General features: G+C 50.8%; 1 protein-coding gene across 6 annotated transcripts; it reads right to left on the bottom strand.

Moving 5' to 3' along the window:
* Positions 1-1087: 1087 nt before the first annotated feature.
* Positions 1088-44558, bottom strand: LRRC32 (leucine rich repeat containing 32). 6 transcript variants are annotated; one of them, XR_013757670.1, is made up of 4 exons: positions 44404-44558; positions 40096-40186; positions 33083-35852; positions 1088-1710 (listed from the first exon to the last, which is right to left on the bottom strand). XR_013757670.1 is itself a non-coding variant. In XM_079103105.1 (3 exons), exons 2-3 carry the CDS (start codon positions 40180-40182, stop codon positions 33948-33950), a joined length of 1992 nt encoding a protein of 663 aa, XP_078959231.1. In that variant the 5' UTR covers positions 40183-40186; positions 44404-44558; the 3' UTR covers positions 27650-33947. The 6 variants fall into 6 exon arrangements, 4 of the variants coding, with proteins under 4 accessions (XP_078959231.1, XP_078959234.1, XP_078959233.1 ...); XR_013757671.1 differs by lacking the exon at positions 1088-1710 and adding an exon at positions 21273-21289; XM_079103105.1 differs by lacking the exon at positions 1088-1710 and having other exon boundaries at positions 27650-35852.
* Positions 44559-58389: the final 13831 nt, after the last annotated feature.

Below are 58389 nucleotides of genomic sequence, written 5' to 3' on the forward strand. Positions count from 1 at the left end.
GAGCACAGGTGAGCACCACCGCGCCCAGCTCCATCCTCATCTCTTTAAAGCTTGCTCTGGCTCAGCTGGGCAGAGATGGTCCTGGGATTGACACCCCCGCTCCTAGCCTTCCCCAGCTGCTGCTCGCACACTCATGCAAGTGGTCTAACATCCTGGTACCTCGGTTTCCTTCTCTACGAAATGGAAATAACAAAATGTACTTTGTAGCATTGCTGTGGGAATTAAATGAGTTAACACAGAAATCACTCAGAACAGTGCCTGGCACCTAGGAAGTTCTTGCTGGTGTGAAGGGACTTTGCTTTAGGTCACACAGGTATATCAGCTGGCCTGGTGGGCTCTGTGCTGCTCTCTGACAGGGCATCTGGGCCAATATGACATTGACAGAAAGGTTCCTTGAAGACCTTCCAAAGCTTGTGACTTGAAGGTATGTGTCAAAGGGGGAAAGCACACACCCCAGGTTCAGGAAGAAGACCCTGAGCAGAGCCGGTTCTCCCTTCTCACTGCTGACTCTCAGGGTTGCAGGGTAGTGAGGGGGTGGGGAAGGTCCATCCCCCCGGTGTCTGCTTTGTGTCTTCCCAGGACTGGTCCCTCCTCAGATCAAGGGAGGCTCGGCAGGAGAGTTTACATTCCCAAGTACCCCAGACAGCGGCCCGATAAGAACGTCTCTGGTCTGGGAGCCTGGCAGTGACTTTATCTCTCTAGATAGGGCCTGGCTGGCCCAGGCTGGGGGAGGAAAGGGAGTCTTCTGGTTTCTAAGATGTCTCAGAGCCAGACGCCCAGGTGCTGCTAGCTCCCTAGCTATCGTGTGGTTTCCCCAGAATCCTCCATGGCCTGGTTCCTGCCTGCTGTCCTCTCCTCTCCCCCTCCCCACTCACCCTCGACCAGAGCCAGCCAGGGCCCGTCCAGACTATTTCCTTCATATCTTGGTCAGTCTGTGAGCGGCCAGAGGGCAGGTCCTTCTCTGACCCCACAGAGCTGAGCACCTGACACTTCATACCCAGTCAGAGCTCCTCTCTTCCCCAAAAACCTGCTCCTCCTCAACCTCCACACCCCTACACCCACCCCACGTCCCCAGAGACGGCAACATTTTCGACCTCTTCCTTCCTCCTAAGCCTCAGAGCCCTGTATTTATTTAATGAGCACTTACTATGTGAGAGGCTCTTGATTAAAACCCCAAATCTCCTGAGAGGGACTGTTATGATTCCCATTTGACATAGAAGGATTTGTATGGAGAATTGGTGACTTGCCTAAAGGCACACAACCAGGAGCCACAGAGCAGGGCTTTGAGGATCAGCACAGAGGACACAGAGTGGGTGGGAGGACTGCCCCAGGAAGAGCTCACCTGTATGTGGCGGGGGGTGACAGTGACTCGGGAGGGCTGCAGAGGAATAAGAGGGATGTTCCTGTTGTCTGTCGATATGTAACAAGCCACCTGAAACTGAGTAGCTTGAAGCGATGACATTTATTTTGTTCTCTAATCTGCATTTGGGCGGGACTCCCGGGGGCCAGTTTGCCTCTGCTCCAGTTGACCTGCCCTGGGTTGGTCGAAGTCTGGAGCTGGAATCGCCTGTTCATTCTGTGTTCAGCAGCTGGAGCTGGCTGTTGGCTCAGCTGGGCTGTTGGTCAGGACACCTACAGTGGCTTGTGCTTCATCTTCGAGTGGATTGTGCTTCCTTGCAGCCGGTTGCCTGGGTCCCAAGGGCAAGCAATCTGTGAGAGAGACAGAAAAATCAACAGATGCACAGTTGGAAGCTGTATCAACTTTTAAGAGTTAGCCCAGGGAACTGTGCAGTCTCCTTTCTGTCACATCCCATTCATTGTGGCAGTCATAAAGGTGTGCCCAGTTTCAAGGTGAAGGGGGATGGGATCATCTCTTGATGCGGAATGACAAGGTTCAAGTGTAGAACTGGAAATACTCTGGAGGCTATTTTTGGAAAATTGCCATCTGCCACAGGGACCTCTTCTCCTGGCTGTCATTGGTGGTCCCCCTTCACTGATCTGACAAGATACTTCTGGGGACTTGATGGGTATCTCCCCTTTCACTCACCTTTGAAAGCATGGCCCTAGATGGTGGCAGGGGCAAGGTTGGATATCTGTCTACTGAGCACTTAGTATGTGCCAGGTCCTACACTGGGCATGGGAGGCCCTTGGTCATTGGATCCCTGCCATGTGGGAAAACTGAGACTGAGAGGTGAGGTGACTTACCAAAGTCACAGGAGTCATCGGTAATGCCGGGGTTTGAAAACCAAGTCTGTGGCTCTGACAGTCCTTCTGCTGCCCATGCACCCACTTTCCCTGGGGGTAAGATAAGGAAGGTGTGATGGGGTGAGGGCTTGAAGCTCCTTGACCCTGAGCAGATCTCATCTCTCTGAGCTTCAGTTTCCTCATCTGTCCGACAGATTCATAACCTCTATATCACAGACTTTAAAAACAACCACGATAAAAATAATGAAATAAAACAATCTCAGTTACAAATTTAGCATAGCCTCTGGTACATCGTGTTCTAAACCCAGACCACCCAGGCCCTCCCTAGACAGGACCTGCTCAGGTATAGGGAGCAGAGCAAGTCTGAAGCAGAATGGGCCTCTGCCATTACCATGGGGGAGCCCCTGGTTCCTGTTGGCTATTTTTAGTCCTGTGTGGGCAACCACAGAACCACACGTGGGGCTTACCATGGCCTGGCCAAGCCCCAAGAACAAGTGAGCACTTTTGATGACGAAATGTGGGCCTCTGACATGAGGATGGACCTCACTTCCCTCCAGCATCCCCAGGTTGACCCTGGACAAAATCCGAGGGCCTGATTTCCTCTTTTGTCAGATGGGGATAATAGTAAGACAGTAGCCCACGCCTTTAGGCTGCTGGCTTTCTGCCAGATGCTGGTTGAACACCTCCTGGGCATCTTCTCGCGTGAGTCTGTCTGTGAGGCAGGCTGGAAGAGGAAGAAATAACTTGACCAGCAAAGGGGGCAGGAATGGAAGCAGGCTGGCACTTGTAATTACTGTGCCCTGGCCCTCCCCAAACAGAAGAAGGGTCAGCAGGGTTAGTTGAGACGATGGATGTGGTTATGTTTGTGAACTGTAAACCAGGATGTAAACTGCACAGGCCAGGGAGAACTGAGTCCACAGAGACCCCTCCTGAGCCCACCCCAGGCCAGTCTTCAGTCAGAGCACGTCCATTCAGTCACCTGCTTTCCACAAAGGGATACTTGTAAGGGATTTTGGCTTCTTATTAACCAAAAAAAAAAAAAGGCTTTGAAAGCCACTGAGGGACATACTGAAGATCAAGTCAGTCACTCCCCCAGGGCACATTGTGGGGACAGAGGTCCACGGTGTCTGAGCCCCTATCACCAGTCTGATCCACAGCAGTGCCCTGGGGACCTCCACCCAGTTCTCAGAGGAGCCCAAGGCCCAGCCCACCCTCTCCTGGGCTTGCATGGGGCCCTCTGCTGTTCTTACTTTTTGGGCCCAGGAAACCATGTTCCTGGAAGAGACACCAGCCATGGTTAGGACGCAGACACTCTGTAATTCCCCAAGGGGAAAGGAAAAAAAAGGGCAACCGAAGTATGTTCGTGTCAGTGAGTGTGAGTGTGAGTGTGTGTACACAGCTACATGCTCACGCACTGTGTGTGCTTATGCGCCACGTGTACCACACTTGACACAGACACACTTCCTCCACACAAATACACCTCTACACACACACACACAGATCTCCAGCACACATGGTCATACACACACACACACCCCACTCCTGTCCATATTCCTACATTAAGATGCCCTTTCCCAGTACACACACACCTTACAAAACACACGCACATACCCCATGCATTTAAATGGATTAGCATAAATACAAAAACATGATTTCTACCAAAAGCACAAACATGCATATTTACATACACCCAATCCTCACCCACTTCCATGAAAAAGCAGGTACATCTACTCAAGAGTCACACTGTGGAGGCTTGTACACAGACAGATGCTGACACAAGCATGAGTGTGCAGGTATGAACGTGAGTATCCTTAGTTTCTTGATTTACATATGTTCACACTCAATAAGAATCAACACAGAAACATCAGTGTCTGTGCATATATAACACCAGCACGCGTCACAGCCATCTGCTCATGCATGTGCAAATTCAAGCATACATGCCTGTGTGCACCATCATACCCTCACCTCCATGTGTACAAACTCACCACCACTGTGCTCCACAACACACACTGCCTTTTCTGGCTCTCTGGTTGCAGAGAGACCTTGCAAAGGTGCAGAGACACAAACACCTAGTTCCACTTCACCTGAAAACCCCCAGCCCCTGCGTGCGTGGGAGGGTGAACCAGCCGCCTGCCCTGCAGGGGGCACAGTGGAAAGTATGATCTGAGCTGACTTTTGCAAGAGTAAAGATGAGGGTTTTTCCCACCCTGCCACTTCACTGAGTCAGAGTGACCAGGGCTGCCTTTGCTAATGGGCTCCTCTGACACCGGGACAGTAAGGTTCAACATAAAATTTACATGTCCTCAGTTTACTCAGCAAATGAGCCAAAGCCTGCTCCCTGCTGTGTGCAGGCTCTGTGCTGAGGCCTGGGCTAGGGAGAGGAGCTGGCCCCTGGGCTGTGCTGTGGGGCTTACAGTTGGGAGGAGGGTAGTGGTGGGTCTGTGGGGCCACTAGGTCAAGTACCTAAAGTTAGTCACTTGATGACCAACTTGTTAACTGATCAATTTTTCAAGTGACCAAGTTGCTGAATATAGCAAATTTATCCTTAAAAAAAAAAAAAAAAAAAAAAAAAACTCAAATGCATACAGCAATTATATTGGGTAGATTACTATTCATTTTCATTTTGTGTGCATTAGAGCATTTTAAGGATGTTCAGATGGTCCAAAGTTGAGGGCCCAAGGGTGGTTTAGTTAACAAAGGCACTTAATGTTTAGAACTGGAGAGGGACTTTCTGGGGACATCCACCAGCAACAGGGTCTTTTGGGAGCCCTGAAGCATGACAGGCTTTCTGGAACCACCTGATATCAGGTACCATATGGCCTGTACCTGGGTTCTCCTCCAACTTGCCATGTGACCTTGCACAAGTCCCTTCTCCTCTTATGGCCTCGGTCTCTGCATGATGAAGAACTCATCCTTAGGCCTTGCTGACATTTAATGAGACCGTGGAGCTTCCTGTGACTTCAGACCCCCAATACAACTGGAATCCAGGCCACAGGCACCAGAGAAGGTGCTGACTCTGTTGGGGGCAGCTCAGCCTTTCTCAGAAGCAAAGCTGTCAGACAGCTGCCTCTCTCTGAATGGTAACATTTCTAGGTCCTGTCACTGGCCCCAGGCAGAGGGGCCTGGCGTGGCGTGAGGGGGACATGGGGCTGCAGAGGGTGGGGCCCAGCTAACTTTCCTTTCCTGGTAATGTGCTCTCTAGCCTCATTTCCTTTTTTAAAGGGAAATGCCAATGACATCACACAACTGGATTTTCAGTGAGGCCGAATGAGATCTCGTGATCCCCGTTGAGGCGAGAAGGACGCACACATGGGCTAGATGCAAATTTGTCCCAGGATGAATTTGTAGAACCCCTGATCTGAGGTTTCGACTCCTTGCTTTACACAAGGGATTGAGAAGGGCAGAACCATAGCCTGGCTTCACAGCCACACAGCAGTGCTGGGGCCAGAACCCAGGCTCCTGCCTTCTATCTAGGCTCGAGGTGGAGGGGCTTAATCTGGTCCCCTGTACCCCTATTAATAACAGCACCAACATCCACTCAGTTTGGGAGGCGAGTGCAGGAGGATTGCGAGTTCAAAGTCAGCTCAGCAACTTAGCAAAGCCCTGAGAAACTCATTGTGACCCTGTGTCTAAAAAATATATAAAAAGGGCTGGGGATGTGGCTCAGTGGTTAAGCACTCCTGGGTTCAATTCCTGGTACCAAAAAACAAACAAACAAGCAAGCAAAAAAACCCCTTGGCATCCACCAATTTGCCCAAGCCAGAAACTGGCCTCCATGTGGCCTCCCCACTCTGGCCTCCTCCTTGGAACAACGTGCTTACTCATGTCCTGCCTCTGTCCCAGGCCACTGCCCAGGTTGGGCCTCCTCATCCCTCTCCCAGGGATATCTAGCAGGGTCTCAGGTCTCCTCACACACATCCAGGCCTCTTTCTTCATCCAACCTCTGCCCAGTTGCCTTGATGACCATTGCTAAGGCAGGGTCCACAATATCACTCCCAGGTTGTAACCCTTCTGGGCTCCTGGGCTGGAAGTTGGAGGCCCTTCCTCATAGACCCACCTTCCTCTCAGATGCTGCCCCTGAAATGCCCCTTTGGTCCCTTAGTGCAGAGATTGTGTCCTGGATCACACAGCCTTTGTGCACGGCTCTTGCTGTTCCCTCTGCTGGGAGTTCCTCCCTTCGCCTGCACATCCCTGCTTACATGGCCCCTGGAAAAAGCTCAGCACTTCAGCTCCCTGTCCCTGGCCTCCTGTCTTGGAGAGAACAGATCTCTTTGACCTGCATGTCTAAGTCTTCCCCAAGCAGCGAGGACAAGTTACTGTGGAAAGTTTTATACATACAACAAAAATAGACTAGAACAAGCATTCAGGTGTTCCCACCCAGCTCCATTGCACCCATTCATATCCCCCAGTGTCTCCCCTGATTGGATTATTTGGGGAAAAATCCCAACATCAAGTAAGTTTATCCATACATATTGTAGTCCCTATTTCTAAAAGATAAAGCTGTGATCAGAATACCATTATCCTACCACAGTTTTTAATAATAGCTTTTTATCACCAAATATCCAGTACTATTTATATTTTGCCAACTGTCTCACGAAAAGGTCTTTATTTATTATGTCTTTCTTTTTTTAATATTTTTTAAGTGGCTGGCATCTGGCACAATGGTTCACAGACTTTTGAATTAAACAAACTGTTGAAATGTCAAGAACTTTCTGAGACCAATATGGGATTGCTGATTTTCACTTTGCCAAGCCCAGATGTTTAAAATGCAACCTGAACCCAGATCACCATCACACATGAGTACGCGCCAAAGCAATGTAATCATCACGATCTCAGATTTTGAAACAGTGCTTCAAGATAAAAAGGTCTTTTAAAGTTGCCTATTTCGAACTTGGGCTTCAAAGGTCTGAACTTTGCGTTTGGTTGTTGCGATGGTCTCTTTCAAGTCATAGTTTTCTCCTCCCTTTCCTATTTTTCCCTGAAATTATTTGGTAAATAAATTAGTTGGTTTGTTCCCTGCAGTTTTCTGGACTTTTCTGTCTGCATCACCATGGTATTATTTAGCATGTCCTTCAGTCCCATGTGGTTCCTATAAATCAGTAGTGAGATCTAATGACTTGATTAGATTCAGGTTTGAAGTTTTGGCGAGAATATTCCATAGGAGGTTGTGTGAGCTTCCCTCAGAAGGCACGCAGTGTTCGTCATGTCTGGTTGTTCCTCTTTTTTGTGCTTTCTGTCTTTGATGATCTCTGCCTATATTTATTATTTCATTAAGCATTTGTAAGCAATGGTATTTTAATTTTATCATTCCGTCTTCATTTATTAGCTGAAATATTTCTATAGAGAAAAACTTCTCTCATCAACTCTTTGGTTTCTCTGAGGTACAGTGTGTTCAGCAAAGACAGGATAAATGCTTCCTGCTCTCCCTTTGCTTATCATTTGCCAGAACAATGAGTGATTCTCCAACATTCTCCAAGATGACCTGCAAAGATTATTTAGTCGGTAGGTTTTGTTTTGGGTTTTTGAACTATTATCTTGTATTTTAATGCATTTGATAGGTTTCAATCCTTTGTAGTTATTATATTTGTTAGTGCTCAAATTGTTCCATCTTTGACCCACGAGAATCTCTTTTTTAATTGACTTCTGAGTCCTTTTGATCTGACCCTAGTAGTATCATAACTTCTTCACTTTCTGGTATGACAAAATATTCAGAATTGTCTTGTACATTCTCTGCCAAGAGATGGAACCAGCTATTTTTCAAAGAAGCCCTGGCTCTTTTTAAGTGAGAAATGGTATTTAGAGCCCACATATCTGGGTACTAAGGGTGCTTGAAGCTATTTGGTTTGTCTTACTTCTAGACATTTTTAGTCTAGTACATGTATACATGCTACATATACTAGTGAGTGCATATGAATAGATAATAAAGATATCTCTATCTATACGTGTGTGTGTGTGTGTGTGTGTGATATAAAATCTCCTACTAGTAAAGTCACAAATTACCAGGTTTCTAAATCACTTGAAATAAGTCAATTTTGCATGATGAAGCAACCAACGTAATATACACATTAATTTTATTTCATTTTGCTTTTGATTTGGAAGGAGTGCTTTTGTTTTTTATTCTGATTTGATTTTGTTTTATTGTTATGTGAAGCATGTGCCTGGTTCTAAAATTGCCCTACAAAATGAGGTGTTTTCAGAAAAGTCCAACTTCTATCTCTATTCCCTTGACCCCATTTTCTCCCTTTTCTAATAGACAATAATTTAAAAATTTTATTTATTTTACCTTAGCTGATTTTTAGTTAAAGAAAATATGCATGCATTTGTGTATCTCCTTCCCTTTCTTTGGAAAGTAATAATGTCTTATATACATTTTATTCCACTTTCATTTTTCACTTAACATTGAACTCTGGAGCTGCTGCTATCATAGCACACAGAGATCTGCCACGTTCCCTTGGCTAGCCACAGAGTCATCTGTTGTGTGCTCAGCTATTCCCTCTTACTGGACATTTAGTGGTTTCTAGTTTTTTACTCTTACAAATGGTGCTGCCACGAATAGCTTTATGCATATGTCTTATTTTTTGCCAGTGAATCTTTGGAATAGATTCCTAGAGATGAGATTACCACTTCCAAGGGTACACATGTAAATTTGCTAGAACTCATCAAATTCCTCTCCCTAAGGAATCTGCCATTTCATATTCCCACCAGACAAGATATAAAAGGGCCTATTTTTCCAGTTTCCCAATTCAGTACAATCTTAAACTTTTGGAGTATTTTAAGTCTGGATTTTTATAAGATGAAAAATAAGTATCTTGGCTTAGTTTTAATCAGCGTTTCTCTGATTATGAGCAAGGTTAAACAACTTTTCATAGGTTTATATTTCACTTTTGGGTCCCTAGTGCCCAGCGTAGAGTCTGGCACAAAAGAGGCTCTCAGGAGAGATTTCTGGAATGAAGGAATGGAAGAACAGATAAACAAATGAGGAAATGAAGTCTTATAGAGGATGGCCTGGCTTGCCCAAGGTCATGTGTCTAATGATCATGAGAATGGGACTAAAACTGATCTAGCATTTTCTCCTTGTCTAATCTTTCTGACTATAAAATGAATAGAATTTTATGGAAGAAAGTTTAGAAAACACAAGAAAGTATAAAGTGTAAACATAAGGAAATTTTTGCTCTTTCTACCAAAAATCAACCACTTTTAGCATTTCAGTGTATCCCCTGCTAGTCTTCATTCATTTCTTTCAGCTTCGATCACACCACTATATGGTTTTGTATGCTGCTTTTTCTTACCTAACACTCTTCCACATGTATTAGTTTTTTGTTACTATAATGAAATACCTAAGGCAGGTTACTTATGAAGAAAAAGAGGTTTACTAGCTCACAACTTTGAAGACTGAAAGTCTTCAGAGTATGGATCAGTGTCTTATGAAGGAGCCACAGTGGATGGCAGAGAAGGAATGGGGAAGAACAATCAGGAGGAAGGACAGACCTCAAAAGGAAGCCAGTGAACTGTGTGGGACCAGGATCCAGCTTTTATCACAAACCTCTCATGAGAACTACCAAAGGGTCCCAGGAGAGCTATCTTCACCCCGTTTGAAGACACACCCCCATTTGACCCAATGACCTCCCACCTCTAAAAGGTTCCCTGTCACCACCTCAGGAACCAAACCTCCAACACATGAAACTTTGAGGGGACAAACAACATCCAAACCATAGCACCACATTAATAACAACATTTTAATGGCTAGACACCACTTCACTATTCTATCCAATATATACTAGTGTGTTGCTGCTAGATGTCTAGATTGTTTCCAGGTTCGTGCTACTATACATTAATTCTACCATGTTCATCTTTGTTCCCTTTCTGGATTTTCTCCCCTTAGGATTGTTTCCTGGAAATGGAGCTCCTGGAATCCCAGCACTGCTCTCCAAGTTCAGGGTTTTTCTTGGCCACACTCAGAGAGGAGTGTCTGTTAAGCTTTTCCCCCATGACTTTGCAAAGCCCCTGCCCTAGCCTGGTTCTCAGTGTCTGTGATCTTCAGTAGAGACACACTCACACCCAAGTGAGGTCAGGGGAAGGGCTGAGCTGGGTGGGCATCAGAATCTCCTCTCATTCTCCCACGTTGTAACTTCCCAGGCTGTGGACGGATCACCTGCAGCTAACAAGAGGAAACTGCACATGGCAAGGGGAAACCTGGTGGAGGAGTAGGGCAGGCAGGGATGCTGAGTGGATGTGATCTGGCCTGGGAAGCCCTTGTGGGGCAGTGGAGCAGATGCTGGGGTCAGACCAACTCACCCAGTGAAGGGCTCCATGGTGGACTCAGAGTGCCAGTAGCAGATGGTGAGACTCCCCCTGCCAGGAGGAGTCAACAACTGAGTGCAGTGGTAGGAACACAGGTTTCACCTGACTGATGAGGCTGTGTAGTGGCCTATCTCAAAAGGCCCTCTAAGCAGGGTTAGGGATCCTAGATCTTGTCCTACAGACAACCAGGTAGTGGAAAGACAGACAGGTCTGCTTTAAGGACAATCCCTCTGGCTGCTGTGTGGGAGGCAGGGCTGCAGATGAGAACTGGGCAATTTAGAAAGGCCACCACCCAGGACCAGAACTCCTGAATCAGCACAGTGGTAATAGAGACAAAGAAAGATAGAGATCAGAGACGTGTGGGATACAAAACAGGAAAAGTCATGTCGACTTACAACCTCTCTGTAGCGGGCCAGGATGAGTCCTGAACCAGACCTCAAAACACCTGGGTTCCAGTCCCTGCTCAATGTGACCTGGGTCAGGTCTTCATTTACACTTTTGTATCCCACGGAGGTTGCACTAGGTCATCCCCGAGGCCCTTTGAGTTTTGAAAATTCTGTGATCCTGAGGCTGTAAAGTGACGAGGTCCTGGAGGGAAGAGGAGGGGAAAAAACAGGCTGAGCAGATGGAGCAGCCAGGGTGGGTCTCAGGGTCCTGGCTCTCTGTCTCCCCACTCCATCAGTCTTGCAGCATTAATGTCAGTGGGGTGGCCTGGGCCCAGGCCAGAGGCCAGCTGTGGGGAGGAAGAGTTGTCTCTGGCTGAAGGAGCAGAAAGGAAAGAATGAAGAGCTTCCAAAAAAGCCGTGAACGAGTCTTCGCTCTGGCAGGGTGCCCAGGGGTTTCGCAACTGCCCTCCAGTGAGCGGACGTGGGGGAGGGTGGACTCACTCCCCTCTGTGCATCAGAGCCTGTGAGATGATGGCGGCCACACAGAGGACTTTGGCTGCAAGTAAAAGCCAACCGTGCCTCCAATGGGCTACATGAGGAATGCATCTTCTCACTGTTGCAGATCCAGAGCAGGCCCTGGTGTCCTCAACAACACAGGCTTGCTGTTCTCTCTTGACCTCAGCAGATTCCACGATGGCTGTCACTGTCCTTGGACTTGAAAGATGGCGGCCACTGGCAATGGGGACTGTGTACTTGCTCAGCGGGACTGAGCCACAGAGAACATTTCTCCCAGCCCTTGCTATGAGTCCTTTTCTTTGGTCTGAATGGAATAACTTGGATCAAGTTTCCAGCCCTTCAGGGTACGCATGTGCTGATTGGCTTAGGTAAACTGGGATCTAGTGTTAAACCTGGGGGTGGGGAAACTATCCCAACAGAACGGGGTTCTCTGAGGAAGGAAGAGTGGAATCCATTGCTGGGTGAGTTAGTAGCACATCCACATCACCATGAGTCCAAGGGCCTCTGCAGTCCGCCCCCCGCCACACACAACCAGGGGTCAGTGAGATCCTAGATCACCAGGAAGGACTTGGGGAGTGACTTGATTGGACCACACAGTGGGTAAATAGCAGAATGTGAATTGAGAAAACTAAGTACTCAACAAACAAACCAGCCCAAGCTGCCCCTCAGTCTCCAGGGATGGCTCCTTCAGCGAGAGCTGCTGCCTCCTCTGGGCTCTCAGACCCTAGCCCCCAGAACCTCCAGCTCCAGCCTGAGGTGCATGCACAAACTCATCGTTGAGGCTTCCCGAGGGCTGCCAGATCCTGGCTGGGTTAGGAATAATGGTGTGGGTTTGGTTCCTGGCTTTGAGCTTCTGTGTCCTCTCTGTCAGACGGGGCCCTGAACCCCACTTCAGTACCTCTTGGCATAATTGTTGTGGGGAGGGTCAAGTGAGATGAGGACATGACGCTTTGATAACTGAAGTGCTGTGGAAGTATCAGGCTTCCCTTCTGCTGGAAAAGGGCTCGTTCTATGAGCCTCATCTGCACCAAGCACTGGAAGATCACAGGAAATGAGCAGTCAGAGGCACGGATGAGACAGCCAGACATGGAGTCATTTAACTACAAACGCACAGTTTGAATTTGCTCATTAACAGATGAGGAGATGTGTCCAGAGAGGGGTGGTGATCTGCTCAAGGTCACGCAGGACTAGAACTCAGCCCCCTGGTTCCCAACCCTGTCTCCTACCCCAGACCCCAAGTGCTGAGTGAGGTCCTGCCTCCCACCACGCCCCCAGCCTGAATACAGGGAAGGGCAGCTGCAATACAACTTGTGCCTGCCAGCACGTCCCCAAGTTTCTCGGGGGCCATTCTTCAGGGGTTCACTCAGGCGAGGCCACACTTCCCCTCGGGTGGTTTCCTGTTTTGGCCAAACAATGACTCTTGCTGGGACCTGGTGCCAGCTGGCTGCAGCTGTGCCAAGGCTCTGACTCCTTGTATGCAGGAGAGGACCAGGCCAGGAACCCCACACTCAGACGAGGCCTTTGGGTCCCACTGAATTTAGTCATTCCTTCAGGTCCTGATCACACACACAAGCAGCAGACTTTGTCTGAGTACCCAGAATGCAGAGATAGCTGAGGAGAGCTTACTAATTTTGCAGACATTCATCCTGTACCCAGGGGTAGGGCATTGTCCTAGGTACAAGAAATGCAGATGTGCACAAGGTGCACCCTCTGAACGTGTTGTTTATCTTCGCATGACCTTGTAAAAGCTCAGTTGGTCCCCAGGCACCTAGTGTAAGCAGCTCCATATTGAAGTCTCAGGGCCCATGGGGAAGGGATTCTAAGGGCATGAGTGAAAATAATAAAGATAACATTTTTAATGTTGACTTTTTTAATAGGTGAGGAGATCAAGGTTTGGATATGAAAGAGATTAACCTAAGGTACAGGATGGAGCTGGGACCTCACCTGGATCTTCAGATTCCAAACCTTGTGCTTCAGGATGCTTCCAAAAGCAAACATCTTCAGGAGGTGAGGATTGCAAGTTCAAAGCCAGCCTCAGCAAAAGTGAGGCACTAAGCAACTCAGTGAAACCCTGTCTCTAAATAAAATACAAAATAGGGCTGGGAATGCATCTCAGTGGCCGAGAGCCCCTGAGTTCAATCCCCAGTACCCCACTCCCTACGGAAAAAAAAAAAAAAAAAAAAAAAAGCAGCCATCAAACTGGAAGTCCTACAAAATTGGAGAAGCTAGGGAGGGTCCTTGGGTCCAAGGGGTGTGGTGCTTGCTGATGAATAAAATATGGATGGAGACCAGATGAGGGGAGGGAGGTATAGGAAGCCAGCTGTGTGTTAGGCACGTAGGCATCTTGGTTCCCACTCTGCAGGGGAGAAAGTGCAGCCCCTCAGGAAGAGCTCTCTGAGCATCTGCTGAGCAAAGAGGTGGGATGTTCACTCAGGCTCCACGCTATGTGGCCATTCTCCTTTTGCTCCCAGGCCTGTCCTGCTGGGGGCTCTCTATGCTGATTGGCCCACTGGAGGCTGTAGCAGGGGTTCGTGGGCAGGAGACAGAGGTGGGAGCACTCACTTGCTGCCTGTGCTCCTCCCTGCATGGCCGCAGTCTGGCAGCTGGTGCATTTTGGTGCCACAGCTGTTTTTGGGTGACCCCAAGAACCAGATGTGTTGCCCTAACACACACGTCTGCCCCTCAGCTGGCACACCTGCTATGGAAATGTCCTCCTGCTGCTGCAGGTCTCTAGATGGTCCCTCACCCTGTCATTCCTGTTGCCCGGCCCATACCTCCCTTGACCTGGTCAGCAGATTCCCTCAAGGGATCTCCCCAATGTCCTGTTGGAGTCCTGCTTAATAAGACACCATGGCCAGACCTCTGAATCAAACATTTCCATCTTGGGCTGGGGATGTAGCTCAGTGGTTAGAGCGTTTGCCCAGCGTGTGTGAGGCCCTGAGTTCAATCCCCAGCACCACACGCACATACAAAAATTTCTGTCGCCCTGCCTCTCTCTCCAGCCAGTCATGCTCCCCCGAGACAGGACAGTGGCCTGCTTCCCTGTAGCCTCTGGAATTTGTTGGTGCTGCTGTAGAGACAATGAGAGGGAGGTTCCCAAGGGCAGGCACTTGGTCCTGCCATGTCCCTCTTCTCTGGAGAATCAGAGCGCCCTGCTGGAAGGTCTTGGGGGAGCAGTGGTCTGATCCTAAGTTTGTCTGCTCCCCAGACCCAAGTTGGGGATAAGGAAGGGGCTAGAGACCAGGGAGGAGAGGCAGAGGCTCCTTCTGCAGGGTTCAGGGCCCTGGACAATGCTTTTTCCTGGGCAACACTTTTTGCTTCAGCAGCAGGGACAGGCCTGGAGGGAGGGACACAACTGAGGTCACTGGATGAGTATTTCCCAAGTCTGCCTCAAGCCCCACTTCCCTCCTGAGCGCCACACACGGACCTCCGTGGTGCTCCAGAGACCTCTGTAACCATGAGAAGTTGACACCAACACATTCCCTTCCTCCCCTGCTCCTTGGCCCATGACCCTCCATCAAGGAGAGGCACCATAAGGCTGGCAGCAGGCCTGACTGGCTTTCCTCTGCACTTGGGCCCTGAGCTTATGCAGACTCTTGCCAAGTCCTGCTCTGCTGTCTTGTCCCCAGGCCACGGCCACTTCCCCAAGCTGGGCCTCACTATCTACACTTAGCTATGACAGCAGCCTGATCTTCCGGATCTTAGGCTGAACTCTTCCAATCCATCCTCCATTTAGCAGCCAGAGTGACTTTCCAGAAGTATAAACCTAAGCATGTTCCTTCTGTTCTTAAATAGAGCCCAAAATGTGTGCTATGCCCCAGACCTCCCTTTCCGATTTATTCTCTAAAGTGCAACACTATCAGATGTTCCATAGACATGTACACCTTGCTCCAGTCAACTACAGAATCGCCCCCTTGGAAAGGGGCACCTTCCCACCACCTCATCACTGTCTTAGTTTGGATTCCTCCAAAGCAGAGTGTGAGACAAAGATTTGGGGTAAGTAGTCACTGGGGAGATGATTTCAAGAGGCAGGAGCAAGGGAGTGGGCAGAGGAGGACAGGAAAGGAAGCAAACGCAAAACCAGGGTGTGTTTTAACAGTCTCCACTGTGGACAACAGGGCCACATTCCCCTAGGACCCTGTGAAATCCACCGAATGACTTGGAATCATCCACCTGCCAAATGAAAGCTAGAAATTGATCTGCTAACTCCAGCCCCCACTAGGTGAGGGCTTTTAGATATCTGGGCCACACTGCTGCCCACGCAAGTTCCCATGGTGCCAAAGAACCTGCAGCAGCTTTGGAAACTTGCAGCTTAAGCTTGGCGTGGATGCTGGCTATGCAAGGTAACCCTGGGCTAGCAAGGAATTGTCCACCCCAGGTGCAGCTGAAATCCAATGCAAGTCAGGGTGCCTGTGTAGAAACACTCCTTCATTGGAAAAATAAATAAACAAAATAAAGGTATTGTGTCCATCTACAGCTAAAAAATATATTTTTAAAAATACCACAGCTGTGTATGAGATGCTCAGGTCACTGAAGAAGAGGTTGTGCTCAGAGTTCACTAGGGGATCATGGAATGAGCATGGACATTGCTGACAGATTTCCCGAGTTCAAACCCTGCTTTGGTTTATACCAGCTGTGGGTGGGACCTTAAGCAAATCACATCACCCTAGAGCCACAGTGTCCTTCTCAGCATAGGAATAATCGTTCCTGCCACATAAAAATGCTTACAAGAACCAAAAGCAACCCAAGAAGGCAATACATTCGACTTTCTGATGTTGTCCGTTGTTGAATGACATCAGTATGTCAGTTTCTTTCTTCCCACACAAAGGTGGCTGTCTAGACTCTCACTTCACTGCCTCAGCCAGAATCACCCCCATTTTCTCCACCTATAGTGGTACCTGGGTCACCTAGATTACCCAGCAGTCCTAGCAACCTGTGTGCAGTGTGGTTTTTCCAGGTCCCAGTTCTGAACTCACATGTCAGCAGTCCACTCCCCCATTTCACTGCAGATGACCAAAAGAGATTTTGTGGAAACAGCAAGAAGAATTGACTTTGCATACTACACAGCAATCATTGAGTGAGTGAGTGAGTGATTTTTCAAATTCCCATTAGCTTTTGCTATCTTTCCCTGAATCCCTCTTCTGACCCCACCGTTTTTCTCACCTGAGTTCTGCACCTCCAATTTCATTCCTTCACACTCTTTCCTGCCCTTTGGGTTCTGGGCTCAGCTCACCTATTATTGGTTGAAATTTGTCCCCCCACGAAATACATATGTTGAAGTCAGCCCACCTATTATTGGTTGAAATTTGTCCCCCCACGAAATACATATGTTGAAGTCCTAAGTCTAAGGTCTTGAGAATGTGATCTATGGAAACAGGGTCATTGCAGAGGGTAATTTGTTAAGATGAGTATATATTGAAGTAGGAGGACCCCTATCTTATATGATTAGTGTTCTTATATAAAGGGGAAAATTTGGGCCCAGAGTCACACACACAGGGAGAACACCATGTGAAGACTGGATTTATGCTGCCACAAGCCAAAGTAGTACCAAGAGAGGCCCAGAATAAATCCTTCCCTAGTGCCTTAGAGGGAGCATGGGCAGCAGACACCTTGATCTTGAACTTGTAGCCTCCAGGACTATGAGACTATCGGTTTCTGTTGGTGAAGTCACCCAGTCTGTGGCATTTTTTAAAATCTATTTTTTAGCTGTAGATGGACAGAGTACCTTTATTTTATTTATTTATTTATTTTTATGTGGTGCTGAGGATCGAACTCAGGGCCTCACATGTGCTAGGCAAGCACTCCACCATTGAGCTAAAACCCCAGCTCTGCCTGTGGCATTTAAAGAAAAATTTTTTTAAAAAAATTCTTTTAGTTGTAGGTGGACACAATACCCTTATTTTATTTATTTATTTTTATGTGGTGCTGAGGATGGAACCCAGCACCCCACACATGCAAGGCAAGTGCTTCACCACTGAGCCACAACCTCAGCTCCAGTCTGTGGCATTTTGTTACAGCAGCTAACAAACTAACACATCACCTAAAAGGAAAACTTATTTTTCTGTTGCAAATACAATTTTGCATCATCCCCTTTCAATCCAGCCTTTGTTGCTGTGTTTGTGTGTTTACATTTCCTGACTCCCTGGGACAGTCAACCCTAGAGGCGGGCCTGGATCATTCTTGGTGTAGAGTCGGGGCCTGACACACCACCTGACCCACAGATGCATACAGGCAAGGTTTGCTGAAGATCTCTTGCTGGAGTTAGCTCTGATGCTTGTCCTTCAGGGGCTGTTCATATTAGCATAGGTGATGTGGTCAAGGGCAGGCATTGGGAAGGGTGGGCCAGGGACAGCATGAGCAGCCCACAGCCAGCTGGACTGAAGACACTTTAATGATGAGAAATAAGGGCTGACAGAAGATGGGAAATGTGAGGTTAGGGCACAAGAATTTGAGAGTGTATAAGATTTGGGTAGGTGATGGGGCAGCAGGGAGGCACAGGAAGGAGAGATATCAATAGCAGGGTTCTGGGAAGATTATTCTATCATACATAATAGACTAAACACAGAAACCCAGGGAGGTCTGTGACTGGGGCCCCAGCCTAGGTGAGAGATGACGCAGGCGCAAACCCTCTGGGTATGAGGATGGAGATAAGATGAGAGACAAGAGAGAGAAATGCCAGCCTGGAGGCTGATTTCGAGGTATTTTCCCCTTTGAGATGTAGTCTCCAAGCTCCTTCTTCTTCGCAGATGCCACGCTGAGAATTTCCATGATGTGGGCAATGACATATAAATCACACCATCCCGCCCCCTGTCTGACAGCCGACAATTTTGGTGAGTGAGCAAAGAAACCAGCTACCCCCACCCCAAGCTGCTAAGGTTTCTGGTCCACAACTCAAAATGTTAATTCATGAAAGCAGACATTTTCCACCTTTTTAAATATCAAGTTTTTATAATCATTTATGAGTTCTGTAAGTTAACTGTTCTATAAGTGAACTGAAATGCAATGGTATTGAAACTTATGAGTATAAAGTAAAAATTACATACAGTAAAATGTGACCTTGTAAGTCCCCTTAAGAAGAGGGACCTGGAGTATTGAAAATTCATAAGGAAAAGATTGCATGATTTTAACTTTCTTGACTGTTTAACTGTTACCTTCTTTTCCCTGGAGCATCAGTGGCCAAGGTCCTGTTTAAAGGAGAGTGAGAGGGCAGGGTTGGGAGGTGATGGGTGGCTAAGTTAAATATTGCTGGGTGTGAAGCCACCACAAGGATAAGTAAAAGAAGAAAATAAAAATCGCTGGGCACGATGGTGCACGCCTGTAATCCTAGAGGCTCAGGAAACTAAGGCAGGACGATTGTGAGTTCAAAGCCAGCCTCCACAACCTAGCAAGGCCTTAAGCAACTTAGCAAGACCCTGTCTCAAAATAAAATATAAAAAGGGCTGGGGATGTGACTCAATGGTTAAGTGCCCCTGGGTTCAATTCCAAGTACCAAATGTAAATAAATAAATAAGTAACAAAATAAAAATCACCTGAAATCTTTCTCTCTCACTCATATTTTTTGGTGAATATCTTCATTCTAGTCTTCCCCCAACACAATGCATATTAAATATCCTATTCTCTTGGAGAAGAATTGTGTAACGGTCTTGTTTTTCTAACAACAGTATCTTTCAAGCCTATTCACTGATCTTCCTTCCTCTGTTCTGAATGATGATATCTTGAGTATATCTCATAGCTTTTCAGAGAAGTATGTCGGATTCTAATGAACAGTCTCATACTCAGTTATTTATAAAATAAAAAACGTGGCCAAATAAAGGATTGGCATGAATGCTTCTTGATGTGGTTACCCGAGAAAGACAGCATCACTACTGTGGTGAGAAACTGTGATAGAAGAAATACACATTTGGTCTCCTAATATATAGGAGCTCCTGGCGCACAGCTCCTAAAACCCTTGTAAACTTTGCCATGCTAAGAGTGTCTGTTGTTTGTTAATGAGTTGACCATTGGCTGGGGATCTCTAAGGGAGGTCCCCAGGATGGGGACTGCTCACTGGAAAGACAGACGCATACCTCCAGGGAGGGGAGAAGAGCTGAGGTTGAGTCGAAAGGCCAATGCCAATGGTGTCGTCAATCATGCCTGTGTAAGGAGGCCTCCATAGAACCCCAAAGGACAGGGTTCAGAGAGCTTCCCGACAGTTGGACACACAGGGGCTCCTGGAAGGTAGTGTATGTAGAGTGGGCATGGAAGCTCTGCACCCCTTCCCACGTGCCTTGCCCCCTGCATCTCTCTATCTGTAACCTTCATAATATCCCTTATGACAAACTGGAAAATTTAAATGGTTCCCTGAGTCTGTGAGCCACTGTAGTAAATCAATCAATCTGAGGGGGGGATTGTGGGAATCCCAATCATGCTCTGGGACTTGTGAGCAGCAGCTGAATTGGGAATAGAATTGGGGACTGAGCCCTCAACATGCAAGAAATGATGCTATGTCCAGATAGATGGTGTCAGAAGCCAGTTGACAGAGGACACCCAGCTGGTGTCTACTGGAGAAGAACTAGTTGTCTTGATGATTAGAGGTGAGGCATCATATGTTAAGTTTGAAAGAAGGAAAAACTTTTTTTTTTTTGCTTATCTCTTACAAAGTCATGTTCCCACAGAAAGGCAGATCTGACTGCGGAAACCACAGACAAGCCCAAATTGAAAATCCTTCTACACCAGGCGTGGTGTTGCACACCTGTAATCCCAGAGACTCAGGAGGCCGAGGCAAGAAGATCACAAGTTCCGGGTCAGCCTTGGCAACTCAGTGAGGCCCTGCCTCAAGATAAAAAGGTGGGGCTGGGGATGTAGTTCAGTGGTAGAGCACTTCTGCATTCAGTCTCCAGTAGTAAAATTAAAAATAAAGTAAAATAAAAAGAAAGAAAGAGGGATGGGGTCTGTAGCTCAGTAGCAGAGCACTTGCCTAGCATGTGTGAGCACTGGGATCCATCCTTAGCACCACATAAAAATAAACAAATAAAATAAAGGCATTCTGTCCATCTACAACTACAAAAAAATTAAAAAAAAAAAAAAAAGAAAGAAAGAGAGAGAGAGAGAAAACAGAAAACTCAGCTACAAAAGAAGAGACAGCAAAAGACTGGAGAATTGTCCTGGATTAAAGGAGACTGAAGGCATGGGGAACCAAGACAATGCATGATCCTAGACAAGGTCCTTAATCAGAGGGGAAATTTCTATAAAGGATACTATTGGGAAATTGAATAAAATTTGGAGGTTTCCTGAGGATTATATTAAATTTCCTGAATTTGATAACTACAGTGATTATGTAAAAGAATGGGTTTTTTTCTTAGAAAATACATGTTGAAATATTTGAGATAATGATGTATGCAACTTCCTTTGGAATGGTTCAGAAAAAAAATATGTATGTGTAGAGACAGCAAATGACAAAGCAAAATGTTAACAGCTGGTGAATGTGGATGAAGGGCACTTGGGAGTTCTTTGTACTGTTCTTGCAATTCTTTTGCAAACTTGAAATTGTTTCAAAACTCAAAGTTAAAAAATAATTCTAGGCCTACTCAAATATTTTGATTTGAATCTCTAGGAGAAAATGTTTGTGAAAGACATATCTAATAAAGGACTATTAAAATATATAAAGAACTCTTAAAACTCAAAAATTAAAAAAACAACCTGTCAGGCATGTACCATGCCCATAATCCCAACTACTCCAGAGTCTGAGTCAGGAGAATTGCAAGTTCAAAGCCAACCCTGGACAACTTAGCAAGACCCTGTCTCAAAATTTTAAAAAGAAATAAAGTTAAAAGGGCTGGGGATGTAGTTCAGTGTAGAGCACGTACCTAGCATGTGGGAGGTCCTGGGTTCAATCCCCAGTACTGAAAGAGAGAGGGAGGTGGGAGGCAGGTAATGAAAAAGAGATCAAAAGACTTGAACAGACATCTCACCAAAGAATACATACAGATGACAAATGAGCATATGAAAAGATGCTCAACATCACTTATCATTAGGTAGCTGCAAATTTGACAAGGGCTGGGAATGTGGCTCAGTGGTCCAGTGCTTGCCTAATATGCATGAGATTCTAGGTTTGATCCCGAACACCGTGAAAAAATACGTAAATTTAAAAAATGAGATATCACTACACACCAAGTAGAACAAAATCCAAAACGCAGATAATATTAAATACTGTCAAGGATACAGAGCAACAGAAACTCTTGATCACTGCTGGTAGGAATACAAAATAGTTCAGCTACTTGGAAGACTGGCAGGTCTTACAAAACTGAACTTTCTCTTACCATTCAATCCATCAATCACGCTTCTTGGTATTTACCCAAGTAGACTGAAAACTTACGTCTACATAAAATCCTGTGCATGGGTGTTTCTAGAAGCTTTATGCATAATTGTCAAAACTTGAAAACAACCAAGATGCCTTTCAGTAAGTGACAGGGTAAATAAACTGTGCTCCATCCAAAGAACGGAATATTAGTCAGCACTCCGAAGAAATGGGTTGTCAAGCCACGGAAAGACATGGAGGAAGCTTAAGTGCATGTTACTAAGTGAAAGAGACCCGTCTGAAAAGTCTGTCTGATTCTAATTACATGACATTCTGGGAAAAGGAAAACTACAGAGACAGTAAAAAGATCAGTCATCACAAAAGGTTAAGGAGGACTGAATAGGAGGAGCTCAGAGGATTTTTAGGGCAGTGAAACTGTTCTGGATGATGCTATGATGGTGGATACATGTCATTAGACATTTGTCAAAATCCAGACTGCAGACACTGAGAGTGAACCCTAAGGTGAACTATGGACTCACAGTGATAATGGTGTGTCCGGGTGGGTTAGCTGATTGTAACAAATGTACCACTCTGGTGGGGGATGCGCACAGCCGAGGATCCTGGGCTGTGTGGGAGCAGAGGGTATACAGAACTTTGTACATTCTGCTCAATTTAGCTTTGAACCTAAAACTTCTCTAAAAAATAAAGTCTATTAAAAAAACAGAACAGAACAACACTTAATCTCCTACTACACTCCATGAAACAGGTTAAAGAAATGTTAGTGCTAATTGGTAGCCAGAATGTGGAACAACTGCAGCTCTTCTATGTTGTTGGTGCAAACTAAACACTGAGCAATCACTTTGGAACATTTGGCAAAGTCCTTGGAAGATGCACACGCACCTGCTGTCTGACCCAAACTCCTCTTCTAGGTGTGTACCTAAGAGAAACAAAAGCTTGTGTCGAGACAAAAACCTGTATGTGAATATTCATGGCAGCTTAATTTATAATTACCAAAGCCTGGAAGCAACCCACATGCTCTTTAGCAGGTGAGTGGATAGACACACGGTGGTGCACCCATTCACAGAGCACTGCTCAGTAAAAAGAAGGACCCTCTGAGGCTTGGGAAACACGAATCTCAAATGCATTGTCCTAAGTGAAAGAGGCCAGACTCGAAAGCCTAGGTATTTTGTGACTGCATTTATCTGACATTCTGGACAGGGCAAAACTATAGGAAGGAGAAAACCAATCAGTGATTGCCAGGGTCTAGGGATGGAGAAAGAGGGTCACCATGAAGGGGCACCACGAACCTTTTAAGGTGATGGCAGTATTTTCTATCTTGACTGTGATGCTGAATATTACTAAGGGTGAATTTTACCCTAGGTTAATCGTACTTCAGCTAAACAAACTAATCGAAGTTTCTCACACATTTTAGAGCTTCTCTCCTCCACCCTGGCTCTCAGCCAGACCCGTCCAGAGACCTGCTGTGAGGAAAGGGCCCAGCTTGGCCTGACTTGTGTTCTGCTGGTTTGAATAGGAATCGGGCTGAGCGGGGCGAGGGCAGGTGGGGGCTCATGCAAATTCTACTCTGAACGGAAGCTTTGTAACCTGGAGCTAGACCCCTCTGCTGATAGATACCCAAACTCTGGCCCTGCTCTCAAGGGATAAATCCTCTTGGGTTTTGGGGAGCCCCCTTTGTGTGTCTCCTTCAGTTAGTTCCTGGGCTTGGTAACAGCTGCTAGCTGACCACCTGCACCCCACCCTTCCACTCCTGCTGAGGGGTCTTCCTATAGGAGTCCCTGTCTCATAGGGCAGACTTCTTGGGCAGGGATCTTTCAGGCTATCTTATGCTTCGCTGCCTGGCCCTGTGTCCAGCTGTCCTAAAAGAAGCCCTCCTTCCCTTTTTGCCAAGCTCTGGAAGACAGGCCACTCCCATTGCAGCCGCCAGGGGCAGCTCCCGCAACCTCTCCTGCATAGACTTTTCCAGGGAGAGGTGGGTCAGGCTGTGTCCTCCATGCTCCAGGGGAGCCCTGCGCTTGACTTGAGCGGTGTGGGGTGAAGCATGGCCCAGAGACACTCTCCCCAAGGAAAGCCCCAGCTCTTCCAGGCCAGGGCTTGCTTTGGGTGGGGGTGTCACACTGCCATGTCCTGCTGGATTATGTCTGGTGCTGCTTTTGAGGCTCTTGGAAATAGTCACAATTCTGAGACACAAAAGTGCCATTTAATATGCTCTTACACATTAACTAATATGTTATTTTAACAAAAACTTGGGTCTTACTGTATACATCATTTTATAACCTGCTTTTTTTTCATTAATACTATATTTTGAGCATCTTTTTCCATGTTAGCAAATAGAATCTATGTTCATATCATTTTAAACAACTGATTTTTTTTTCTTTATATAGATATTCTATTACTTACTATAGCAATTCCCAATTGTTAGCTGTTTGGGTTGTTTTTAACTTTAGATGATTAAAAAAATGCAGCGTTTGGAATGGATTTCTGTGAAGCTGGTGAAAGGCCTCTCTTTTGCACAAGGCCTTTTCAAATGCTCGGAAAAGATCTAGCCATTTTATATTTATAGTTTTGTCTTCTTTGTGTTAAAGGGGACCCTAAATTGTGTAAACTTCAGGTTCCACAAAAACTGGATGTGTTCTTTGGCTATGTTAAAAATTCTCACACTCGATTTTTTTTTTTTTTTTTTTTTTTTTATTGGCCACATCTTTATTTCCTTAGGATAAGTTCCTAGAAGCAGAATTGCGGGATTAAAGCAGATGCACATTTTTAAGATTCTTAGAACATATTGCCAAAGAGACCTCCAGAAAAGGTGATCTAATTTACACCCCAACCCTGCCCTAAATGAGAACACCCAGGACCCACAGTTTCTATGAAATTGTGTTTCTTTGTGACTCAGTTCTCGCTGCCATTAGCACCTTCTCCTGAAGCAGAGTTTTAATCGGAGATCCACAGGACCCTGGAGGTAGAATTCTTGTGGTCTGTGAATTTGGTTGAGAAAAAAACTTAATCTTTACTTTCACCATAAGCCTCTCATTGAAATGTAATCTTTCTCTCCATCTTGCAGATAGGCCACAAGTCCCTGGAGTATTAGCAACTACCTGTGACGTTAGGGGTCCTGTCAACAGCAGAAATCAAATGATTTCGTGCCTTGTTAGAGTTGCTGAAGATCTCTCAAAATATCATTCATTTTCATCAGAACTTCACAATTATTAGGTTATTGTAGGTTATTAGACTTGCCACTAGATCTTGCTTGGTAATATGCTAATAAAAACATGTATTTCTAGGTTCTAACTTTTTTTTTTTTAATATTTTGATGACTGTATTCCATAGAATTGGTCTCTTTTGGAATCTTGTGTGATTTTCTTATTCTGAGAAGAGGTCCATTGTCTTTACCAGACACCATGATCCAAAAAAGTTCAGAATTCTTATTGTATGGGTTAACTCACATTTCTTCAAAACTTGTGCATGGAAGGAAAGAAATAAAACTTTCCTGAACCCTGAGTGAGCCAGAATGTGTGTCCGGTGCTGGGGGTGAAGAGGGACAGGCTGACCCCTTCCCTGAAAAGCTCACTGTCTAGGTGGGAGATGTAGTTTCACAATTCCTGCTGAGGGCCTAGATTCTCATATTTTCTAGAGTTTGAAGAAAAATCAGGACTCCAGATTTTTATGTGTTCCCATATAAAACAACTATTCCAATTTTTAAATGTTGGAAAGTAACCAAAAAATTTTTATAAACTATTGTGTGGGCCAAATAAAGCATGTCTGAAGGCTAAATATGGCTCATAGGCCACCAGTCTTCAACCTTTGGTCAAGGAGGAAAACAGAATTGCAGTCAGGGAAAACAGATTCATTCAATAGAATCAAGTAGCAAGGACTCTGAGCCCTGCACCCTGTTCCTACAAACTAGGGAGATGGGATTGGACCCTTGGAAGGAAAGAAATGAGAGAAGGAGCTTTGTGGTAGATAGCAGCCGGGTACTGAGAAAAATGGCTGGAGGCAGGTGATACTGCCACCAGAGTGTCAGGGAAGTTGTCAATGAGCAATTAAGTGATTGTATGCCTAGAAGACCCCAGGGCCTCTAGCAAAGAAACAAAAGACAAAAATAAAGACAAAACAAAGAAAAAACTATTGATTAAGAAAAATTGATAAGGTTCTTGGATATAAGATAAATATACAAAAATCAATTGGCTTTTTCATGTTTTTACAAAGAGAAATGGAAATAGGAAAAGGACATTTATGATATTGACAAGAATTTTAACACTGGAGTAAATTTAACAAGAAAGACAGAGTTCATAGAAAGAAAGCTATACTATCTTGTAAAAGGATGGAACACAAGATCTGAACAAATGGAAAGACATAACCATGCTCTTGGATGGGAAGATATACTATCATAAAAATGCCAAACCTTCACAAATTAATTCCAAATAAAGGGTAATGATTTTAATGTTTACATGGAAGAACAGATGCCTTAAAACAAGCCAAAAGTATGGCAAATAATAAATAACACTGCAAGAGGATTTGCCTTGCCTTGCAGGTATCAGAACAAACTCTAAAATCAATCACTGGAATATTGGTATAGGAATAGAGAAATAGACCAGTGTAACAGAAGAGGAAATTCAGACATAGATATAAGCAGACATATTTATCAGAATTTAATATTCGATAGAATGACCTTCCAATTATTTAATAAATGGTACTGACAGCTTGCTATTCATTTGCAAGTAAAATTTGATACTATTCAATTTCATAACCAAAAGTACCTTTCAGAGTATTTAAAGAAAGACTTAGGGCTGGGGATATAGCTCAGTTGGTAGAGTGCTTGCCTGTCAAGCACAAGGCCCTGGTTTCAATCCCCGGCACTGCAAAGCAAAACTTCTAAATGAAGAAAGACTTGAATGTAAAAGAAAATAAATAAATAAAACAAGAGAAAGTTCTTATAAGAAAATTTAGAAGACCGTAGGAGCAATCTTCATGAAACGTAATCAAACTGAGAAGCTCTAAAAGAAAAGAGAGGTTCTGAAAAACAGTGTAGGCTACAAGATACATAAACAGAGTCAGCAGACAAGTGACGGAGGTGGAGACCCAATGTTATGGAACAGCAGACCAACTTTAACCTCTGCATGGGACAATGAAGTGTCATGAATGAACAAGGGAAAAGGAAGTCAACAGAAAACTAGGCAAAGGACAGACTGGGCAGTTGATGGAAGAGTTAACACATATGGCTAAGAAACAAAAAACTCAGATGCAGAGGAGGGAAGTGCAATGAGAAAGAATACGACAGATCACTCTACACTCAAAGCTAAAACCTGCACTTCTGGCAGAAAAGCAGAGAAGAGACTTTCACATATTATGGAAATGTGAAACATTACCTTTTTTTTTAAATAAGAAGTTTTATTAGAATTATATATATGTGAAGAAAATTTAACACATATATTTAATATATATAATTCTAGATTAATGATATATGTATACAAATATATGTATATATGTGTGTGATATGTAGATAAGCATATATATACACATAAATATGTATATATATCACACACACACCCTTCTAGGTAAATATCTCACAGAAACACAACCCCAGAGAAAACGGGCATATGAAAAACAGAATTTTTATAACATGTTTATAGTTGCAAGAAAAGTTAATAAAGCAAGTATCTGTCAAGAGGTGAATGGTTGAATAAATCAAGGACTATTAACACCATGGAATATTATTTTGTGCAGTCCAAAATGAATCAGTGCTCTATCAGTTTATTTGGGAGAACCTCTTTGAAGTACCGTTGAATTTAAAAGAAAGTAGAATGCTGGAGAGTGTGCAGAAAACAATTTCACTTTTATAAAACAATGACCAAAAATCCTTAATACACAGTATGCGTGTTGGTATACAGTTCATTGCGTCTGTCAACAATGGCCTGATACTGGAGAGAACGGGAAGGGTCATGTGTGAGAATGTTAATATGGGTTACCTGGGGGCTGCCCCTGCAAGCTGACGGGTGTGGGAAGGGAGGAGGGAGGCCAGACCATCCTCAACCGAAGTAACGATAACCATGATCGTTTAAAAGCCAAGGCCTTTGGGGCCTTTGGAGCTGGACTGTCTCCCCTTACAACCAAGATAGCCCCCTGCCCCCAAAACGCTTGTCTCCTGGGACCCCTGCCCCCTTGACCATCCCTCCCACTACCCTGTATGTGGCCTTCCACGGCTCTCGCCACGATTCCAGAATGGGAATCAAAGTCCCAAGGGGCGGGGGCGGGCAGGGGACTGCCTTCAGTGCAGGGCAGTGAACCCCAGAGTCCAGGCCCCGCTCTTCCCAGGCTCTCTGACAAACTCACGCAGGGAGGGGAAGAGGCGATGGGAATGCTGACTCCCTCGCTCTCTCAATTCACCTCCTCCCGTCTCAGCCTTCAGATGGCATCCTCAGAAAGGACTCCTCTGAGTCCCTCCCCGTCCAAATGGTCTCCCTGTTACTTCCTTTCATAGCACATATCACAATTTGCCAGTGTGTGTGTGTGTGTGTGTGAGTGTGTGTGTGTGTGTGTGTAAAATGTCTATTTCCTTAATAAACTGTAAGTGCCTCAAAGGAAGGGACCTTGTGTGTGCAGCACCCAGTGTGCACTATGGCAAGACTCAGGAAATATTGGTTGCTTTTATTAACTTACTGACTCCCTTGTTCTCTTTTTCATTGACTCACTCTTATTTGCTCCTTTCTTCATTTATTCCCTTATTCATTCCAGAAACATGTGCTATTGGCCAATGACTTTTCCCATTCTGAGTCTTTTACTTTCTAGGTGGCTTTTTTTGGGAAGGGAGGTAGGAGTGGGGACATGACGGCAGAATTCTGGGAATGCATCCACGACTTGGGAGAGCAGAGCTGGGTGAGCTGGAAGCTCTCCAGACAAGGAGGGAAAATTCCAGAAGGCTGGAAGATCTGAGTGGAAGATGCTGAAGGATCAGATAGCACATGCTGTCAGTCATGGGGTGGAGGCTGGACAGAGGCAGACTCCTTTCTATGCCGGGGATCTCCCACTGCCTGGCTTTGCTCGAGCTCTTGTTCTGCCTGGTCCTTTCCCCATCCGTATGTGTAAATCCCACCCTTCCGGGCTTCCTCTGGGCGGCCCAAATGTCCTCCAACTCTCCCTCGATCCTACACTGCTAGGGCTGCTCCCATCTGCACATTTCCCAAGCACAAACTCTGGACCTGCCTGTGGGTGACCACTTCCTAGCTTATACTGTGGGATGGCCTCTCTGTCTTCTCTCTACCTTGTAAGCAGAGGTTTTACCTAACTGTTCTCATGTACCTGCAGGCCCCAGATCTAACACTGTGTGGACACTCTTGCCACATTGGCCTGACAAGTGAACATCACTGTGGTGGGGACAGGGATGATGGTTATGAGCCCATTTCACAGATGGGGAAATGGGGGCACAGACAAGTGACATGGCTTGCCCTTTCTCCCTGGGCAAAGGAGTAGCAGAGCCTAGATTCTGCTGAGTTTCCAGTTCCAGAGGCTGGGCTTGTTCCAGGACAGCCTGGAAGGAGGTGGGGGCAGGGAGGGTTGGGTTGGAAGCTGGGTCCTGAGAACCAGCAGGCCAGAGAGATTTGGAGTTCAGATGGCCGAGTTCAGGGAAAGCACAGCTGGGGAGGAGCCAAGGTATTTATTATGCTTGGTCTCCAGCTCCAAACAGAGCTGATGGATGGAGGCGCTCCAGTTCCTATAAACAGCTGGGGCCTCCCTCCCCCCACCCGCCACCCATCCCCGTTCTCAGCCACAACTGTTTCCAGTGAGATAGCGGGTAGAGGGGTGACCAAGGGAGGGAAGGAAGAGAAGAATGAGGCAGGACCAAAGAAGGGGGGGTGGCCAGCAAGCATTCTTACTTTGCTTCCCCACTGGAGGCTGCTGAGCCTGGACGGCCCACGCCCTGTGTCCTGCTCTGTGTTCTCTCCATGTCCCTGGGTCTGTCTGAGGGCTGGTCTTAATCCCACGAGTTTATAAGTCCTGGAGGGCAGGAGCCATTCATTCAAGAAATCTTTTCTGAGCTCCCTGCCTATGTTTATTCACAGGCCCTGGGGACACAGAGAACTCCCGGATAGGGCCTCCCTCCCAGAGCTGCACATTGTGCTAGGGCAGCCTGGAACTGAGGGTCTAAGGAGGTCAATCTGGGCAGCCCCTCAGGAGGTGGCGATAGAGGCAGGGGTAGGAGGAGAAGTTCGGAGGCAGATCAGAATTGGCGAGACATTCCGGGTAGGGATGGGGAGAGGCCGGCATTGGGGAGGTCAGGGTGCAGGGTCATGTAATGGTTACGGTTGCTGGCTCCAGAGTGGGATGAGGCTGGGTTCAAGTCTCAGTACTGGAGTGTCAGCTTCTCTAAAAAGAGAATGATAATAATAGAAATCTCTCCAAAAATTGTTAGAATCGAACATGACAGGGTACATCAAGTGCTCAGCACAGGGTCTACCCGGACATTAATCATTGTCAGCTCTGAGTCCATTGTGGGAGGCAGACAGATGGGGGCTGGGGGCAGCAGCACCTGGCTTCACAGGGCCTCATGAGCTGTCTGAAGGATAGGGGCACAGGAAGCAGACAACTGACCCCAGGCCTGGGGGACTGAGCACAGGGGGACTGAGGAGGTGAGGTAGCTGGTGCTTACAGGGCCTTGCTGGGGGCACGATGACAGCTCACAGCATTGAATGAACCAGTGATGGCACCTCAGGCGGTCTGTGACCCCACGCACCCGAGGGCCTCCTCACTCCCTAGAACTTGCTGAAAACCTGGGAAGCCGGATGCTCTGATGACCTAGTTGGCGGCTGTGTCCACGTTTGGCTGAAAACAGGAATTTCTGCCTCACTGGGGGGTCTTGGCCAGGTGAGCACACTGCCCTGTTTGCCAGGAAAAGGGGTCAGGGGCCCAGGGCCCTCCTGGCTGGATGCAAGGCCTGCAGGCCCGGGGCCGAGCTCAGGCTGTGCTGCTGCCTGCCCCTGGGCCTTCACCAAGGGCCCACAGGCTGAGCAACACCCTTCTCCCCACTAGCACCACCCCATGAAATAAGCATTTATAATTGTTCTTTGGAGAGTAGGGGGGAGCAGAAACTGGGAGGTGAGAGGTCACAGGCCAAGGAAGCTGGTTGGAGAAATCAGGGGGCAGAGCTGCCAGCATCAGGGCCCAAGTGGCAGCAGGGCCCCAGAGAGACCAGGGTTCTTGGAGTGGGGAAAGAGGAGCATCACTGAGGTGGGCTCGGTGGGGCGGGGGCAGGTAGGGGAAGAAGGCTGGCTCCTGGGTGTCCGGCTGCTGAGAGTGGCAGGTGGTCCTAGAGGTACTCCCAGGGCTTCGGAAGGGGGGGTTTAAGGGTGGGGGTGTGGGGGGTGGGAATCACCCTGCCCTGCACACTCGGCCTCCCCAGGGGTTCCCACCCCTCCCCCAGCCCCAGCCCCCTCCTGCTCCCATTCAGGACCCAGGGATGCTCTTCCAAGTTCAAGCTGGATCTGCAGTCCAGTTGCTCACTAACTGAATTCCGCCTGAAGTCTCTAGTCCCTGGGAGACCTGTGGCTGGGGACACCTCTGGATCAAGTGTTGAATGTCCAGGACAGGTGAGGTTGGAGGCAGCAAAGCAGTGGTGGCTACAGCTGGGAAGGGGTCCTGGTGTCATTTAGGGATGGCTCATGGAAGATGAGCACATGGAGGGGATGGAAAGCAGTGGCCTAGGAGGGGAGGGACAACTTTGAGTGTTGGGTCTCAGATGCCAAGGGTAGGGGTCAGGAGATGGGGTCTGAAAGGTGCACTGAGTTTGGCAAAGGAGACCTCAGAGACCTTAGTAAGGACAACTGGGGGTGGGCTGGGAACGGGAGCAGTGGTGGCGGAGGTGGGGATGTGGTGTGATGGTCTTTGAATGATGAGCAAGACTTGAGTCCTCCTGAGATGGGGGAGGGAGGGGACACGTGGCTACAGAAGGAAGAGAACAATTCTAAGTCACTGGTTTCTCAGTGTTGGCAGGCCTGTGCTGGGTGTGAGGGGGCAGAGGTGTAGCAGGCTAATAAAGGGGGAGGAGGCCCCAAGGCCCAGGGTGGTGATGACCCTGAGCCTCAGTGTCCCCAAGAGATATGCCGTGAGGACTGAAAGACTGGAAGGGAAGTAGGGAGGTCAGGGTTCGAGTGCACACACTGATGTGGATTCCCCATGGCAAGGAGGAGGCTGGCAGGCCACATGTTTCCCCAAAGTTGTATTTTAATACATTCATGTGGTTATACAAAAAGCTGGTCCCAGGGCCTGGGTCGTGGCCTGGCTCCTGGGAGGTGACAGCAGCATGGTGTAGTGTTTTCAGAGATCAGGCACAGGGGCCAACACCTTGGCCTCCAGGCCTGACAAGGAGTGTCATGTGCAGTAGCACCTGTGGTCGTGATCCCAGCCAGGACTTTGTGCACCCGGCTGCCCCTCATACCACCAGGGCCTAGAGCGAGGGTCCAGCCCTGGATCTGCCCATTGGCTCTGAGCCGATCACCCTCTCTGGGACTTGGTGTCCTCATCTGTAAGAGTAGAGAGAACAGCATTCTCATTTTCTCACACATTACTAAGGCCAGATCATGGACCAAGTGCAGGCAAGATGACTCTTTGGCAGGTCCCAGTGTTCCTTTTCTTCCCAGACAGCTCATGACTCCATGGCATGAGCAACAGGTACTCATCTGAGTTGACCTTTCCACCTATTTTCCTGGCAAGGTGTGGGAATCTTTGCATGATGAGGAACAGCAAGAAAGTTTAGAACTGGCATTATCTTGTGATGTGACAGCTGAGAGAGAAGGACTCCACACAGGTCCAACGCCAAATTTTGGCAGTGCTAGAGGTTAAACTCAGCCTCGTGCATGCTAGGCAAGTCTTCTACCACTGAGCTACGTTCTTGTTTTTGGTTTTTGTTTTTTTTTTTTTGTTGTTGTTGTTGTTGTTTGTTTGTTTTGCAGGCTTTGCCATTGACTTGTGCAGCTTTGAGCAAGTCTCATCTCTTCCTAAGCCTGTTACCCTATCTGTGCAATGGGGAGGTTGGACTCAATGACCTCAAACTCCAGGCTCTGCTCAATAGAGAGGGAATAAGAAAACACAGGAGCAAGAAGAGAAAAGGGAGAAGCCACATCAGTCTGCAAAGGAGGGGATGAGGGAAACTGAGGCAGAGGAGAAGCATAGGGCCTATCTTTCTTCTGCCTGCCTGGGAGAGAGGAGGAATGGGTACTCCGAGCACAGGATGCTCAGGCCCTGGTCAGGTGATATGGAGCCACTCAGGCTTAGACACAAAAGGATGTGGATTTGAATTTCAGCTATGGCATTTCTTAGATACAGGACCCTGGAGGGAGACTTTGGGAGAGTTGTTTCCTCTTTTGTAAAATGAGGATAAAATACCAACCTCTGAGAGTCGTCACACAGAAATGGTAAGGCTTGGATCTGCATCTGCAGGTGCCAAGCTGGGTGCAAAGCAGAACCAGACATCTAAGGCTTTAACTCGGCTCAGCAGCAAGGACGGGGCCGGGACAGAGAAGGGGGCCTGGGCAGGGAGTCGGAGTTCAGGCAAGAGTGGGTCAGTGTGTGCAGCAGGAGAGTGCCAGGATGGGCAAGGGCCTGTGGAGAACAGGAAACGACGGCCTGGCCCGAGCCCAGGTGACCACCTTTTAACAAGCCTCCGGGGGTGCTGCAGCCTGTCTAACAGCACTGGGTCCAAGACGGCCTCATGAGGCTCTAGTTCTTTTCTTCCGGTCACAAGTTCTTCATTTTCCAAAGAGGCTGGAAGTCATTATCAGAAGATGTGACAAAACAGTCTGCTTGGAAACATTTCAGACCAATCCTCTTGGGCTTGTCCCTCCCTTGCCCTGGTGCAGCAGGGGCAGGACTCTCCACATGGAACCGGCTGGGGTTCCCCACCTCGAACCCCATCCACTGTGTGGTCACTGCCCAGCTCTGTGCTGACCTTTCCTACCCAGACTGCAGCATGTGTTTCGTTCATTTACTGCATCCCCAGTCCCCAGAGCAGGGTGTGACCCCAAACAGATGCTCAGTGAGGACTTGTTGCCCCTGAAATAGCCCAACTGCAGTTTCCGCAGCTGGACCACTCGTGCAGCCTGGGAAGTGGGTCACCTACCCATGCAGCAGGATGCAGAGATAGAAGCCTTGGGCTGGAAGTTGGAGACCAGGGTTCTGGGACACTGCTCACCATGTGTCAGTCCCCACTCCTCTCTGTGCCTCCAGCTCTTGTACTGAAAGGTTTCCTGGCTTCTTCAGGCTTTGTACTGTTGGTTGAATTTCTGTCGGCGGACACAGCAACAGGTGGCCAGCGTGGTGAGGACAATGGCAGAGACCAGTGTGAAGGTGAGAATAATGATGAGGTTGACATTCTTGAGCCCACCCTTCTCACAGTCCTCAGGACGCACGTGACTCAGGGACACCTCTGCCTGGGAGCCAAAGCGGCAGATCAGGTCCTGGGTGGCGTCCACATCCACTCGGCCCTGGTGTAGCTGGGCCGCCAGCCAGCCATTGCCACAGCAGCTGAGTGGATTCCCCTGCAGGTAGAGGCGCCGGAGGCTGGTCTCCAGGCCACCCATGGCACTCCCTGGCAGGAGGCTGAAGCTGTTGTTCCGCAGGTCCAGCACCTCCAGTGACACAGCCTGTGTCCAGGCAGGCAGGTGGCTGAGGCGGTTCTCAGCAAGATTGAGCCGCTTGAGGCAGCTGAAGCAGGGCAGGTCCACCTGTAGGACGGTCAGCCCGTTGCCCTGCAGCGCAAGGACCTCCAAAGAGGCCTCCAGGCCTGCCAAGGCTCCTGTGGCCACATCCAGCCCAGGGTTGGCAGAGAGGTCCAGCTCAGTAAGCGGGGTGTGGAGGAAGGCCCCTGCTCTGAGCATCTCCATCTCATTATCCACCATGTTCAGAACTCGAAGGGTGGGGATGCCAGAGAAGGACACACAGCCTGGGGGGCTGGGCTCAGCTGGCCCCCCGCAGGGACTAACCCGGTTCCCCTGCAGGTTGAGCCTTTGCAGGCTGGCCAAGCTGGCAAAGGTATATGGTGGCAGGTCCTGCAGGGCATTGTCCTGCAGGAGCAACGTCCGTAGGGACCCTAGGGCTCTGGCACCCAGCTCCAGCGCCTCGAGTGTATTGTGGCTTAAGTCCAAGAGCACCAGGCAGGGCAAGGAGCCTGTGTGCGGGGCCCTAAAAGCCTGCAGGCAGTTTCGGCTGAGGTTCAGGAAACGTAGAGAGGTCAGACGCTCCAGAAAGCTCTCAGGGACAAGCTCAATCTCATTGTAGCTCAAATCCAGGTTCAAGAGCTGGGAGAGGGGGTAAGTGCTGGTGTTCCAGCTAGGGTTCGAGAGGGGCAGGGCTGACCAGCCCTCGGAAGGCGCATGGAGGTCCTCACTGCCCTGAGGCAGCCCCGAGGGGAGCCGGATGAGGTTGTTGGACACGTTCAGGTAGATGAGTTTCGGGAGCGCAGCCAGGTCGGGGAAATGGAGCAGTCTGTTCTCGCGCAGGTCCAGCCAGGCCAGCTGGTACTGTGCTCGGGGCTCCGCAGCTGTCTGAAAGGCCTCGATGCTGTTGCAGCTCAGGTCAAGCACCCGCAGCTGCTGGAGGCTGAAGTCGGAGATACAGGTGAGGGAATTCCTGGAGAGATTGAGGTGGGCCAGGCGGGGCAGGGCCTCAAAAGCGCCATCCTCGATGTCCATCAGCACGTTACTGTGCAGATCAAGGTGCTCCAATGCAGGCATGCCCCAGAAGGTGTGGCGGGCCAGGCGTGTCAGGCTATTCTCTGCCAGGGAGAGCGTGCGCAGGCTGGGTGCCTCGCCCAGCAGCCGCTCCACCAGGCCACTGTACAGGCTATTCCCAGACAGGTCCAGGGAGGTCACATGCAGCAGGGGGCCCAGACCACCAGCGTTCAGCGCAGTGCCCACCGCCAGGCGGTTGTGGGCCAGATTGAGGTGCTCCAGGTGGGGCAAGGCCTGGAAGACTCCTGGATGCAGGAAACTGATCTCGTTGATGCTCAGGTCCAAGTGACGAAGTGCTATGTAGAAGCTCAGGGGCGAGGCCAGGATACTCCGCAGCTGGTTTCCAGAGAGGTCAAGGGCCTCGATGTCCAATGGGAGCAATGAGGGAACCTGAAGTAAGCCAAGGCCCTGGCACAAGGCCTCCTTGTCCACCTGGGGAGGGCAATGGCAGGGAGAGCAGCTGGCATTAGTGGGTGCAGTAGGGGTGGACACAGACATGCTCCAAGACACACCTGCCCACCTCCCAGGTTTGGGCCAGCTCTCCCAGGGACTCCCAGAATGCTAGACGCTCCTCATCCAGCCTAATGTCCGATGACCCTCTCCTGCTCCCTGCCCTATCTCTGACCTATACAGCGTTGAGCAGAAGGGTGGGACTAGTGCAGGCCTGACAGGTAAACGGATGGAGAGATGACTGACATAAGGACAAGTGAACAAAGAACAGCAATGACTGATTATTATTACCCCATTTTATAGGAAACTAAGCCATGTTATTGCTTAGTGTGACTGAGAGCCAGTGGGCAGCAGGGCCAAGGTGGGACCAGGGTTCCTGTTCTATATGCCGGGTCCCTTCTATGGCCCAGAGAGTTAAATTTCCAGTTCTAGACAGGAAGCCATGTTGGAAAAAATGTTTCCAACCTACAGTTTGTGCCCCTGTCCTCAGTTTTGATTTTGGTGTTCCACCCTCAGGTCTCATTCAGGCTCTTGTTCTGTAGAGAAGGCTCTGGAATGAGCTCCCAGATGTGACCTCCTTTCTGCAGCTGTCACCTGCCCCCACCCCACCAGTGGCCTTGCTTCTGGAGGCCTGGTCCAGCATCAGACTCTGGAGGTAGGGTGGGGAGAGGGAGAGGGATTGGGGCAAGCGATGGCCCAGGTCCCAGCCAACATCCTTTGGTGATAGGGCTGTGATGTTGCTCTGTGACCTCCATCAAGTCATAGTACCTCTCTGGCTTCTTATCCAGAAAGTTCCTCATCCCTCCCCAGCAACTTTTAAGCATTTTACGTTGCACTTTCAGGCCTGTGGTCTCATAGATCCTCAGAATAGCCTACCCTGCAAATGGGATGCTCTGTTATAATCACCCTTCCTAATAGAAATCCAGGCTCAGAGAGGGTCAAGGAGACATCAGGATCCCCAAGCAGGGGAGGAGGGAGCTGTGATTTAAACCAGGTCCTTTAACAACCAAAGACCCCACTCTTGTGCCTTGTAGGGCCAGAATTCTGTGCAAACACGGGTCTTTTTCTGGTCTCTCCAGACCCTTAGGATACCCAGCCTTTGCCAGCAAAGGGTCTGATATCCACAACCACCCAGTTCAGGCCTGCTTCTGCCCCAGCAACCCTGTCTCCACTGACGCCTTGGGACCCACTGCCTGCCAAAAAACTGCTCCAAACTCCACTCAAAAACTTCTGTCCTCCAGGACAGAGTCCAGGACCCTCAGCAAGGCATTCAAGGCTGTTTGTGGCCCCTGCCAACTGTCCCCTCAACTCCTCCCTCAGCTCAGTCCTGCCCACATGCAGGGCCACGCCCTTCCATGCTCACTTCTGGGCCTCCCCTGAGCTGGCTGTGCCATCCTTGACCAGATCCATGGTGAATTTTTCACACTGGGCTCCAGTATCTCCTCCACCAGGGAGCCTCCCATGACTGCACCATCTTGTGGCTTTGCCCCACTGAACTGTGACCTTCTGTGTGCGGATCTGCTAGCAGTGAGCTCAGAGCAAAGAGGGCCTCGTATGATTGCTATGGATGCCTTGAACCTCACCCACAGAAAGTACTCAGTAAATTTCTATAATGAACCAGAGTCACAGACAACTATGCCTAGTAAACAGCATAGACACCAAGTCGGTCACCTCTCAGAGGGGAAAAAAAAGGGATGATATATTTAGGTTAGAGTCAAATACTAGCAGAGTAAGAAGAACCCAGCCCTCCCTCCTCCCAGATGGGGAGGCCAAAGTCTGACAAGGCAGTGACTTGCATGAGGTCACGGAAGTCAATAAGGAAAAGACACAAACCCGAGGGTTCCATACTGGCCCAGCTCTGTCCTTACCCTGCAGAGAATCGCAGGGTGAAGAGAGGTGGGGAACAGAGCTGCCAAGCCTCAGGCATCTGTGTGACTCTCCTCTGCATGTGGCACAGTCACTGGCCCTAACACCTCCAGGGGAAGAGCTTCATCAAGGCCTCGGAAGACCCAGGGACACCCTGCAGCTGGACACCCATGTAAACTGGAAATCTACCCTGGCCACATTGCTAGTCCTTGCCCCTCCCTCACAACCCCTCTGCCTAATAGGGTTCCCAGGCACGGCCTCCTCATCACTAGCCTCAGTTCCTAGGCCATCCTGACTTCAAACGAAAGGAACCTGGTGGCACGGGTGCTGCGGAACACCAGCTGTGGCCTCCAAGCTGAGTGCTAGGTCCCTCACCTCATTTAATCCCGTGATGCACTACTGACCCCATTCCCATGGTACCCACTAAGGAAACTGAAGCTGGGGCTGGGGCCTGCTCAGAGTCAGGCGGTCAGGGCTCAAAACGGCCACTGGTGTTTCTCTTCATCTTGGTACAAGTTCTGAGTACTGGGGCTCAGCTGGTCAGACACCCAAGTTGATTCCTTCAGCAAATAACACCAGCCACCATTTATGGGGCCTCTACAGTGTGGGGGGCACTGTGCTATGTTTCCCATGTTGCCCCGCATACCAACCCACACCCCACGTCCTCTCTACATGGGCCAAGGCTCCCTGGAGTGTCAGCCCTAGAGGAAGCCAGGATACAAAGCTGACCACTGCAGAGCCTGAGACCTGCTACCTGCCAGGTGCCCAGAACCCCTACCAACAGGTCCAAATGGAGCTGCCCTGGGGTGCCCACCTCGCCAGTCCAGTCCAGGAAGGAGTCGAAGAGCAGCCCTCAGAACTCCATTTCTGTCCCCTTCCCAGCTCCAGGCTCTGGCACCAACTGATTCCTGGGAGTCTGGGAGATGGGCCCTGGTGAGGGCCACCCATGGGAGATATCCAGGGGAAGAAGAGGCACCAGGCAGTGGACAGCATGGGGGAGCAGATTCAATTCCTGGCTCTCTTTAGGACTCTGGTGGTTCACAGGTCTCTGCTCCCATGTACATAACCTTCCTTCCTTCCTGTCTGTTCATTTTCTCAGAATCCAAAGCTCCCCATGTTCCTCTGCCTTTTGGGGGCCAAGTCTCTCCATCCTCTGAGCCTCAGTCCCTGCAGATGGAATGTGCCTTGGTATGTGGTGATGCCTGAGGCCTTCTCTGCCCATTTTTCTGGGTTCTTAGAATCTCAGAAGGGCCTGGCGTGGTTTCGCATGCCTATAATCCCAGTTACTTGGGAGGCTGAGGCAGGAAGATTGTGAGTTCAAAGCCAGCCTCAATAACTTAGAGAGACACTAAGCAACTTATCGAGACCCTGTCTCTAAAAATAAAAATGTGGCTCAGTGGTTAAGTGCCCCTGAGTTCAATCCCTGGTACAAAAAAAAAAAAAAAATCTCAGAACGACTCAGGGGCAAGAAGAGTGGTGGCTTTGCAGAACACTGGCAGGTGACTGCCACCAGTCCTTCTGGCCTCCTGAAGCAGCCATTCTGTGTCCCAGTGGAGCTGCTGGAGTCTGATCCCTTCGCCAGCCCAGGCTCTGTGACCACCTTGCCTTATAGGTGGACCTAGGTAGTCTCATTACCCTGTGCCCCGCAGCGTTACAGGGTCAATCTCCCTGGCTTAGAGCAGGAAAAAGGAACAAAAATGAGTCAGACCTGGTCCCTGTCCTAGAGAAGTTTTTAGTCTGGCAGATAAGAGGCTCAGCCCTCCACCACCCCAAATGCTCAAGACATAGCATTGAGTCAGAGGGAAGCTTGGGACTAGCAGGAGCCTGGAGGAGAGAGCGATCAGACTAGGTCAGCCTGGGAAGGGCCAGGGAGGCTTCCTGGAGGAGGCAGCACTTGACCTAGCAGGACTGAGCAGTGGCATTCCAGCTGATAGTCAAGGAGGCCAATTAGGAGGAGGGATTTGTCCCAGAAGGGACCAGTACCAAGAGCCCCTTCCAGCTGGCCCATCCTACCTTCCCTACACATGTACATATTCTAGATTCCCCAGCTGGGTCCACTGGCCTGTAGGGATAGTACGGGATAAAGTCCAATATTGGCCCCACTGTTCCTTCCTGAATGATCTTGGACAAGTCACCTAACTTCTCCAAGCTGGATTTCCTCCTCTGTAAAATGGAAATTTTACAGGAGCTTACCTGGCAGGATATTAAAACATTCTAGTAAGTGCTCATTTAATGCAAGGTAAATCCCTTTCCTCTCCTGACTTCTCTAATATCTGGCTGCTGGGGCAGGGGCAGCAGGATGTCCCAGGGCAAGGGTGGGTTGCGGAGACCCTTAACCTGTCTGGGCAGAGCATCTTACCATCTTACAGGGCCCCTTGTCTTGGTGATGGGAGGTAGCCAGGCCTTGGGTCAGCACAGCCAGGAGCAGCAGGATCTGGTGGCTCATGGCTCTGTGGAGGGTGGGGAGGAAAGGGCAACACTGTGAGACCACTGGCTCTTCCCCACTGCTAGCCCCACCTCCCACCCTGTCTGTGCCTGAGCTCAGAGGACCTCGGACCACAGCAGAGCTGGCAAAATGGTGCTGTGGACAGAGCCAGCAGCAGACAAGACGCACAGCTGCACTAAGGCCTAGGAGGCCCCGCCGAGCCGGCCACTACCCAGGGGAAGTGAGGATTTTAAAGCAGGGGGTGACAGGGTCTGATTCGGATTTTCAAAAGTCCCTACCTGGTGGGAGACAACCTGAAGGGGATGCATAGGAAACAGAGGGGTCCTAAGGGCTGCCCTGGGCCAGGGCTGGGGGTAGAGGCCTCTGACTCCATTTCTACCTAGGTCATAAGCAGGTGCCCCCATCCCAGAGCCTTGGGCCCCAAACAGAATTCTCCACCCCACACCCCCGCCCCCTGCTTTATTTTGCTCTTGTTCTTTTGATTCTCAGATTCTGGAGCCCTTGCCATTGTTCCTGGACTGGGCTCAGGGCCTCAACAGGAAGCCCCGCCGGGGGCCTGCCCTGCCCCCAGCACTGTTCCTGCAAACTTCCCCGGGAGCAGGCTGACTTTCACTGCAGCCACCGGCTGTGCACCGGTTGCTGGGCCTGCTCTCTCCTCAGAACAGCCCAGGATGGGACTGAGGGCACCAAAGGCCCTCAGCAGGGTGAAATCCCAGAGCTCCCTCCAGAAGGACCAGAGCCAAGTGCTGGGGAGACACAAATCACCTGCTGACTTGACTAGCTTGTTCACTCAGTCACACCTTTCCTGAATGCTTCCTCATAGCTGGCTCTATGCTGGCAACTGGAGACACAAAAGAGTGCATAGAAAGCAACATAATATGAACAGAGAATGTTAACGTGGAGGGACACCTAGAACCCTCCTAGAACACTGGACTCAAAGTCACCCACATCTGACTGCTCTCATATGCCTCTTCTAACCTGCTGTGTGACTTTCTATATATCACTTTACCTCTCTGAGCTTGTTTTCCTTTTTGAGGATAATGACAGCCATGCCAAGTTTTGTTGAGGCCCAAATAAGATATATTCTGTGAAAGTGCCACTTCCTTTATGACTCCCCATGCACTCTTCTCAATACTTTACAATTAGTAATTCATTTACTCCCCACAAAAACTCAATGACTTGGTTCCATTATTACCATTCTCATTTTATGGAAAGGTGAACTAAGGCTCAGAGAGGTTAACTAACTACCCAAGGTCACACAGCTAAATGGGAGGTTCAGGCAAATCTGGCTCCTGGGTCTATGCCCTAAATCTCTATACCAGAAGACTCCCACAGCGGGTGCTTGATCAATGAGTGCTGAACCGAGACTCTGAAGGAGGCTGTGCAGGGAAAGGGCCTTTGAGGGCTGAGTCTTTGTCAGAACCCACTGGCGATGAATTTTAAACAAAGATGGCTGTGCTGAGTTTCTTTCTTGCTGGGACACGCAGGGGCCAGGGCAGCATCTTTCAACTCTCTTCCATGGTTCCCTCAGGGCCACAGGCTCCACCCACAGTGGCGCTCTCACCTGCACTGCAGGCTGTGCTCCCACAGGAAATTTTGTCCTGCTGAATAGAAAGCAGCCGCCACCACTAGCTTGAACATCAGCATCTCGCAAGGCCCTGAGAGGCTTGGGGCTCTAGGGAGCGTCCCCTCCCGCCAGCTCTCTCCCCTCTGGGTCCTGGACGCCCCATGCTTCCTGCCTTCTCTGAGCACCTTCTTACAGCTCCAAACCTTTGCTTCCCCTCCTCTCTGCTCTTCGCGTCTGTCCCTTCCTCCTCCTCCTCCTCCTCCGTATCCCACCACCTTCTCTGAGATGCATTCTTTGGGTCCCCAAGTCTGGGCTGCTGTGCTCCCAAGATCCAGGCTTGGAGCTCCAGGGCTTGCTCCCCATCCCTCTAGGAAATGCCCCTAGGGCAGAGGGGAGTCCAGGGTGACACGGTGACCTCTGTTCCCCTTGACTCTCCTTCACCTCCCTGCCACATTTCCTTCCCCGTCAGTACATTCCGCTGTCCTCCCTGAAAACAGAGTCCACATCTCCCTCCTCCATCACTGCCACAGACAGGCGCCACCGTGGCCCTGGGCCTTGACCACGGCAGCAGCCGACCCGGTTATTTGTTTCCTGCTTCCACCCGGACCTCCTGTGATCTGTCCTGTACTCGCAGCCAGAGTGCAACTGTAAAACCAAATATCAAATCATGATCCTCTGCTTTGAAAACTTCCATAATACCCAGGCTTCACACAGTCTCCTCAGCTCCATCTGTCATCCACCCGTCCCTGTCCACCCAGCTTTCTCCCAGCGCGCCTCCAGGGCCTTCGACCTTGCGGCTCCCTCGGCCTGGAATGTTCTTCCCAAGCTCCTTACGTGTTTCACTGTTTTCCTTGCATCTTTTGTTTCCCCAAGAATTTCTTATTCTGTGGGAACTGAGACCTACTAAGTAGGTGCTCACTAAATATCCCATGAACAGAGGGAAGAGAGGGGGAGATGCAGGGGAGTGGGGAGTGTGTGAGTGCCAGGTGAGGACAGGAACGACCCAGGCTTAGTTCTGAGCTTGAAGGTAGAGATGCCAAAGGGTCCCTTATTTCCCCCTCCTCTGCCAAGTCCCAGCCCACCCCCAATGTGGGCACATTCAGAAGGGAAGGTCCCTGCAGCACATAGGACTCTGATGGGAAGGGGCCCGTCAGCCCAGGGCCAAGACACAATGCGGGGCATTCAAGGCCTGCTCTCTCACAAGGGAGGATGGGTGTCACTTAGACCCAGTCACATCCAAACTCCACCACTCACCAGGCTTGCTCTAGAGCAGGTCTCTTAACCTCTCCAGGCTTCAGCGTCCCATCTGCAGGGCAAGTAGCCTAGTTCCCATTCTGCCACTGCCACCTACAGCCATTGTGATGATCAGGTGGAGGATGGCTACAGAGCTGCCTGGGACACTTAGTGTCCTTTCCAGAAGATACAAGGGCCAAGTATCCCAGATCAGGTGTGTTGAGGAAAGAGGCCCCAGGCCTGAGAACAAATGGCCAGGCAAGAGGAGGTAGGAGATATGGCAGGACTCTGACTCAGAGAAGTGCCAAAGAAAGAGAGAGAGAGAGAAAGAGAGAGAGAGAGAAATGGGGGTGAGGGACAATGCCTACAATTATTAGACCACGCCTCTATGTAAAGATGTTAGATACTCATCTAAGCACTTGACCTATATCATTTAATTCTCATAACCACCCAATGAGGCAATTACTGTAATTCCCATTTTACAGACCAGAAAACTGAGGAACAGAAAGGCCTGAGTGCTTTCCTCTCCAACAGGGCTGGGCCCACTGCCGCCTATAGAACTGTCCCTATTTTTGCCCAAGAGGAAAATGAGGCTCAGAGAGGTCACTTACAGTCACACAGGCAGCAAATAGCGGAATCAGGATCAGAATCCCTAAACGAATGTTTCCATTACATCAAGCAAGATCTCCCTCCATCCCCCCGCCAAGCACCATCCCGGTCAGGCGCCGCAGCAGCCCGCCTCACAGTCTAGGCTCCTCAGGTGCTCTCTCAACTGCTCTGGGCCGCGATCTGACTGGCAGAGCGGGGTCCTGGGAGAGCTGCTGCGGAGGTTCACAGCGAGCAGTGAATCACTGAGGGCAAGCCCCGTTCTGGAGACATGTGCATCCCACGGGGGAATTAGACCTTAACCCAAAGGAATGCGGCTGTGATGGCGGAATTTCAGGCAGCCGGGGGTGGGGGTGGGGGTCCTCACATCGTCCCCCATGGAGAAAGCTGGCTCAAGCCCCTGGGAGAACGGCGGGCGCCCCTTCCGAGAGATGGGCAGGCTCTCCAGGCGCGGTGGGATGGGAAGCCCACACCCGGCTGGGAGCAGAGGGCGGGAGCCCTGAATTCAAATCCTCGTCGGCCCTCCACCAGCCGGGTTTCCTGGTCAAGTTCCGGGCTTTCCGCCACAGTTTTCCCAGCTGTCAAATGGGAATGCCCGCCTCACCCCTTTGCAGGTAAGATCCACTCAGACAGGCGCCTTGGAAATTTTCGGGGACCGAGGGAGGCGCGACCCCAGTCCCACGCGCCAAGTGCGGGCGGCGAGAGGGGCGCGGGCCCCCGAGGGGCGGGCCGCAGCGGGTGGGCGCCCGAGCCCTCGAGGGGCGTGGGACCCCGGCTCCCGAGCGGCCCCAGCCTCGCCCGCGGGGCGCTCCTACCTGGCTCAGCGCGGCCGCCGCTCCTCTCCCGGGCAGCCTCCGCACATTTTGCGCAACCCTGCCTCAGGTCCCACCCGCGCCAGACCCCGGGGTCGCGGCCCGAGGAGGCACGGCCGCTCCTCCGCCCCACGGGAGCCGGCCGCGAGGGGGCGGCGCTGGCCATTTAAATACCTCTCCCGCCCGCCACGCCCCTCGGCCCCTTGGCCGCGGGGTCCTAGCGCTCGACGAGGCGGCCCCTGGGACTCGGGTTCTGGGGAACCGGCGGTGCGGGGGTGGGGTGAAGCATCTTCTTTACGCAGGAATCCCGGCTGGGAAGGGGCGGGAAGAGAAGGGGCAAGTGGAGCCCGGGGAGAGAAGGGTCCCGAAGGAAGCGCGGTGGGAGTGAAGCCCAGGGGCAGCCGCACGTGCTAATCGCCGCCCGAGGCGCGCAGGGCTGGGACCAGCGGGGGCGCTAGGAGCCGCAGGTCCACTGAGGAAATCCGGCGCCGCCACACTGAGGCTGGGGCAGACCGGAGAGGTGACTGACGGCAGCTAAACGCGGAAGGAAATGACCCTTCATTGGCCCTGGGGCGGCTGCGGAGGGGGTTCCCCCACACCATGGTCATCCCTCCTCCATCATCTCGGGACTATCAGTTTCTAGTTTTCAGCTTTGGGGGCAATTAATATAAATAAAAACCAATTGACTGAGACTAGTCAGGTCCCCATTTATGGTTGGAGAACCTGAGGCTCAGAAAGGTTATATGGCATATCCAAAGTCACACAATTTGTAAGAGGCAGGGATTTCAGCCCAGTGTGCCCACAAAGCTATGTCCAGGCTAGTGTGCATGTTGTCCGAGTTTCTGTAAGTGCTGTCCCAAGTAGGGTGACAGTATTCTTTTACATCTGTGGTTGGAGCAGATCTTCCCCAAGTCTCCCCCTCTTCTAGACGCTTCGGTCCTCCCACATCACTGTTACCTTGCCCTGGGTGGGTGGGTGGGTGGGGGGGTCCTTGGGAGAGATGTGTCTCCATTACCCTCCAGTCTCTGCTTCCCAGGGTAGATTCCTCCTTCACAATGGTTCTCTTCCCTGATGCTCACCGGGGCTGAAAGTGGGGCCAGATGCCCCATTTTACAGGCCTAAAAGTGACCAACCTCCCGAGGCCTTGTGGCAAACCGGGGTGAAATTGGATTCAGAAGCTGGGTTTTCTGAAACACACAGAGCTCCTGCCTTTTCTTTCTCCCATCCATTCCACGGTGGAAACAGACCTGAACAGATGGAGTGAATGCACCCACAGAGGACATGCTATGTCAGGGAGTGGTCCCCGGGCTTGATCTAGCCTCAGAAGAGGAGGTCAGGGAAGGCTTCTCAGAGAAGGAGACCAGAGCTGTCACAAGGGAATGGCTAGGAGGTTGCAGGAAGGGACCCAGCAAGGCCTGAGAAGGCCCACCTCCAGCCTGGGGGCTAACTATGCTCACAGGAGTCCTAGCTGGCCCATCCTGGTGCTCTGGGTGCTTGCACCCTGTCTGGCATTTCTGTACAGATAAAGCAGGGAGGATATTAGCTGCTTCTTGGAGTTGATGCCAAAACTAAGGACAAGGAATCCAGGTTGGGACCTGTACCCAAGGGGTGTTCTGTAACTGCTCTGATGTCTATTAAAGTGATTGCTTGATACTTCTGCTGTACCCCAAGGGCTTCCATTTCCATGTTCTTATTCAAGGGGACAAATGTCTAGGAAAGTTCTAGGAAAGTGCTCTGCAGATGTCCTGTGGTGTGAGCAGATACAGGAGTCTCGGGCTCTCCTCCTCAACCTGCAGCGCTCACCAGGTCCAGGCTAGCTGAGTCCCGCCTCGCCCTTCCTGGAGTTACTGCCAAACAGAAACCACCATGCTGTCATAGAGCTTGGGGGAGGGCTGCAGCAGGGTGGGGCTGGGGCTGGGGTGGGGGGGAGCAGATAGCAGCCCCTCTGCACCCCTAGAGGCTGTGGTTGTGGTTAGTTCCTTCATGGGGTTCCACTTACTCTGTCCGGATGGGGCTCCCCAGGAGCTGGAGATGTGTGGGCAGCCGCGCGTGCCCACCCGCTACAGATGCCTCTTGGGACCAGGGGCTAAAGACCGAGAACTCCGCAGTACCCTTCCTTCACCCCCTCCCTTCTTCAGCTGTCACGTTGTGTGTGACTTTTGGCAGATTGCTTGATCTTTTGACCTCAGTTTGTTGATCTGCCAAGCAAGGCTAATTCTATCACTGACATCCCGCCCTGATGGCAGGTCATATGGAATGTGTTAAGTGCCTGTTGGGGCCTGGCCTAGGGTGTTTGCTCAGAAAACATCCTCCCCCTTCCTGGTGGGCCTTGGGTAGCTGCTGATGTCCCGTGCCTACTCTTGTGGACCTCCCACGCCAGAAGGGAGTAGCCTCGAACACAGAGGATGACCGAGTCCAGAGGCCTTGAAGGCCACATCCAGGAAGCTGAGCTTGAGTCTGCAGGAGATAGGGGATGGGATTTGCCAGGCATCCATGGGGAGGGTAGCAATCTATTAAAGGCCACAGAGGCCAAATTTCCACACGATACTCTTAGCTCCAGCTCACACACACCCAGAATGGGGAATTCTCCTGGACAGCCTGTGGATGAGCAACTCAGACTTCCACATGGATGTTTTGTGGAGATTCTTCTATTTCCTCATGTACTGGTCAGTGAAGACAGGAGACACATCTTTTTCTGGGTCCTCATGACTATCATTCTGAGACAGTGCCTCTCAAGCACCAAGTCAGGCTCAAGGCTCACTGGAAGTGTTTTGCTCAGGTCAGGTTGAAACCTTATGTAGGAGCTAGTGGCCCAGAAAGGTAATGATGTACACATCCTGTGCGGCCTTAGACAAGTTGCTAAACCTCTCTAAGCCTTGCTATCCTTGTAGAGCTAGAGTGGGAAAGACCCTGTTACCCCGGACCCCAACTTAGTTTCCTCTGCTTTTTGCCAGATACTCACTATAGACCAGTCCTTCCTCTCATGTGGCAAATCAGAATAAAGACAACCATAACCTTCCAAGTAGGTGCCTTTATTCTCAATTATTGGCTGGGAACTGAAGTTCAGAGAAGTTAAGTAACTTGCTCAAGTCACACAGTTTTGGAGTCAGGAATTGAACCCACCCACATCTCTTTTTTCCCTCAATGCTCCTGCCAGCACCCATGTGGGCCCCTGGGAGCCAGGGAGTTCCCCATTAGCCCTTACTTGGGCCCTGCCTTCTGGAGCAGAACACTGGGTTCCCCAGTTCTTCCCCTGCCCACCCTCCTTTGTGCCCTCGGGCAGCTGGGCTCAGGCCATACCAGCTGTGGACCACCTCCTGAAGGGACAATGGGAGAAGGCAGCAGATGTGTCTGGGTGTCTGCCAAAAGCCAACACTAGGTGCTTGGAAAACAGACCCCAGGGGACCGGGTGGTGGCTCTGGCTCTGAGGAACACCTGGTCTGTTTTGGTGGAAGCTTTTAGGGGGCTTGTGGGATGGTGCCAGCCATCCTGCAATGTCAGGACATCACTGCCCCCTTTTACAGAGGAAGGACCACCTCAGGCTGTGGACAGGGCAGGGCAGGGCACGGCAGGTGCTCCCATCTGGGTCCTGCGGCTCCAATGGCCGTGTGCATGGCCAGAATTTGCGTGGCTGGTTTTCTGCTCTTAGTGGGACCTGGATTAGCCTCCCCATGGAGTCGCCTTGGCCTCCGCACAGGAGACTGCTGGCTCAGAGTCCCACCTGTGAGTAACTGTGGCTGGGGGCTCTGGAGGTTCCCAGAGGCCCCCAGAGTCCGGGAGATATTAAGTGAGAAAATTTGAGACCGGGTGAACCAGGCAGGGCGGGATTAGAAGCGTCTCCGCAGCCTGACTCTGTGCTGAGCTGTGGACCGTGAAACCGCAGCTTTCTTCAGCGCCGAGGCTGCTGGGAACCTGAGGGCTTGTCTCTCTGAGCCTTGCAACTTTTTTGCCCTGTTTTACTCATGTGAAGGTTAACCCTGATGGATCCTGTTTTTGATGGTGCCAGATTTTGCAGCGTGGGCTTGGGTTGTGGTCCATGAGGCCAGAAAGCATCAACTCCAAGCTAGCCAGAGCCGCAGAGCCACATGGGGGGCCAGGCAGCGGCCAGCACACGAGTCCCTGAAGAAGACACCACTGGGAACAGGGTGCAGGCCAAGAAGAGACGGGCTGCCCTGAGGACAGCCCTGCCCCAGGGCGCTGCCCCTAGGCACTCTCCCTTGTGTCTGTTTCCTCGGCTGTAAAAGGAAGGAGGTCATCCTGCCAAGTTCAGGGGCGGCAGGGTGATAGTGCCATGGGAAGGGGAAAGGCACGAGGGCCGGGCAAATCTGATGCTTGGCACCATCTTCCTCAGGGAAAGTCCACATTCCATGGTTGACTGAAGGGACATAGGAAGTCCCCAGTGGTCGGAAAACGTGACCGGAAGTCCTGGGGGACCTGGTCTGGGAGTGGAGCTATGTCAGTGTCCCTGCCCCTTTAGGTCAGTGTGCCACAGACAGACCCACGCCTGTGAAGCCTGGGGAGGGCTGTGGCCCTGGTGGGCACTTCCTGCCACCAGCAGTTCCCGGAGGTCTCCTCTCTTTGTCCAGACCAGGTTCCTCACTGAGCCGAGCACCCAGTGAATGAGAGGCTCCTGTCTTCCTTAGAGTGGTCAAATCCCCAAGGCCCAGCAGAGCTTCCAGAAATTGGCTCCTAGCCACCCGGGTGAGCCCCACAGATAATGGTCACCTTCCAAAGTTTCAGAGAAGCCTACTTCCACTCTAATGAGGATGACAGATCCTGGGCTCAGAAAGGGTAAGATTGTAGTCTGAGGTCACACAGTAAGCTAAAGGTCCAATGCTCTCGCCCTAACCTAGGTTCTTCTGCATGCCTCACATGGGGTACTGCCAGGTTCACACGGCAACCTCTTCAGAGGCCAAGTCCAGTTCTTCTCAGACTTGAGAAAGTATCAGAATCCCCCAGGGCTGGTTAAAATAGACTGCTGAGCTCCACCCTCAACTGGTTCAGTAGGTTGGAGGTGGAGCCCAGAATCTGCCTCTCTAGCAAACTCCAGTGGTGCCCGCGCTGCGGGTCCACAGACCCCCCTGTGAGAGGCACTGGGCCAGGGAAACGCTGTAGCCGTCATGGCAAGGGAGCAGGGCGCTCATGGGGAGGCTGGGGCAAACCCCACACAGGGTCTCACAGTGGCGCGGCCTTTGCCTATGAAATGGGGGAAACGGTAGCCCCTCCCTCACTAAGGGGCAGACTTGAGAGAATGAAGTATGAAGCTTCTGCTTAGCGGGTTATGAATTTTGCTTCCCATGAGTGGTTTCCCGCTGGGAAGTGCACAAGCTGGCCGGGCATCTTTCACATTCCAGCCCACTTGATCCTTACTGTACCCAGGGAGGCAGACTTCATTATTATTATTATTATCTTCTCCATTTTGCAGATGACATGTGAGGAAACCCAGAGAGGCTTCGTAATTAACTTAAGCTTGCACAGCCAGTGCAGATGGGTCCAGGCAGTGGGGTGCCAGTGCCCACCTACTCATTGTCTCTTGATAGAACATTAATTAGCCGTTAGCCAAAAGAGCAAATGATCTAAAATTTCTGTGTGTTGAGTTGTATTTCCCCTCCCACCACAGGTGGGGTGAAGAGGTCCTGAGGAGGGCAGAGCAGAGAAAAAGAGAAGCCTAAGTTTTGGAAAGAGACCCACCTGGGACCCTGTCCTTGCTGTGCCACTCAGTGCTCTTGGGTGGGTCTCCACACCTCTCTGAACTCATTCCCCACGGCACAGCTTGCTCGGGCTCCTAGTGGGTTATCGTTGGCACCTTTGGGGCCTCGGTTATCTTTGCTCTGATTTCCTCTGGGGAGGTCCTAGAGTGGCTCGTGAAGCTTCTCCTGGGCAGCATGAGGGGGTGGCAGTTCCATTCTGCAGGGGGGAGGTAGAGGCCCCCCAAAATGGGTAAGAGGGTAGGTCTCCCAGCCCTCAGGTGCAGACCGGGTGACCTTCTTGTCCAACTCCCATTGCCCTCATTCTTGGGACCCTCCGGACCTCCTGGGCACAGCAGTGCTATTCTTCAAGGGGCAGCTGAGGCTCAAGGTCACACAGCCAGGAGGAGGCAAAGTGAGGGTGTACCCTCTGCTGTGCTGCGGACACCCCACTCCCACCCCGAGATATCCCTCCATCTGCTGATGGGAGCCGTGTGCGCCCCACAGACACCGCTCACCTGGGAATCCACATCCACCCCTGATGTGTACCTGCAAAACACTGTGGGACACGGGGAGGGGGCCCAGGCTCACGGGAGCCACAGGCGTGTATCACCCCACACACAACGCCACACTGGCGCGCACTGTCACAGACACCAAACCTTTCAGAGACACCTCGAAAGTCACATCGTCACACACAGAGACACACACACTGCAGGAGACCAGTTCACAAACACATGACACACACAGGAAATGCCCAGATGTGCACATGAAGCCTATGGGATGTACACGCCGTTTATCTGCAAAGCCCGCGGGAACACCACGGCCACAAAGCACCACATACTGACACGGCACAGCTCACGTTCCATACGTGCAGTGAGGACTTCAGATGAGCAGGCTCCCAAAGCCAGTGCCAAGACCCCAAGACGGCAGGGGAAAGCCTGGTCAACAAGAGGACAAGAGGCGGCGTCCATGCACACTGGTGCTCCTGCTCCTGAGAACTGGACTACCAGCTCGAAATGCATGGGAGTCTGATTTTCTCAGAAGCAGCCACACAGGAGCAGCAAATGGCTTTCACTATAGCTGATTTCCAGGGACCTAAAAAGGAAAGAGGGGAAAGGACATCATTTGGCCTAAATAAGTCAGAGACGGCTGTGGCCTCCCAGGGAATCCAAGATCCATGCAGATGGGATGCCTGGAGGCTGGGCCAGGGCTCTGGATGCCATCTCCTGGTGGTGGATGCTGGGCCCTGGGCGCAAAGCAACTGCTCTGCCAGGCACCCTGTCTAGCTCCGGAAGCTTGGAAATGGTTATCTGGCTTCTTCCAGGCTGTGGAACTTGTCTGGTCACCTCTGTCCCCTGTGCGCTAGGGCAGGGGACCTGGGTTGAAGGCCTGAATTCATTTCCCCGAAACAAACTTGCTCCTGTGTGCGTCGGGGCCTGCCCGTCTCCTGGGGGACAAGTTGTGCTGCTGCCTGCTGGTCCCCTGGGGAGCTTTTGGGGCCCTGCTTCTGCAGGCTCTCCTGCCATCCCAGAGGCTCCTGTGCACAGCCCTCTTCCAGGCTTCTCTGGTCCCCTCCAGCCACTGCTCTCCTGCCTGTGCCCTCCTAGCTAGACCTCTGGGCTGCTTGCTCTTGCTGTTACGACTCCCTCCACTCTCCTCAATTCGGCCTTCACTGGCCTCCAAACCCCTCACTCCACCAAGCTCAAGGGCAGCCTCCACGCCAGCACTGCCGTGGGTGGACCTGCCTCCCGGCTCCTGGCCACGGCTGCCTGCTCCCTCTCTCTCTGATTTTCTGCCTCCCCTAGCACCTTGTACTGCCCACTCCTGCTGCTTCTCCTGGCCCTGGTGTCCCTCCCTCCTCACCCTCTCCCCATGACAGCACCGTGGCCAGGGTTCCCCTTTCCCACTCACGCATCCACCCATTCATCCTCCAATGCAGCCAGATGAAGTTTCTCTAAAACACAGCCTTACCAGGTCACTCCCTGCTTAAAAGCCTTCGGTGGCACCAGGAGTCGAAGCACGGGCCCCAGTTCCTGTATTCCTGCCGGGGCCACAGGCATCCTCCATGTCCCCCTCTCCTTCCTGCCTTCTCCCAGCCTGCTCACCATCTCTGCCAAGCTCCCTCTCCCCTCTCTTCCTTCCCATCCCTGCCCTTCTGTCTGCCCCTCTCCCCGCATTGAAATGTGCCCGAGTATCTCCCCTGTGGGGTTCTATGCCAATAAGAAAGGCAAGCCTGCTGCTGGAAAGGGCTCTCATGCTGGAGCGCCGTGACTCTGGATCAGGAGAGGACTCACTATGGCGCATGGTGGGAAAGCCCCTCCCCTGGCTGCCTCTAGATGGCCAGAGATCATCACTTTTCCTGCTCTTCACTCTCCCAGAGCCCCCCTGATCTTGACCTCTGTCCCCAGAACACTATGACATCTGCCTCCCTCAGCTCCTCCATCTGCCACCCAGGCACCTGGCAGTTGGCCTTGGCTCTACCTGGGACCCTGTCCTCACCCGCCTACCCCTCTGGACCTTACCCCATCACTCACCCATTTCTGTAACTGGGTCCCACTCTGCGGTGGGTGACTATGTCTGTGTCACCTCTTCCTATGTGACCTCTAAAGCTGTCAGGGTGGTGGAGTTGGTGGGGTCTTGGAGTGGAGGTCCACTTCTGCCATTGGCTTCCCGGATAACCTTGGACTGAGTCTTGAATGGTTTAATCTAAAAAATGAGGAGACCAATACTTACCTTGTGTGATTGTAGTGAGGATCCAATTGCAGATATCTATATTAGTTCCCTTTTTTCAATGAAATGCAGCACCTCTGTGGGCTCCCCATGGGGAGCCTTGAAGATAGCTTGTCCAGGACCCGGGAGACCCGCATCAACCCTTTAAAGGGCTCCTGAGCCTTTGATGATACTGTGGCTGCCCTTGGGGTGACCACCAATGAAGCAGGAAGCTAAGGCTGTGTGTTGGTGGGACACCAGGGGAGCCTGCAGATAGGAGTGCTTGGGGGGTTGGGGTGCAGTTCTAGGTGCAGGTCTTGCCTAACATGTGAGTGGCCCTGGGTTCAATTCCCACACCAGGTAGAAAGAAAGAGGATGATTGGGAAGAAGATAGGGAAAGGGGAGGGGGCGGCCAGGGAAGGAAGGAGCTGTAGTTGAAAGGATTCCGAAGGCTGACCGCAGGGTGGGCAACAACGTGCCTCTGCTCAAGGCTGTCTTCAACAGTTCTCCATTTCTCACTGGAGCGCTGCCTATAGGGCTGTATATCAAAGCGTGGAGCATGGGCTCAAAGGTGGACACGTGGGGAGAACAGAGACGCCTCACGGCCAGCTTCCCCCGGCCATGAGCACCGTGACAACTCCAGGAAAGAGCCGAGTGGATCTCACGATGGTCCTCAAGCTGTGCAGGTGGTGACACAGAAGGTTACAACCTCCAGGCCACTGGTTTCAGGTCTTGAGGGGTCATTGTATCTCTTAATAGAAATACTTTCTATAACAAGTAGCTTCCAGGTTGGAACTGGGGTTCTGAGCAGCTCAAGAGGACAGGCTGAGCCAAAGTGGAGCCCGCAGGGAAAGGGCTGCTGGTTGTGGGACCGGGTGGGAGAGTCAGTGGCACAGCTCGGTGAAGGGTCTCAGCCCCCTGCTGGAGTGGAGCAGGAAAGTGACATCGTGAGGCCTGTGATGCGGGAGCCTCTGCCTGCATGGGGTGCCCTTGCTGAGGACCCGGCTGATGAGGCTTGAACCAGAGTCCAGGGTTGGCTGTAACTCAGGGTGGACGGGCTAGTTCTGGATGATTGGTCGTGGGGTGGGTCGATGTGTTGTGGGAAGGCCGGGTGGAGGACTGGTCATCATTCCATCTGGGCTAGGTGACCAGGCAGATCCTAGGGAGATGGGGGCTCACTGGGGAGGTGCCCACAGATCAGAGATGCTGCTGGGTCTGGAGCTCAGAAGGAAGGTGCCGGGCATTGTGGAAGAGGGCAGCTCTCCTTTCTGTAGATGGGGATGGTCACACCTGCTCCCAGGAGAGCGTGTGGTAGGACAGGGTGAGCCAGTGCCCAGGACAGCACACTGAACGTCACCTAAAAATGTGACTAGCTGAACCCCTGAACACTTGTTGACTTGGGCCAGACTTTTTGGAAGGAGACAAGACACCAATCTGCTGTCCTCTTACTATCCTTCAGTCATCAGGGAGAGTCCCCAAGCAAGATGCCTCTATGGAGTGGCCCCATCGCTCCGTGGGCCCCATCCTCTCTCCCCCAGCAGGAGCAGCCCAGCCCTGAATCTCCAGGTCCCAGAACCAGGGTGGACCAGCTCCCTTTCTCTCTGGAACAACTTGCCTGCCCTCTAGTGGATCTCTGAAGAGTCTCAGACTCAAGGAAACCCTTCGGACAGGGACCATGCCATTCAGTCTAATCCTGTCTGCCTTTTGAGGCGCAGACTGGAGCCCTGAGCACCTGAGCAGGAAGGATCCTGAAGGAGTCCAGGAAGATGGGTTGGGCCAGCCCTCGGGAAGGGAGCAGGCGTGGGCACCAGCCCCAGGGGAACCCCCCAACACATGCAGCCAGTGGTGTTTCCGTCAAGGCCTTGGTTCCTCGTCTTCAGCAGGGTGGAGACAGCACCACTGCCCAGGGCTGCAAGGACCCCCAGGTTCCCAGTGACGCACAGGACAGGCTCTCAGCCTGTGGCCCTGCACTGCCCTGACCACTTCACCTCCTCTTCTAGAATATTGGCTCTGTCCTAACCACTTTTTGAGCAAATCCAGACTTTCGTGCATATGGACTCCTTAAATTGAGACTCACCTGCTACCATCTCCCATGCCCCATTTTATTTCTTCTTTTCTCACTTTTCTGACCAGACACTGGGGTCAGAGAAAGAAGACCCAACCTTGCCTGTCAGAAGGTCTCAGTCTGCAGGAGAAGCCAACACAGGACCATACCTAGAGTGTGGTCAGTGCCAGAAAGAGTGGTTGAGGCTCAAGGGCCAGAGGTGACCCTCTGACAACATGTGGGGGTAGGAGGGAGAACATCAGGGAAGGCTTCCTGGAGGAGGAGTCAGCAGGAGAAAACATGTAGGAAGTTGGCCAAAAAGTAGGAAGCAGGGGTCTGGGAAAGAGCAGCAACTGAAGTGAGGTAGACTTGGAAGTATTGGGGGGAGTAGGAGGAGCAGCAGCAAGAGGAGCCAGGGTCTGTCACGCTGTCTGCACCTGGCATGCACCGTTCCAACTAAGCATTAGACCAACAAGGTCAGAGACAGGGAACAGCAGAGAAAAACTAGGCAGGCAGCCACAGGAGCCCTCATTGCAAGATGGAGCTTGTTTCCCAGAAGGCTTTGGGTGAATTGGTCCATTTGTTCTTCCATTCAATTTATCCTCCTGCTTCCTCCACACATTGGGCCAAAGGAATGGATTGGATGCGTTTCCAGCTGTCAATTGAGGTCAGGCCTGGCACACTGCTCATTCATTCAGGGGAGAGTTGGAAAGGACTTCAGGAGGAGGTGCTTCCTTCGGTGGACTTTGAAGGGTGTGTGATAATCATTGAAGAGTTGAAGGGGGATACAGTCCTCTAAGCAGAGAACAGCAAGAACAAAACTGAGGCAACCTAGGGTCTGGGGAAGAGTCAGGAGTGAGTCATGGCCAGAAAGTTGGGAGCATTGGGTCAGTCAGGGACCAGCATTGCAGGCCTTGAATACCTGCTAAAGTGTTGGTGCTTTTCCAAGGAGTTCATCCCAAACTGTGCCCACCTGAAGAACCAGGACACCAGGTGATTCTGGGTCACCTGGCCTTGTGAGGACCTTCGGGAAACCTGTGGTCCCATCTATCACAAGTGAGGCCCCACCCTTAGAGAGTGTCCCAATGTTAGGAACCCACACAAAGGGACAGAAAGGTGGCGCTAGGCTGATGGGGGACCTCATGGCACCAGTTGCCCCAGCTCATCATGAAAGCCATGACTTGGGGCCCCATTTCTGGGTCCGACCTGGGCCCAGAAGCCCATTCAAACACCAGCCTGGTTCTTCACTAGGGGCAGCAGCCCAGCTCTGAGGGCCTCCCCAGCCTCACCAGGAAGGTGCTATCCTCACCCCCATTCTGCAGAGGAGTAAGCTGTGTGACCCTGAGGCCGTCTCTGCGGGAGCCTTTTGGGGAACCAAGCCTACTTCTCTGTGCTTCTGAAACACTGTGTTGATACCTCAGATCAGGAGGCAGACAGGCTGGCGAGGACAAGGGGCTTCATCCCTCCCGCCTGTTCCTCATCTGTAAAGTGGGCAAAGCAGGTGGGTGTGGTCAAAATACAGAGCATGGGAACCCCTGCCTGCAGCAGGCAGCAGGAACACAGGGAGCAAACAAGGCTCAGCAGCTGCTAGCTGGAGCATGCTGCAGGATCTGGTGGGCACTGCCTGCCTCCCTTGCCCCAGGCTGACAGGAGAGGTCAGGCAAAAGATCCCTGTATGGGGGCTGCAGGCAGTGTGGACTTTGGAGCTGGAGTTCTCTCCCAGGAGCCTCTGAGAACAGAATTGCCTCAGTCTGTCTTCATGGGCAACTCAGAGGGTGGGCAGAGGGTCAGCAGCAGCTGTCCCCCCACACAACCTGTCTGGAGGGCCCAAGAGCAACAGCCCCACAACTGGCCCCGACACACCCTGGCAGACTTCACATGCATACAAGGTGCATACATGGATGCGTACAGATGGACACATGGTGCATGCAGACACAGATATGTGATGTGCCACTGCTACCAGAACTTTGTTGCCCAAACAGACAGGCTTAGACACATAGCACACACAGCTAAAGCCGCTTACATGAAGAGGCCCCATGTATACAGGCACAGACACACGGGACACATGAGCACAACATACACAGATGGCATCCACAGACATCCAAATACATGCAAGCAGGTAAAGTGACACCCCACAGGCACAGACATAGGTGTGCAATCACCCACCCTCTGCTAAAGGGCCTTTGAGCTCTGACGAACACAAAGCCACCCAGATCCATTCACACCCCCCCACACACATATACCCCAAATCAGGCCTGTCCCTCACCTCTCAGTGTGGTCTCAGCTCACTGCCTCCTTTGATCTCTGAGCAGCCATAGGCGGGTAGGGCAGGGGTCTGCGATGAGGAATTGAGGGTCTAGAGAGGCCAGCTGATAGCCCAGCTCATGGAGGGGAAGCTGAAGCCTGGGTTGAATTTGGGACTCTGTGTCTGCCCACCAGGCTGCACCTCCACTTACCCGGGCACGTGCTCATGGATACAGCGAACACTCGGCCGTGCACCCAGAGGGGCCTCACTGTCACCCCATCTAAACACTCGGGGCCCAGATGAAGAAACTGAGGCCTGAAGAGAAATTCTGCAGGCCTTAGGTGTCTGCACGGAGCGCCCACGGAGGAGCCAGGGGCACACCTTTGTTCAAACACACAACCCCCACGGCTGTGCCACCACACAGATGTGATCTCACGTGAGCCGTGGGCATGGCTGCAGACACACGGGTACAGGTCCTCCCTACTCAACAGCCCTCACGGGGCCAGACGTGGTCCTGTGTTAAGTTCTCACACTGACAGGGGAGGTAAGAGTGACTGACCCCATTTTGCATTTGAGGAAACAGCTGTGAAAAGACACGGCCCAGAGTTGTGCAGGAACTGACAGGCAGTGGCGTATTCCAAAGGCAAATCTATGCAGTCACCCACATCCCCATGTGTCCCCTCTCTCTTTCTCTCACACACACATACACACACACACACACACACACACACACACACAGAGCTTCCTGGACACTGGACACAGCAGCCCCCAGATGGAACATTTTCCCAGCAACCCCTAGTTCAAACTTTCAGAGTCAGCGCCCTCCTCCCACAGGGTCTTTTGAAGACTGACGAGTTTGTTTAGGGCTTACCCTGCTTCCCGGCCCCTGGCCCTCTCCCCTTGGTCGGGAAATGAATCCCACATGTGCCTAATCTCTCCTGCTCTGAGATGGCCCCGGGATCTGGCGAGGGCTCTTTGATGTGGAAGCCAGCTTATGCATTGGTCTGGGTGTTTTGGTGGTGGTTGTTCTTGATGTTTCTGTGACAGAGAAAATTCATTTTCCTGAGTCTCAGCCTCCCTCCCCGATCCTGAGATTCTGGGGGCCCAAAGCCTGGACTCCCAGCACAGTGCTCACAGACACTGAAGGTCAAGGCTGGCAACAGCACACCTTGAGTGTATCCCATGGACCATGCTCTGTATTAGCGACTTTAAAGGCCTCTCCCAGAGATGACAACACAGGGGCTCCAAGAAGCGACATGGTCTGAGTGTGTGGTCCTCACCCACCTGCCCCCTTCCTCACCCCA

Source organism: Sciurus vulgaris (assembly GCF_902686455.1).
Source record: "Sciurus vulgaris genome assembly, chromosome: 11".
NCBI lineage: Eukaryota > Metazoa > Chordata > Mammalia > Rodentia > Sciuridae > Sciurus > Sciurus vulgaris.

What these genes read in the sequence shown, in the direction of transcription:
- LRRC32 (XM_079103105.1), bottom strand. Translation starts at nt 40,182, where the DNA reads ATGAGCCACCAGATCCTGCTGCTCCTGGCTGTGCTGACCCAAGGCCTG. An exon ending in ACAAGGGGCCCTGTAAGATG is followed by an intron (nt 35,853 to 40,095) that starts GTAAGATGCTCT and finishes TGCCCTCCCCAG; the next exon opens with GTGGACAAGGAGGCCTTGTG.